Source organism: Ailuropoda melanoleuca, chromosome 2 (assembly GCF_002007445.2).
Source record: "Ailuropoda melanoleuca isolate Jingjing chromosome 2, ASM200744v2, whole genome shotgun sequence".
Lineage (NCBI taxonomy): Eukaryota > Metazoa > Chordata > Mammalia > Carnivora > Ursidae > Ailuropoda > Ailuropoda melanoleuca.
In genome coordinates this window covers 91887606-91958606 of record NC_048219.1, presented here as the reverse complement: position 1 = coordinate 91958606, position 71001 = coordinate 91887606, and the positions used below count along the sequence as shown (strand labels likewise).

The 71001-nt window shown below is 53.6% G+C and overlaps 1 protein-coding gene across 1 annotated transcript; it reads right to left on the bottom strand.

The window, feature by feature from the left end:
* Positions 1–11868: 11868 nt before the first annotated feature.
* HS6ST1 (heparan sulfate 6-O-sulfotransferase 1) lies at positions 11869–56657 on the bottom strand. Its single transcript, XM_002925423.4, is given in 3 exon segments — positions 11869–15428; positions 56061–56440; positions 56442–56657. Coding segments are annotated over 3 exon segments (1236 nt in total). The 5' UTR covers positions 56589–56657; the 3' UTR covers positions 11869–14719.
* Between the last annotated feature and the right edge of the window lie 14344 nt (positions 56658–71001).

The following is a 71001-nucleotide window of genomic DNA, read 5'->3' as shown; positions in this document are numbered from 1 at the left end:
GGGGGGGTGGGTGTGGGTGGGTGGGTTGGGCCTAGATCTGGTGTCCCCACACAAAGCTCTGAAGGGAGCACGGCTGTGCATGGGGTCCATCAGCATGCTGTGTGGCTGAACAGAATCTCTCCTTGCCCATAGTGCAGAGATGTCAAGAACATGCCTGCATGTAACATGCAAAGCCCTTCGAAGTCCATCATCCATCTTATTTTGTCCTCCCAACAATCTGGGCACCAAGCAGATATTATTTCAAATACGCTAATAGTTCAGAGGAGGAAACAGAGGCTCCCATAATTGGCCCAAACTCATTCCTCTGGGAGCCAAGACCTTCTGGCTCCTGACCTGGGTGCTCCACTACTCTCCACTGCATATACTCTCTAAACAAGCTATTTCATTTGGCTGGCTGGAAGGTTTTGCCCGTATTTCAAGGCACATATTAGAACTTATGAGTTCAATTCTACTTCATATAACTTGTGAAGTATTGGTCCATTTCTCACCAGAGGCCAAAGTTCAGCGGTCTAGATCATAATACCCACTTTCAAGCCAAGAATAAAGCATGGATTTCAAGCACCAATTCTCAACCTTGACAGCCCATGGAGACACCCCCTGGGAGACTACATCCTATTTGAAAAACAGGGTGCCTGGGCCTCCCACTCAGGCCCAAACTGAATTGTGGGCATTCCCACTTTTATAAGCTTACTATGTGACTCTGTTGGATAATGAGAATCAAGACTTGCTGATTTAGAGAAATTTTGAAACTAAAGTGAAAACAGAAGAATAATTAGTGAGTTTTCTAATTGATCTTTCTTTATATAAATGGTTATGATTAAGTTCAGCTATGAGGAACAAAATCCTGAGCCATAGAGGCTTTTACAAGAAAGAAGTGCATTTTTGCCTCATATAAAGGAAGTCTGGAAGTAGATAGTTTAAGGGCTAGTATGGTGTCCTCATGATGTCTCAGGCTCCTATTATCATGTGGCTTCCATTCCCAAGACCACCTCATTGTCTAAGATGGTTGCTAGTGCACCAAACATCACATATGTGCTCCTGGCAGCAGGATAGGAGAAAGAAAGGTGAAGAGCATGCCTTAGCCCTTTTAAAGAGGCTTCCTGGAAGTATTAGATAGCATTCATGCTTATATTTATTTGGACAAAAAGACCCAAAATACTAACCAAAAGAAACAAAAAATTAATAATTCAGATTTTATTAAAATTGAGAAGCTCTGTTCATCAAGAGAATAAACAGCCAAGCCAAAGACTGGGAGAAGACATTCAGAATACATACAACTGACCAAGGATTTCTATCAAGAATATATAAAGAGTTCCTACAAATTAATAAGAAAAAGACAACCCAATTTTAAAAAATGAGCAAAAGACAGATTTCACAAAAGAAGATATCCAGATGGTGCATAAGCATATGAAAAGATACTTAACATCCTCAGTTATCTGCATAATAAAAATTAAAAACCACCTGAGATGCCTTTATTTAACAGCAGAATGACTAAAATGGAACAGAATGATGAACAAAGGTTGGCAAGAATGGGGAGAAATGGAAATAGACATCTACTGCTTGTGATGGTAAATTAGTTCAAACACTTTGAAACAGTGCAAATTTGTTATAAAGTGAAATGTACTTTTATATGGCCCAGCAATTCCATTCTTTGGTATTTGCCCAAGAGAAATTAAAACATTAACAATTTAATAACAACTATTTTATAAATAGCTAAAAATTTGAAACAGCCCAATGTCCAACAACAGGGGAGTGGATAAACAGATTATGGAACATTCACATGTCACAGATATAAAAAAGAACAAAGGTCCTTTGCTGTGGCCATGCTGTCATCAGGCCCAGCTTTCACACAGCTAAAAGGCTCTGGGCCTGACCTGGGATCTTGTAGCAGCATGTTGGTGGGTATAGTTGGGAGTAGAGGGAGCTCAGAGCTGGAGAGGGCTCAGCCTGCCACAGCCAGCACCATCTCCTCCTGGGCCTGGACTCAACTGGCCAGTGTCTGCAAAGAGTTGCATGTAACACATATGACATGTAACGTATAGCTTGCAACACACAACATGTAACACGTACAGTGTAACATATGCACAGCACATAACATAGAGCATGTGTACATGTGTAGTATGCAACAGTGAATAATATTGCAGCATGTAACATACATAGCATATTGTATGTATAGCATGCAACACATAAGAGAGCACATGCTGTATGCTACACACAGTATATAACCCACATCACATATAATACACATAGCATACAACATACACAACATAAGGCACACATAGCATGTGACACATACTATGCATACATTTATAGCACATAATGTACATTGCCTCTAACATGTATGCATGTAACACCTGGCACATCATATGCACAGCATGTAACATGCATAGCATAAACCCCATGGCTGTGGTTTGCCCTTCCGTGAGGGACATCTGCCCTGGATGGGCTGGCTGGGGAGTAGCTTTTTCTAGCGGAATAACCAGGCTTGTTTTGCCCCACCCATTACCCTCTACCCTTTCTTTCCTTCCTGAGGTGTGTCCTGAATAAACTAGGATAGAGAGGGAGGGATCTTTTGAAATGTGGCTATGAGCAGAATGGCCCCAGAGGCTCTTTCTGGACTGGTGTCTGGAGGTCAGTGTTGGCAGCACCAGACTTCTGGCTGCCCTGCAGGGCTGATTCCAGGCTGAGTGAGTGAGGTGAGCTGGCTTTTCTCCCCTTCACCCCACTGGGGCCCCATCAAGGGAGAAGCAACATGGAAGGAGGGCTTCTGGCTGCCCTGGGATCAGGGTCTTCAGATTGTGTTCCCCAGAAACGGACCTGGATCAGGGATTCAACTGCAAGCAGCAGATCCAGGAGGTGATCCCAGGAAGCTCCAGTGTGTGAATGCGGATGTGAAGGAGGGCACTTAGAGGTCACTGCCCCTGGGACCCAGGACATCTATCCCTTCCTTCTCCAGCTACAGACGCCATGTCACAGGCAAGTAGCAGCTGCTGGCTGCTTGCTTCTGAAATCGAACCTGACCCTCCTTTTACAGCAGAAACACATGCTTAGTGAAATAAGAGTTTGCCCCAAAGCTCTAAGTGGAGGAGCTAGGGGTCCAATTTCTATACTGGTCACTAGGCCGGGAAGCTAAGGACCCAGTGATGGCCACAGGTGAGTGTGAAAGGGGTGTGTGTAGGATTGCCTGAGGGCAGTGGGGCACACCCCCAGAGCCCCTTCTTTCCTGATCTGCCTCCCATCTGGTGCGAGCAGAGGTGGGACTGCGGCATGAGCCCTCAGCACCGCACAACCTGACTCAGTGCCTTCCCCTCACTCCACCCTGTCTGATGAGGCCCTACAGCCCCACAGCAGCCCAGCCCTGAAGGGAGGCCAAGCCCTCACAGGAGAAGCTGGCTGCATATAGCTCACAGTGTGGCCTTCCAAGGAACAGGTCCCTTAAACAAGCTGAAACAAGAACCAGGGGAAAGGACGGTGGCGGTCTGGCTTCTCGCCAGGCCCTCAGACAGATGGTGATGGCCTTGTGGGGGCTGTCAGTCCTCCCTCTGGTGGGGGAGTCAGAAACAGTGTGTTAGGAGGGCCAGGGCCAGAGGCCAGGCTGCTCCAGCCGGTGCTTGCTGTGGGTGTCCTGAGTTGGCATTTGTTGGCAGAAGGGAGCAGTGAGGTCTTGATATGGTCATTGTTTTTTTCTCACCCCAACTTTCTCCATGACTGTGTGTCCTCTATCTGCATAGGCCTCCCTTAAGTTGATTGAAGGAAATGTTAATGCCAGTCCTGGGTTAAGAATAACTACGTCCAAAGGCCGCTTGGCTAAAATAAAATAATAGGGAACTTCTGTTTCTGGGAATATGGAGTAAACATATTCTCCCCATTCCTCCTGCCAAGTAAAACTAAAAACCCTAAATATTTTATAGAGATAGAGATATTTTATATAGAATATCTATCTATGATTTATATCATCTATCTATATCATTTATCTATCTTTTAAAAAAAGATTTATTTATTTATTTGAGGGAGAGAGGGAGCGTGCATGAGTGGGGGGAGGGGGAGCCAGAAGCAGAAGGACAAGGAGAATCCCAAGCAGACTCCCTGCTGAGTGGAGAGCCTGACACGGGGCTTGATCTCGTGACCCTGAGATCAGACCTGAGCCCAAATCAAGAGGTACCCAGGAAGCCCTATTATCTATCTACCTAGCATCTGTCTATCATATTTAGACCCTGAAAGCAAAGAAAAGAAAATAGATCAGACAGGGATCTTGAGACCTAAGGAATGAAATGGTAGTGAGTCCCTAGGTTTTCTTTTTGCCTCATGTGTCCCAGAATTGGATCAGGAACAGCCAGCAACCCAGAAATGCCAATGGGCATGGACAACAAGTGTCTCTTAGCCAAAATACCAGTAAAGGAGCAGCCCAGAAGAACTGAAAACTCAGGCATTAGCCACTCCACTCCAGCCAAACACTACAAGAAAATCTGTGGCCCCATGCCCACCTCTAATGGCAAAGGCCAAGTGAATATCCCAGACTATAAGAAGGCCCTAACATCCCTACTAGAGTGGGGTCAGAGAAGGCCAAGTAGGGAGCCAGGACTTTTATTACCATTGGCTGGTAAAAGCCACCCGTGAGTGTCAGTAATGAGGAGCCCCCACATCAGGTGTTAAGAGAGGCCAGATGAGGAAACTGAATTTCTACCTATAACTGGCAGTAACGAGGCAGCACCCCTTATTTCCCTCCTAGCGCAGTGTTTGTGAAAACCAGCTAAAACAGAAAGTTAAAATAAGGTCCAGAGTTTTATAATATAAAAATGTCCAGGTTTCAATAGAGAATCACTCATCATACTAAGAACCAGGAAAATTTTAAGCTGAGTGAAAAAAGATGATTAGTAGATGGCAATACCAAGATTACAGAGATATTAGAATTACTTGACAAGATTTTTTAAGCAATTATGACAAAAATGCTCCAGTGAACAGTTTTGAACACCCTTGAAGGACATTAAAAAACAAAGTCTTGACAAAGAACAGAAGATATAAAGGAGAACCAAGTGGAGATTTCAGAATTGAAGATACAATAACTGAAATACAGAATTCAGTGGATGGGCTCAGTAGCAGAATGGAAGAGACAGAGGAAAGAATCAGTGAATGAGAAGACAGACGATAGAAAGGAACCAATCTGAACAACAGAGAGAAAAAGCAGACTGGGGGAAAAAAAAAAAAGAACAGAGCCTCAGGACCCAAGGGACTATAACAGAAGATCTTACATTAATGTAATTTGAGTCCTGGAAGGAGAGAAGAAAGAAAACAGGGCACACTAAAGACTTGAAGAGATATGGCTGTAAAACCTTGCAAATTTATCAAGAGACCTAAACCTGCAGATTCCAGAAGCTGAGTGAATGTCCAACAGGATAAGCACAAAGAAATTCACTCCAAGAGACAACATTATTAAATTTTTTAAAACTAAAGACAAAGGAAAAAAATCTTAAAAGCAGCCAGAAAAAACCAACTTATTACCTATAGGGAAAGAAAGCGTTTGAATGACAATGGGTTTCTCATTAGGAGTTGTAGAGGCCAGGAGGAAGTGTTATAATATTTTTCAGGTGCAAAGAGAAAAGGGCTATCAGCTCAGAATCCTATACCCAGCGAAAATATCTTTCAAGAATGACGGGAAAATCAAGACTAGGTCGGGGGCACCTGGGTGGCTCAGTCGGTTAAGCGGCTGCCTTCAGCTCAGGTCATGATCCCAGGGTCCTGGAATCGAGCCCTGTATCAGGCTCCCTGCTTAGCGTAGAGTCTGCTTCTCCCTCTTCCTCTGCCCCTATCCCCCACTCATGCTTGTACTCTCTCTCTCTCTCAAATAAAAAAAAATAAAATCTTCTAAAAAGGGAAGCGTAGTCAGGATTACTCTCTGATTAATCCAGCAAAATGATGTGAAACAGATGTTTGCAAGGTCCCACGTTCCTGAGCCCTACATCTCAGCTTGGGAGACCCTGGCCCAGGCTGCTGGCAGGTGTCCCCTCCTGTTTCAGGGGCCTGGAGCTTGAGTGGCAGCCCGAGTCTCTGTGTTTGCCTCTCATGCAGGCTTTTTACCATGATGGCTTCATTTTGAGAAGCATAAAACCATATAGAAAAGCTCAAAGCATGACATGACAAACCCCCACGTACCCAGAAATGACAGTTGCCGTTCCTCTGTCTGCCTTGTTTTCACCCTATAATATGTAAAATGTTCTAGATAAAGTTGAAGTTCCCATATTCCTCCAAGCTGAGTCCCACCCTCTACAGAGTGAACTCTGAGAAAATCAGTGTCATGAATTTACCGCTTATCTTCCATTTTGCTTTAGTTTTAATTTTCAGCCATCTGTGTTTTGATCAGGTAATTTATTCATGTTTTCAAAATTCAGAAGGTACAAAAGGGTTCCCAGGAAAGAGCCCCCCCCCACCCCCGCATGTGTATGAGCCAAGAGCAGCAGGTGGGTAGACTTAAAGCAGTATATCCCGGGCAGTTGCTGGAATGGAGGTGTTGTCACGTGGGCTGCAGCCTGCAGCTGTATTGCCTTTGCAGAAATATCACCTTTAGTGGCTGTGCCATGTAGTCCATTGTTGTTAGGATTGGGTTTATTAAGGTTTGTTAAGAGTGACAGCAGCTCCAAGCAGCAGCTTAAGCAAGGCACATGCTTATTTCTGTCTTATGTGTCTTGAGGTAGGCAGGTCAAAGCTGGTGGAGTGGTTCCACAATCATCAGGGACCTATCCTGTTGCTCAACCATACTCAACATGAGGCTTCTACTTCATGGTCCAAAATGGCTGCCTCACCTCCAGCCATCACATCCTTATTCTAGCCATTAGGTAGGAGTCAGGAAGGAAGGTCTTCTGTTCCTCTTTCAGGATTATGTCCTGAAGCTGCAAGTGCCATCTCCTGCTCACCGTAGGCCAGAGTTTAGTGGTGTAGCCACATCTCATTGTGAGGGGGCTGGGGAGTGTAGCTGCTGGCCAGCTGTAGTCCAATTGATCCGTGAAGATTCTATTGCTATGGAAGGAGGGGAGGACAGGTATCAAGGGACAACTGGCAGGTTCTCCTGTGATGCCCGAGTTTAGAATCCTCTGAAGCGGACAGATCACTTCCTGCCTGAAGTGTCTGCTGAAAACAGGCAGGGACTCCAGGCCACTTCCCGAGTGACATGTCTCAGCGTGCTCAGCAAGAACGATGTGAGTGCAACAGGCAGGTCTTGGTTACCCTGGAAGCCTTGTTCTCCTGGAAGCCCTTCCTGCCAGAGCCTCGGAGCAGCCCTCTTGTGTGCGGCTTTGTCACACGGCTGGCCACTCCCTGGAGACGGCAGTGTGGAACTACTAAGCTGAGATGTTCGGCTCCTCTCAAACACTGCTGTCCGGAGCTGCTGGGACCCTGAATACGGCCTTGTGGCTCCTGGGGAAGGGCGGGCACCATCGAGAACAAAGCAGCACTGCCGAGTCCCAGCCGCAAGGCTCCAGGCTGGCTCCCTCAAGTCTTGGAGAGGCTGCGTCTTGAATGCTTGGCTTTATGTTTGAGAAAGAAAAGTGGTTTCTTTGCCTAGGCTTCCTTTCCCAGAGAAGTCTCCAGGGTTCTGATGAGCTACACACTGGGGCAGGAAGATGGGGCTGGTGAGGACAAGCCCATCAGCAGGGAGGCTGGGAAGCTGCTCAGGAGGAGAGGAAGGGGAAGGCACCCCGGGGCTCCGAGCTCTGCGCCCATGGCCTTCGCCAGGGCCAGGCACTGGAAACAACATGGATGGGCTGAGAGAGAGGCAGAAAGGGGGACCATCCCCAGCCTGTTTGGGACCTTGGAGCTGGGCATTTGCAGGTTGGGGCTGCCGCAGCAGAGTAGAAATGGCAGTGTGGCAAATGTGGACGGAAAGCAGGCCTCCTGTGGCTGATGGGAGGGTAAAAAGAACCTGTGCCTGCTGTGGGGTGGGGGTCCCCGCAGCATGGGGAGGGGCAGGAGAGAGGGGCAGCAGTGCTAGCAGAGCTGAGGTGGGGACTCATCACAGAACATCAGAGGGGACAGATTGGCTCTCAGGAGGCATCTCTGTGCCTCACTCAAGACGTGAGGCTAGACCCTGAGTCTTCACTGTCCTGCACACCCTGCAGTGGAGCTGGTGAGGACAGAGGCTTGCGGTCCCAACCAGGCCTGGTAGCCTTCTTGACAAGGTGGCTTGGGGTTCAGCGGCGGGGGGGGGGACATGTGAGCACCCTGCCACCCATCACTGGGGGATAGGATTGTCCCCTGGGCCTCGATGTCACCCAGAAAGGAGGGGAAGCAGAGGGGGGAGCCCTAACACACCATTTCTAACCAGTAGAGACTGTTAACTTGAACAAATTAAAAAAAAATTAAACCCACGTCAGAGGGAATGGAGACTTGAAGCCAGGATGTGAGCAGTTTCTTTACAAAGGGCATGTTTTGGGGCATATCTGGGCAGTGCCATGTAAATTCCTCCCCTGGGCCTGCCCAGGAGCCTAGGTCCCCACCTGGAGCTTAGAGTCACAGCGGAAGAGACCTCCCAGGACTTGGCGGCTGTGCTGGGTGGGAATGGAGGGACGGGGAGGTCCAGTGGGTGTGGGGCCAGGGGAATCTTTGTATTTTTTTGGCAGGGACAGAAGGCAGGCTGGGTGACCCACCCAACTTCTAGAAGCAGGAGACAAGATGGCACTGACCAGGAGGGGATGCGTGGGGCTGGAGAGCAGGGGACCTGGAAAATTGTCACAGTCCTTTGAGGGAAAGAGCGGGAAAGGAGAGAGGAGGTCTGAGGTGTGCCCATAGGCTGAGGCCCGTGTGGCTTTGCTTTATGGCGGGCGGCACGGCCCGGCACGGCAGGTGTGCTAGAGCTGGTGGTGGGAAGGGTCAGGAGTCTGCCCTTCCGCAGCGGCTTGTGTGGGATCACGGCTGGAGCTGGAGATGAAGCCCTAGTCTGCAGAGTGCCCTCCCCGGGTCTGGCTCCTCCTCCTCCGGAAGCAGCCTTCCCACTTCATGGAGAGGGGCCAACAGCAGGTCAGTGGTCCAGAAGGAATCCAAACCCTGATCTGACAGTGCGCAGTAGGTTTCTCCACTGCCACAGCAGGGAGAGGAGCCAAGACCAGTTCCTCATCGTGGGGGGGTCTCCTGGGCCACGGAGATGAAGCCCTCCCAGCTAGGCCTTGTCAAGGGGGCTGGGTGCCTGGTGCACTAGGGCAAGAGCTTGTGAGGAGGGGTCTGGTCAGCCAGAAGGGGACGTGGGGCAAAGGGTCCCCATGACACTGATGCACATGGCTTCCTGTGGAGGCCTCCTAGGCTCGGAGGTCCGTGAGACGAGGTATGTGCTCCCAGGAGGGGACTGTGGGCTGCCATTCCCTTGGGGTTGTCCTTCGGCCCCCAGGGAGCCTGTGTGCTGTGGGCTGGGGGCATGGGGGGCAGAGGCTGGGCTCTTTCCTGTCCCACTGTTAAAAGGGCACCATGCCCAGGCAGGGTGAGTAGGGACTACTTTCCCCCAGGAAGAGAGAATTGGAACCACACGGAGCACTGTGTGAGGACAAGGGCCTGCTAGAGGGCTTTTGTGGTGAAGATCCAGGGAACGCAAGTTAGTAGCAGGCCCACCCCAGGAAGTGGCAACGGTTGGTCCTGGTAGGAGTGTCGGGTGTGAAGAAGGGACAGTAGGGGAAGTAGCGGGGGGCTGGATGGGGTTGGGTGGCCGCTGGCCACGATGTGGAGGGGGGCTGGTCCAAACCCAGAGATCAGAGGAGCTTGGTCAGACTCGAGTTTGCCCAGCAGTGCAGGAGGGCCGGGGCCCACATGGGTGGATGGCGTCCACCCACTGGGTGACATGGGGGAGGCTACTGCTGAGTGCAGGGAGGGGGTGAGGGGCAGGGCAGAACCCAGGAACCTCCCCAGCTTCAGGCTCAGGAAGGCTTGAAAGGGGCCTCCAAGAGCGAGCAGTGCTAGGGGGATGAAGGGGGGAGGGGCAGAGGGAGAAGAAGAGAGGATCTTAAGAGGGCTCCATGCCCAGTGCGAGCCCCATGTGGGGCTCGATCTCACCACCCTGAGACCATGACCTGAGCCAAAATCAAGAATTGGTCGCTTAACAGACTGAGCCACCCAGGCGACCCAAGGGGCCTCCAACGTAAACAGAAGAAGGATGATGGAAACTCTCGTCTTTGGGGGGAGGTATTCTCAGGACTGACTTTGTCTCATCGGGACCCTGTGTTCCCTGTTGGGGAATCAGGCTGCAGGCTCCAAATGAAATGTTCAGGGAAGGCCAAAGCCAGGGGTGGGGGGTGGGTTGGAGGTGTGGCGCGCCGCACAAGTCTTTCCACATTGGGGTTCCACATGGAATGCCTCCCTTGCGGGACTCTAGTTACTAAAGAGACGCTCCCTCATGGATTTAGATGGTCAAGAACACTCTGTTTGGAGCTGAGGGTAGCAACCAGGCAGTGGCCACCTTTGCCCCGTGAGACTGCTGTGGGAACTAGAAGTGACCCCCAAGTCCTGGGGTTCTGCTCTGCCCCTCAGCTGTTTAGGGCCTCCTCTGCGGCCAGGGAAGCCTCAGCCACCCTGCCCTTCCCCCTGGTAGCTCCCCCCACGTGGACAGGACGAAGTAGGAGTATCCAGACACAGAATTGGGGAGGGGGAGGAGGGCCTTGAGGTCTGAAGCACTGGCTCCAATGCAGCTTTTCTGGAGTCTTGCGTGTGAAGTCACTGGGAACTGACTCAGCCTCCCGGGACCCTCGCGGAAAAGCAAAGTTGGTGCACTTGGGCTCCTGGCCCTAGCACCATCCAGCAACAGCTAGCTCCTGGCTGTGAGTAGAACAGATCCATTTCCCTGAAGAAAAGGCAACGAGCTGACAGCTTTTAACAGCCCTGTGGCCACATGAAGACCCAGAAGTTAAGCAAGGGCTCTCCCTCCCTGTCTCATCAGAACTAAAACCCATCAGAGTGTGCTGCCGGAACAATCTCCCATGTGGCATTTGTACCCCAGTGTTTGATGGAATCTGATCATGAGAAGACAACCCGACTTATGCAGACGTTTTAAGAGACAACTGGTCTATGTGAAAATGTCAGCGCTAAGAAAGGGAAAAAGTGGGCGGTGCGGGGTGGGACTCTGGGGTCAAAGGAGACGGGAGCCGCAGGACAGCACAGCCCTCGGCTCACAAGTACAACCTGAAGACGTTGTGGGGACAACTGGGAAATGTAGACACAGACTGTATGTTGGCTGATATCACTGAATTTATGTCAAATTCAGGGAGATGATAATGGGGTTGTTTTATAGCAGAATGTCATTTCTTAGGAGCTGCATGCTGATGTGGTTAGAAGTATTCTGAGGACTGCAACTTATTTTCAAATATTTCAGAAAACTGCGTCTGAGTGTATGTGTGAATGTGTACACGTGTGTCTGTGTGGACTCGTGTGTGCACGTGTGTACAGACAGAGCAAGTGTGAGTGCAGGACAATGAAATGTGACAGAATGTTAATTCAGGCAAATCTAGGCCAAGGGTTGATGGGTGACCACGAGCTATTCTTTCACTTTGTTGTTTGCAATCTTTCCAAATTAAAAGTTGAGGAGAAAGAGGTCACGGAGAAGCACATGGTGTCTGCATTTCTCAGCCTCACTTGGAGCTGGGGTCCTGTTCTCAAGGGCTTGCAGTGGATGGCTACTAAACCGGGCTTGTGGGGACGACAGGCACACCTCTGCCTTTCACAAAGCGCTGCTCCGTGAGAAAGTGTGTGAAGGCCTCCTTCCTGGGCTGCCCGCACCTGAGGGAGGCCCCCTGCCGCCACCTCTACCCGTGCTGGATGCTCACTTTGAAATTCAAACCCCAAAGGTCTGGTCACACCGCGTTGGGCGGAAGGCTGTCCCCACAGACCACAGCACACCCGCACTCTTTGTCAAGGGTTTATTTCATCTGCTAACATTCATTCTTGACCTAGACAAAAACAATTAGATGATTATGACTTGCTTTTCCATCACCAACTTGTTTGTCTTGTATGAATAACCAAAAGATTTCTTCTCAACACTTTTTTTTTTTTTTAATAAGAAGCTATAAATAAATAAAGCTTTAAACGTTCCTGGGTTCAAGTTAAACACTTCCAGTTCCCAAAAAGGTCACAGACTCATTGCTTGGACAGTTCTGCCGTCCCTGGTTCCTCCTCTGGGAGGGGACTTGCAGGTCTGTGTGGGGAGTGGGCTGTTTGCTCACTGCGTGTTGCCTCTGTCCTCTCAGCCCTGGCCGAGCCCCTGGGCGGGGTCCCCCTTTGTGGAGCCCCAGCAGGTGGCAGCGGTTGGAGGAGATGCTGCAGGCAGGAGGAACCTTCACCTCCACGCAGGCGGCCTGAGCAGAAGTGCTGGCCTGGAGGCTCGAGGGGCCTAAGGGCACTGGCAGCTGGTGCTGTCTCTGGGCACCTCGGCCTGGGTGCTGGCCCCAGACGGGACCGCTTTCCAGATGCAGCAAAGAAACCAAGGAGAGACCCGTGTTTCTGTGTGAATTAGGACGACGGATCATCAGTTAAAACATTCCAATATGTACAAAACAGATCCTACACTCAAGCCTGCACACACAGGAAGCCCACCTCGAGAAGGGCCAGGTGCCCAGGGAGTGGGGCAGAACAGGGCCAAGCTTTCCATGTATGTACGCCCTGGAATTGACCACCCCCTGATGGAGGCGACGGCAAGGCCCCAGCACCTGACGTGCTTGTGCAAGACCCCAGAGTTCTCAGGAACGCGTCCCACCCTCCTCCCTGGAGCACGCCCATCCCACAGGATGAGTGTCAGAACAGATCCCCCACGCTGACTGTCACGACCCCTTGAAAGAACCACTCAGTCACTTGAACACTCACCTGCTCAGCATGGCACACCCACTCTGGGGGGTGGTCCTGGGCTGCCACGGTGCCCATCCCAGGCTGCTGAGCATTGCCCTTGGGCTACAAGATTAAGTGGTCAGTGTAGGAAGCAGGAGCTATGGGCACAATCCCTATGCCAGGCCAGCAAAGACTAAAGGCTGTTTCCTCCCAGGTGGCCACCTCATTTGACAACACTTTAGCATCTCCTGTGCTATGGAAGGTTCCTTGCTTCCACACCTCTGTGGTGGGACAGCTGTGATGGCTGAAGAGAACCTGGGGCAGGGAGGGCCCCTGGTAGAATCTGGCCATGAGGCTGCTGCCCTCCAAACAGGCCAGCCCTGGCCCTTACTGCCCTTGCGCCTGCAGGCATGTGTGGGTCCTCTCCTGGAGAGACAGCACACTCATCCACCTCGGGTGTGGGACTTGCACTCTGCTCCCAGAGCCCAGGTCTTGGGCCTCATGTGGGGAAGAGCACCCCCAGAGGAGACAGTGGCCTGGCCTCCTGCAGCACAAGACGGGTAGGGCATGGGGTAAGTGTTTACAACGGATACGGAACATGGCTTCTCCAATCTGAAGGGCTGCCAGGAACAGGGCCTGACCAGCTTGTGGGCAGGGGGTGGGCAAGGGGAAATGCAGGGAGAGCCTGGGGTGGGAAGGACTGTGTATCTGGGTACCAGGGAGCCACTGAGAGCATTTCCTCCAACTCTAGTTGAGAATCTGAAAGTCTGAGTCCCCTTTCCTGGCCATACAGAACCAACATGACCCCGAGATATGGTTCATAGGTGGCAGGTACAGTCTGCCATGTTCTAGCCAAAGGAGGCTTGATTGTACTTTTGCACATGGGGCTGTGGGAACAGTGGGGTGTGAGCCCTGAATAAATGTCCAAGCGATGAGCCCGGGGCCAGGGACAGTCTACCAAATCTCAGAGGGTCAGAAAGGTAAATGGGGCAGGGGAAACTCTCCTAGGTGGTCACCTCCAAAGGCCAGTTGTGGGGGGCTTGGACACAGGTGGCAGCATCCTTGGACAGAGCCTTACCACTCCTGGGATGCACTTTGCCCACAGAATGGGGGGCAGTGCATGTGGGCCCATCTCCCTGCAGCCCTCCTCAGCCTAAGGACTACGGGAAATGGGGTGGAGGGGTCCCAAAAAGTGTGCTTTGATCTCATGACCCAAAGCATGAAGCCAGAGTGTGCGTTCTGACCTTGGGCCAGAGAGAGAGTGGGCTTCCCAAGGGAAGGACTAGAGTCTTCTTGGCTTCAGGTGAGGTGGACGACCCTGACCGTCAAAGATGGGCGAGCTAGGAGCTCCATTCCTGAGGACACCTCAAGGGGCTGCCTGCGTGCCCAGGGAAGGGGCTTCACTTAGGCCCAGGGGCACTGGGGTCACCAGAGACCAAGGGACTGCCCAGGGGGCCTGAGCCTGGGAAGGTGCCTGGAGCTGGTGTCAGGCTGCTGCTGGCTTGCAGTGGGGAGAGAGAAAGCAGGGGTGCACAGTGGGTGTAGGTCGCACTCCTGGCGGGGCAAGTCTCATCTCCGCTCTCTGCTTTTTCTTGTCTTCAGACCTTCGGCCACTGTGAGTGAGCTGAGGCCAGGAAAACAAGGGCGCCACCTGCCCCTGGCCCCTGCCTGGGGTGTCCCTCAAGCACACACTCCTCCGGCCTGGGGGCTTGTACTGGTTGACTCCTCACACCCCGGTCTGGGAGGAACAGTGAGAACCAGCCCCGCCGGGCGCCACGTCCCACTCCCTCATCCTTTCTCAGCACTCATCTACCTTCTGGGGAGCGCATCTGGGACCCTCTCTCCACCAGAGTTCTGGGTGGGTTGGTCTGTCTGATTTCACCTCCCCTCACCCGCCCCCCGCCCCCAAGGGGCCACCCCCCACGGCCGGCCACCACTACCACTTCTCGATGATGTGGCTCATGTAGTCCTCAGTGGGCACGCGGCCTGGCTCCTCGGCATCCTCCCGCGGCAGCGCCTCCTTGGCGCGGTGCAGCAGGCGCTCCTCCCGGCTCTTGAGACGCTGCTCCCTGCGCTCCAGCTGCCGCTTGTACTGGTAGCGCTGCTGGAAGAGGTCCTTGGCGTAGTCGTAGAGCTGCATGTCCAGGTCGTTAAGCTCCTCGATGCGCCGGATGGTGTCCTCGTCCACCTCCACGCCGCCCGCCCGCGTGCTGTTGTACTGCATGAAGGGCCGGATGAACTTGAGGTTGAACGTCCGCTCGAACAGGTACTGCGTCTTGCGCTGGAACTCCGTCAGGCCGAAGAAGGCCATGCCCCGCAGGTTCTTCTTGGCGCTCTCCAGCAGCAGCTGGGCCCGCTTGCCCTCGGGGATGAAGGACAGGTTGTAGCAGCCCACCAGGCTCAGGTCGGCCAGCATGCGCACCTGGCGGTTGTTGGCCAGGTTGTAGGGGCAGTCCATGAACTCCTGTAGCGTGCAGCCCGACCAGTCCGTGCCCTCGTAGCAGGGTGGCAGCTCCTCGGGCGTGGGCGTGCGCCCGTCACACATGTGCAGCGAGGTCTTCCACGTGGCCCCCCGCTGCACATGCCGCCACTCGCTCAGGTAGCGGGACACGGGGTCGCGCAGCAGGGTGATGTAGTAGAACTTCCTGTAAGGAGACAAGGACGGGGGTAAGGTAAGGGCACAAAGGGGGGTTGTGTGGGGTGTCTGTGGGCCATTTTGGGGTGAAGGAGGAAGGACGCTGGAGCCCCACATCGGACTGGGTGTATCCTGGGGGACCCCAGGCACCTCTGATACCAGCCATGATGTCCTCCAAACAGCCACTTCTGAATGACAAACCCAGGATCTGAGATGTGACCTAACCTGCAAAGGACACACGGCGACCATCGTGTCTGCCAGCTGTGACCATCATGGTGTCGTCCTGCAGTGCCTGGCCTCAGTGCTTCCTGAACCCTGGCACAGGCTTGTCTGAGCCCCAAGGCTGCCCTCCAGTCTGCTCACTCCTTAGAAGGGACAACCTGTCTTTGCCCTGCAGTGGGCAGAGTCGGGAGCCCCAGAGCCAATGCCACCTGGAACCGGTGGCCAGCTAGGTTCTGCTCAAGGGGCCATTCAGCAGAGGTCACTCACAATCCCAGGCTGCATGTGCAGGCCTGGTCAGGGCCTCCAACAGGCCCACTCCACCCCTCCACGCTCAAGTGGGGGAGAGGCACCAGTAGACCACCCAACCCAGGACCCCCAGGTGACCCAACATTCATAATTTATTATCTTGTCTCCCAGGAACTGCTTCCAAGTCACGCACCCCTCAAGATGCCACGTCCCTGCGCTGTATGCATGGGAGCAATGACTCTCTGTATGACAGGCACCCAGGATGACTCATGTCCCTGCCCAGCAGGATGACTGGCCTGATGGCACCAAGACACAGCGGGCAGCGGGGCAGCTGCCAGATGTTCCTGTGACAGGCCTGGTGTGTGTGGGTCAACCCCAGAGAGGTTATTCTTGGAAACCTCTCCTCCAGGGTTGGTAGAACTGGCTGCCAGTGCCTGGTGGGAGGAGTCCCAGGCCAAGGAGAACCACTCCTGGGTGGAGAAGCTCCAGGAAGGGACTGCCCCCCTCCACCCCCAGACAGCAGCGTGAGAGCGCATCCACACTGCCCCCTCCTCACTGAGGCCCAACAAGAGCAACTAATCTACCACCCCTCCCACTGTCCCCTGGGAGAGCTGCAGGGGCACAAAGCACCTCGAGGGGTCTGCTGGCAGTGTGTTGATCTGACTGCACTTCTCCCAGGCGGCCCTGGGGGGTGGGCATGGCAACTGGCAAAAGCAAAGGTGGTGGGGTGCAACTGCAGGTCACCCCAGGCTGAGGGAGGAGTATCTAGAAAACTGCAAGGGGGCAGTTCTAAAGGGGCCTTGGGATCCCCCAAGCAGAGGGGCGGAGGGGTAGCCAGCCAAAGGCTCCAGGGTGGGGGTGGGGGGAGGCAGAGGGAAAGACTGGTCCTTCTATGCGGATTGCTGAGGAGACAGGGCAGCAGTCGGCCACAGGACAGTCCCTGTGGCTCCCATTGGCTGGTACTGTGCCACCCAGGTGGGAGGTGGACAAGACAGACAGTGGAGAGCACCTGAGCAGTGGGGGTCAGGGGCCTCTTCCTCAGCAGAGAAGAGAGCAGGACGGGCATCCTGATGGCCAACTGCTCCCTGATGCCTGGATCTGCTCTGTGATCTCGGCCTCAGGCCCTCGTTCACTCTGGAATGGCCCTCCCCGTGTGCTATGCCCCAGGCTCAGCACCGACCGCTTGCTTCCGGCCTCTGCAGGCAGCTCACGTTCCAGCTCCTGCAGTGTGGGGAGCCCTGCACCCCCCATCTGACACCAACTCCTGTGCAACACACTTTGGTGGCTCTTGCTGCTCTTGGAAGATGCACAAAGGGCCACCTGCCCCCTCCTATGCCCTCTGTGACCAGCAGACTTCCTTTTGACCCTCTCTCTGGCTCCTCGGGAGAAACTCTAGGGCCTTGGCGCAAGCTGTGTTCTCTTCCCTCTCTGCTTCATCAGCTGACTCTGGCTCACCCTTCAGACCTCAGGCAGTGCCACCTCCCAGGGGAGCCTTGTGCTCCACCTCGGGCCTCTGTCACACTGACCGCACAGCTCACTTGACCAGAGCCTCCTAAGGGGAGGGAGTGGGCAAGAAGGAAGCTGGCTCCTGCGTGTGTGCTAAGTGGGGCCAACATGACTCCCCAGGGTCCAGACTGAGATGGTCAGAGGATCCAAGACAGAAGGCACCTTAGGGAGGTCATCTCACACAGCACCTCAGCCCCCATGGAGGACACCAAGCCTGAGAGGTTAAGCTGCTGCCTGGAGGTGCCCACTGGCTTCAGCATGGGGGTGGGGTGGGTGGCTTCTCCTCAGTGGCTCTCCTCTGCAGATCCTGGTTCAGTGAGAAAGCCCCTAAACGTGGCCAGGACAAGAAAGGTCAGTTCACTTAAGGGTCAACTTTCTAAGAATGAAATAGAAGACATTTATAAATCCTGACCACGTCAAGTGGTTCTGAAGAGGCCAGGACAGGTAGACACACAGGGACGCACCCAGAAACACGCCTATGAACAAAGGCAGCCCCACATGCAGGTGTCCACTGCCTGCCCTGCCGGGTCCTGCATGTGCCCTTAGGCCCCACGGGGAGGCTGCAGGTTAGCTGGACTTCCTGCACGCCTGTGGGGCTCTGATCACTCACATGGAAATGGGCCAGCCTGGTCGTTCCTCCTGAACACAGAAAAGCAGAGTTTGAGTGTCAACGGACAGAGAGGCTTGCCTACTTTGTACCAGCTGAGGCCAGCTGGAGTCCGACATGGCCCCAAGGTGACCTCTGCGGGCGAGAACACACTGCGCACGGAGAGCATGGGCACCCCTTCCAGCGTGTGCCCCCACGGTCTTCAGGCTGAGGTCCTGCGTTAGCACTAGGCTCCATCCCACCAAGGGGGCAGGCTTGGCGGAAGCTCAGCTGCTCCCAGACCCTCACAGGTCCCTGTGATGGGAACAGGGCCAGGAGCCCTCCCACTGCTGATGCCTCCAGGTCCTGGTGAGACCCGGTGTGGACATCCCTGGAGCCCCTGGCTGTGAGTCTCTCCTGTCGTACTGATGTCGGCCAGAGATGTAATGGTTACCCGGTGACCTACAGCTGCCATCTGGACAGCCAGGACTGATGGGAGTCCTGTCCTCGGAGGCAGGCCCACCTGCTTTTCAAGTCCCTCTGCTCCTAGCCCAAGAGGGTGTGTGACCTACCCAGGGTCACACAGCAAGTCGTGAGGCAGGACGAGTTCAGGCTGCTTCCTCAAAGCCCATGGTACGAGCTGCCCTGTGTCTGGTTAGATAGCCGGGCTGATTCTGGCAGAGATGCCAGGGTGTTTGGGGGCTGAAGGCCCCATGGGTGGGGTCACTGAGGGGGTCTCCAAGGGCGCTGGTGTCTGGATCTGGCAGGTTCCAGAAGATGCGGACGAATGTTCTTGTCTTTGGAGCTTCCTGTCCATGCTCTCTGGTGAAGCCTGAGACGTTGACTCCCACTGAGGCTCTGGGGTTCACGCTGATCCCATAGCACCCTGTGCACCATGCGCGTGTTAAATGGAGTGGCTTCTCTTCTCGCTGCACCCCTGGATGCTGGCCCAGTTGGGCAGGAGCAGGGGCTCACCCATGCTGGGTTACTGGGAAGGGCATCAGGATGGAACATGAGGCACCTTCCCTGTGCAGGACATTGCCATGCCCTGGGCGATGCCCTCCCCCCACTCTGTCCCCCAGACATGGCCTATGATGGAGAAAAAGGGCTCAGGCAGACTCTGGAACCTGCTCAAGGGGCCAGCAGCCCCAGGCCTCTACCCAGCTCTTGTCTGGACAATGTGGGAGCCCCTGCAGGCGCACACTCCTAGTCTGTCGGCCTCTTCAGGAGCTCATGAGCCTGATGCCCACCTCCACCTTGCCCACCCTGGTCCTCACTTTCACTGCTGCCATGACACAGAAGGTAGCTCTGGCTACAGGCCTGTACCCTGGCCATCCTCTGCCCAGGAGCCCTGCTCCTGTCTCCCTAACGCTGCCCTCTCTGCCCGTTATACACACCACCAGACACACTGCTGTTCACGTTCTGGTTTATTGTCTGATGAAAGAGGGTATGGGAGCATTGTCCAGAAATGAACAGAGGGCAGAGAGCGGTGTGGGGCAGAAGAACCCCCCAGAAGACTGAACACACTCCACATCAGGCAGCTTCCTATGAAGGTGCCAAGGGGCTCATGACTCAGGGATACGAGGAACTGGGCAGGGGCCAAACAACAGTCAGCACCTTCACTGGTGTCCCCAGCACCTGCCCTCCCTTGTCCAGACAGCTGTCACCAGGGTAATTGAGACCCTGCCCCAGAGCAAAGTTCTTCCTGTACTGACATCTGGGGTCTCCCATAAAACAGGGGGCTTTCTGCCTATCACTCTCCAGCAGGATCTGTCCATTGCCAACCAACAAGGTTTCCAGAAAGAGGGGAGCGAGGAGGCAGAGGGGAGATGAGGAAATAATGAGAATTCGAGTATATAATTCATTTAGCCTGAAATGCTCCCCAAGTGCCTGCAAGTGAATGTGGGGATCAGACCCAGGATTAAAGAGCACCTGGACAGAAAAACAGAATACACAAAGAGGACCGGTTGTCGGAAAGGGACCCACTTTCTCTAGCCATACCATATGCTACAAATCAATGGAGCAATGGCTTCAAAATGCTGAGGGAAAATGACCAGTGACACGTCAGACCCCACCAAACTATCAAGCAAATGTGAGGGGAGATTGGAGACATTTCAGACATGCAAAGACTCAGGACATTTATTTTTCATAAATCTTGCTTTAGAAAGACATTGGACTAGGTATCTTATTTAGTAAACAATAACAACAAAAAATTTAGCATGGAGACAGGAACTCAAACCCAGGAGAGAGACTGAGCGTGTCAATTGTGCATCCCGCTGGGGCTCCCAGGAGCAGAGGCGCAGGGGTTCCAGGAAAAAAGGGGCATGGACAGATTACCTGCTGCAACAAGATATTTGTGGAAAAAAATTCACTTGGAAAAAATTACGTTTATGAAGATAAAAAACAAAGCAAGTAAAAAAAAATAGGGCTATCATTAATTCCAGGAAAAAACAAGAAGTAATATAAAAAAGAAAATAAAGCATTCTATTAGGCAAAAGAAGTAAACAATGCTTTTAGAGACATCATAATGTACACAGTGACTATTGATTTAATAAAAACTTGAGCTTTTTACTCTACTTGGAGGATGGGTGGGGTATGGAGAAGGATGTGCAAAGGCTTAAGAACATTTAATCTTCATCTACCAAAATAGAAAGCAAACGGATAATGTTTAAATCAATAAATCAAGAAATAGCACCATAAATTATTTAGAAATATAGAAGTAAGTACATGAAGAACACTGAAAAGAGCTGCAAGTGATAATTTGGAGAGGATGGAAAGGAAAAGCAGATCTGTTGGTTTTTACTACAAGCCTCCTGGAACTATTTGTCTTGAAGCCTGTATGTAGACTATTTTAACTAAAACATTAAAAATATAACAATGAGGAAACTGGCCAAAAAAGCATATGGAAACATGCTTCCCCTTCATTAGACATTGAGGAAATGGCACATTGAGCCACAATGTGATACCCGCTAGACAGGCAAAACAGAAGCAGGGCAATGCCAACTTTCAACAACTGCTAATGGGATGTGAACTGGGGACAGTTGTTATGGAGTGTCTTCACTGGAAAGCTGAAGGCACACACATACCCTGTGACCTGATTCCTCTTGTAGGCACACGACCCAGGGAGACCCTGTTCAGGCACACTGGAAGGTGGGGGTGAGACTGTCCACAGCTGCACTGCTGGCGACAGCCCCAGACACCCGCCACAGTGGCATGTGACCGTAAGCCGTGGTGTACTCTTCCAACGGAATACTGCTCAGCAACACAACTGAACCACTTATGGTTACAACAACTCGGGTCAATCCGATGATAAGATGTTGCAAAGAAAAACCAAATTAAGAAAATTTAATAGAGTATGATGATACTATTTATAGTTTCCAAATATAAACACAGCCAAAGAAAGTACTATTTAGTGATACACACATAGATGTTGAAATTATTAAAAAAAAAAAAGTGATGAGGTGATACACACAAAAATTCAAGGCAGAAGTTGGCCTCCGTGTGTGCTGGGCTGGGAGGGATGCTGGGGACGGCCCTAGGTCACGGCGGCTTCCAGGGCACTGATCACATCCTTCTTAATGTAGGCCATGGGGGTTATTTTATGTCTTATTTCTTATGTACATTATGCAAATTCTTTTGTATGTTTACAAACACTTTGTGATAAATAACGGTTTAAAAAAGTTTTACCAACACCACCAAGATTCTCCCTAGCAGGCTTTGCAGGTGAACTAACATTTCTGCCAAACCAGGAGCCTCGGGGTTCCCCAAAGTGCACCAGTCCCCTCTACCTTTGCTCCCATGCCTCCCATCCCTCTGCCTGCAAACCCCCCCCACCTACTTGTTAACACTACCACAGTGAGTAGCGTAAGGTCTGTGGAGGACCCCCTGTGGGCGTCACCTTTGGGGATAGTGAGGGCGGCCAGTTTTCCAGGCCAGCAGGGGCTGCTCTGGCTTGTGAGCTAACCTTGGAAGAGTGAGCTGCCTGCTCTGTGGCCTCTCTAGGAAGGAACCACAACTTCTCCCAAGCTGGAGCATCCAGTTGGTGGTTGGCGTCCCACCCAGGAGGGCCTTGGGGTGCAAACAGGGTCAGCTCCACTCTTGGGGCTCCCCTCTAGTGCTGCCAATCCCAATGCAGGGACTCTGTTTAGTGACTGGGCTGGCAAGTTATGCTCTTTTGGGGTGGCAAGCTTCCGGCACCTTCTCTGAGTAGAGCCCTAAACCACGTCCTGGCCTAAGTGGGTGGCCATGGTACCCTGACCTCCAGGACGGGTGTCTGCGGAGCGCAACTGCCTGCTCTGCCCTGGGATAGGCCTGGGAAGTTGCCCAGAGCACGTCTTGGCCCAGACCGTCCTGCCAACAGCTAGGCAGCAGGGCTGACAGCCCTGTCACCCCCATATAGGACACATACTGGAACTGGAGGGGTGATAAGGAGGCCCCGCCCACATCTTCTCCTCTGAAGCCTTAGGCACAGGGGGTGCTCACCGCCATTCACCCAGTCAGTGTCCCTGCATGGCAAAGGACACAAACTGGCTGTGCCCCCAGGTCCCTCACACCAGTGACAGCACCATGGTTACTGAGGCTCACAGCATGCCAGGCACAGCCCGGGGGGCAGGCCTTTCTCCCCTTTCACAGAGGACAAGTTCCAGGCTTAGAGGCGGGGTATGGCTCTCAGTTATTCAGTGTCCAAGTGCTCTGGGCTGGGTGGGGTGGGCCCCACAAGGACAGTGGGAGGTGACAAATGGGGGGAGGGCAGAGGGCACTCGGAGGGGCACCCCTCCCAAATGGGGCAGGGTCTGGGTGGGGCTTCATGGAGATGGCAGGGGCACGGCCTATTGTGACTTGAGAAAGGGGGCAGTGGAGGCTCAGGCAGGACCAGATCAAGAAAGACCCTGTTCATCTGACAGGAAAACCAGCTCAGATGGGTAATGGCATGGAGGGCAGCATGCACATGGATTTCAAAGATTAAAGTGGTACTTCAAAGAAATTTTATGCTGTGAAGTAATTCTCATCCGCACGGGCTGCAGTCACTCCTGACAGCCCACAGGGTTTATTGCCTGTTTCATGCATTCTTGTGTTGATTACTTAGGTTTAATGCTTTCTGCGCACTTAGCTGCTCTGACATTTTTGTGTACACTGGTTTAGTGTGCCTCATGATCATGTAAGATCCTGGTGGGCAAGGCCTGTGTCTTGTTCTTGGGTCCAAACACTGCTGTCAGGCAGTGGTTGGCTCAAGTTTTAAGTCTGAGTTTTTACAGGACAGCTCTACTCCTGGTCTGGGAGCCCTGCTTTGTTGACAACATAACACAGTCTCTGGAAAATCCTGCAAGGTGCGGCAAATGAGCTTTGAGTCCCTTCCTGGAGAGGGGGTGGGGGACAAGTGGGTGACAGCTGCGCTGTGGCTTCTGCTCAGCTCCTGCCCTGCTCCGGGGCTCGGGTCAGGGAGATGGCGCCTTCTCACTTTGTCCTCAGAAGCCCCTCCCCCCCCCTCCCCCCCCGCCCCCGCCACTGGAGTTTCTTTGGTAATTATTCCCTGTTGCTATCTTGCATGCTTATGTTGCAGATAGTTGATTTTATTTTTTTAGTTTTCATCTGCTCTTTACATTGTGGTGAGGACCCAGTGGGCCCTTTTCATTTGGAAGCTCTTATCCTTCAATTTCATTGTAGAAGTATGTATTATGTTGATGATTTTTCTCCCTTCTTCCTTNCCTCCCCCCCCGCCGCCACCTGCCCATGGACATCAGGCAAGTCAGCCCACGACCGTCTCTATATAGCTCCGTAGAGCTCAAACTTTATCAACTATGTGAAAACTGGGCTCGCAGGGGTGAGGTCCAAGACCAGAGCCCGTACCTGTCGTTTAACTGGAAATCAGCCCTGTTCCCTTACCCCTCCCATGGGTTACATCAGCGGCCAGAGGAGGCTTTATCTTCCTTTCTCTGCCCCAAGAGTGTGGGTTTGATCTGAACCCCATGCCTGAACCCACCCACTCCCGCCCCGCCCCTGGCAGCCCAGGGCTCTGACTGGGAACCAGACTTTGAACCTGGCTCAGGCAGAGGGAAGCCCCGAGCTGGGCGAATGCACAGGATTCTGTGGCTGGGTGAGGGGCCGGTCGGCTTCAGCTTTCAGGAGTCTGCCCTACCAAGAAGGGCTGGGCTGTGGCGAAGCCGGTGCAGAACGCTGGCTGCGTGTTAGCTACCCAGGAGATGTGGAAGCAAGGCAGGGAGGCGATCGCGGACACCCACTGCAGGCTGTGGCGGAGCAGAGACGCTGGGAGGCGAAGACGGGAGGCAGAGCCCATGCCCACCCCCAAGCTGCACTCGGTGATCACCGCCCAGCAGGCAAGCGTACGATTAAGTGGCTGCCTCAGGATGGTGAGAGTGTGGATTCTTTCTAACATTTCACTCTAAACATTTTCAAACTCACAGTAAAGTTGAAAGTCTAGGGAACACCCATATGTCCAAATGGGTTACTTTAACATTTTTATACATTTCTGTATTGTCTACAATGAGTGCACACTGTTGAAATTACTGAAATAAACAGGGATTTTAAAAACATCTCTGCTGTCTGGTAGGGGTGCTGAGGTAGAGAGAGGCCGTAGGAAAGTGCCAGTTTTGCGTTGTTCATCAGCTATGACAAAATGTCAGCTGGCTGGCATCTCAGAGTGGCAGGCACGCTGCTGTTCACCTCCTTCCTGGGCCGTGGGCTCACACGGCAGGAGTTTTGTGAATGAGGGTCCCACCCACCAGTCTCTCAACTCACACCCTGAAATAAAGGCAGATTTTTCTAACCAGTGCCAACAGAGCTGTAGCTCCCTAATTGTGGGTGAGGACACTGTCATTTACAGCCAGAATCACACAGTCTTTGGGGGGGGGGAAAAGACATACTGCTGTATTACTTCTGGATACACAGTCACTGGAAGAAAATTAATGCCATGGGTCACAAGAAGAGCCCCTGGAGGACTGGCCACTTTCTCCCCGCTAAGGTTGACCTTACTGGGGGTCCCAGAGTGGCCAGGGAAGCTCCGTGAGGGATTCTCAGGCTCCCTTTCGCCCCAACTGTGTACTCTGACCTCCCAGGGCCCAGGAGTCCCCTTCCTGGACGATAGAGGCCACACCATGAGGCCAGGATCTGGATGGTTATTGCTTTAAAACCATACTCTGGGAAGTATCTGGGAATTCAGAGGGAGGACTCGGGAGAACTTGCCTGGTGGGTGGGAGCTGACCATAGTACTCCAGCCCTTGCTCACGGGCTGGCTGGGGCTGGTGTGCCGGGAGCCCTGCCTCCCCAAAATCTTGCTCTGATTACTGTCTCACCCCAGGGCCTGTGGGGCAGGGCAGGCAGCCGGCACCCTCACCAAGGCCTGGCTTCACGTTACAGAAGCAAACAACCTTCAGGGGTGGCTGGAGCTGGAAGCCATGGCCTGACCTGCTATGGTTAGCTCACTGAGCTGAGCCCCATCAGGACTGCTTGCTGCTGACTCTAGGTACTGGTGGCCCCAGGACCCATGGCTGACAGCACCCAACAGCCCAGTCCTGCAGTTCTCGCTGGCCTGATGGCCTTGGAAAGGGCTGCATGTACACTAGGCCAGCCCTGGGGAATGCAGCTCATGCAGTAAAATGACCCAGCACAGAATCCAGATGGGGGATTTACCGCCTTACAAAAATGCAAGTCTGATTTTTAGCTCTGATTTCCCGAGACTGCCCTATGTGGGGCTGGCTGCCGCCTCCTTCCTGTGACAGGAAGAGGCCTGCAGGTGCAGCTCCCCCGGGGGAGCACCTGGCTGGCTGTCAGCTGGGTCACCCAGCTTTCCTCTCTGAGCCAGGAACCTCAAATGCATCATCAACAGGGCCTGGCTGGTGATCAGTGCAGGCCAAAGGGAGAGGGAGCACCGTGGGAGGGAGGGGTGAGGCCCTCTCAGTGCTGGCATGGGCACAGGAGATGGGCCAGTTCCTAGGCAGTACAAGAGTGAACCAGCACCAGCCAGTGGATTCTCCACTGGCTCTGGCCATGACTTACCTCCCCGCACCATACCCAGTGCTGCGGGAGCAGGTCCCACCTGGCACCTGCAGGAAAAACCTAGATCACCAAGTGCTGAGTGGGCAGTGGCAGGCTGGGGAGTCCCCTCTCCAAATGCATTGTAGAAAATGACTCTGTAAGGCCATCCCTTCTTAGGTATGTGTCCACAGAGCAGCTGTGATCAACTGACTCTGCTTCCAAATATACCTGGGTCTGTGATCAGGGGCTGTGTGAGTGCAGCGTGGACAGTCCCTGCCCCTCCTCCCAGTACAGGTAGAGACCCTAGCTGACACAAACCTTGGTGAAACACCAGAATGGGACCCGTGGGGTAAGCGAAGTCTGACCGAGCCCCTCATGATTACACAGTGACCTGTGAGAGCCAGGTAACTGGCCCAGCTGGAGAGGATGGAGGTGGTGGCGGCCTATGCGAGAGATAAAAGACTGGCCCAAGACCACTTGGCCCCTGAAGGCTGAGCTGTGCTTGGGCAGGGACTGAGCAGCAGGGCCTCCACCCACGTGTTCTTTCATGCCCCTCCAGCAGGGGGTGCACACTGGGCTGGCCTGCCTCACCCACCTCCCGCAAAGTGAGGAGGGCCTCCTAGGCTCCCCCAGTGAGCTAAATTCCTCCAGTGAGAAGGGAGCCCAGCTACGGGGAGCAGACTCACATAGGCCCCAAGATGACTCCTCAGGCTTAGGAAACAGAAAGGAAGTCCCTGAGGAGGAAGAAGCCCAGGGAACGTTTCGTAGCCAGGTGTGGCTGTGTGACTAAGTCTGGCCATCAGGATGTCCGCAGAGACACCTTCCTCCTCCTGTTCTCCTGCCAGCTGGAATATGGATGTGATTGCACAGTGATAGCAGTTATCCTGGATCATAAGGCAGAAGCCCTGCTCTCTGGGGATGGCAGGACAGACAGACAGAACCTGGGTTCTCGGGCTTCCTGTGGCTGCACCACCACTCAGGGCTGCCTACACTGGGCTCCTTTTCAAAGGGAGAGGAATAAATGGCTACCCTGTTTTGGTCTCTGAACCTAATCCATCTATTCAGGGCCGGGGTAAGCTCCTGGGGTGGGGTCAGCCAGGTCTGGGGCAGGGCCTGGGGTGTCAGGGGCTCAGTAATGACTGAACTAATTAATTTGGTGAACCTCAGTGCTATACCCTGGTCATCCTGGACACTCAGAGACACTCTGTGGAAGTATTCCCACTTTACAGATGAGAAAACCAGGCCCAGAGGTTAAACGGCAAACATAGCCACCGAGCTGGCTGCTGGTGGTGCTGGGGTTTGAGCCCACCTGGACCCAGACCATGAGCGCCTGATGAGAACTGCTTCCCCACGGGAGCCCCAGCCCCAGAAGGCATGTACATATCTCCCAGCAAGGCTGGCCCCCCCGCCACCTGCTGACCACTCACCAAACCACAGCCAGGAGTGGTGGTATTTTTTAAAGTAAACAATGAACACAATCTCCAATCTATTTCCTTTAAGGTACACTGAGCTGGTTAAGAGAGTGGTCTCTGTAAAGGAAGATACACATCCAGACCAGCAGCTGGGATGCATGGAGCTGCTACACTTCATACGGCCACCCTGACTGTCCTCCCCACATGGTTCCCCTGGGGCGTTGGTCATGGGGAGCAGACAGAGCCAAAGCCCTGGACTTTGGCCTGGCCCAGGCAGTACCTTGCTGTGGGATCCTGAGCGGGCCTCCTGGATGGGCTCTCCAGTCATGCACGGGGCCCCTCCAGCTCCACCTGCCTGAGGGCAGATGGCCACTGACACTGCCGCAGGCATGGAGCTGGGGTGGAGACCTAACAGTATTTGTGTCCCCTGCTGGGAAGCCAGATGGGTGGAGACCCGTCCCTATAGGGCTGTGGGATGCATGGGTGGTGAGCGTGACTCTCACACGGCAGAGGCAAGGAGCAGTGGGTGTGAAAGCAGCACTGCCTTGAGTCCCCACCCCTTCCCTATTGCTGTCACACAGTCCAGCTCCCAGGGAGAAGCCCATGCCCTCAGGAGCCCCACTGGCAGGAAGAAGAGGGCCTGGCGAGAGGCCCTAAGTGTGTCCAGACAGGCCTCTCTGGCCTTGCCCCCACCAACTTCCAGAGTCTCTGGGATCCAAGGCCTTGAAGACAGGCAGGGTGTATAGGGGCGTGGTATGGCTCCCAACTCAGTGCACCCCCTGCACTGCAGGGGCTGGTTTGCACACCTCAGCCCTTACTGTTAGGAGGGGTTGTCAGAATGAAAGGACATATAAGCAGAGCCCTTGCATGCGGGTGCCAGCAGGCCAAGGTGAGGTGGGCTGTCTGACTAGGGACCGATGGAAACTGAGGACAGGGCCTTCCAGCAAGCTGCCAGCAGCAGAAGGACCCTCCCCAGGCATCCCCTGCCTGCAGGGTCATGCACTGACTCTACCCACGTGGGCACCCCTGGCTGCCAGTTCCTGCCTGCTGCCGGCTCAGGCTGAGCGAGACCCTGCTCCCCACAGAGTGGTACTGGGAACTGAGAGCCCCACCCCTTCCTTGTGCTGGCACAGAGCCATTGTGTGCCCCAGGTAGGCTTCCTGGTTAGGAGGCTGGGAATGTGAAGGTGAGACTGGGGTGAGATGGAGCTCTCCGCATCGGGTCGGTTTGATCTGAGGCACCCTCATGGAGGGGCCACTCCAGTATCAGACTCTGTCAGCTCTCTCCCCTACCATGAGGCCTAGGCAGAGTGAGGACCCCTCTGAGCCTTACTTACCACCTCCTGGCCTGCCAGGCTCCTGTAAAGGCTTCGTGAAAGAGCATTACACCCGGATGGTGAGGAGCCCAGGCAGGTACAGGTGTGAGCCTGGTGACCTCAGCTCTCTGCCTCAGGGCTCTGCACCCCACCCTGGGCTCCACGGTGCCCTCAGTCTGACTTACTCCTTTCTCCTTCAAAGGAGCACCTGCCACATACAGGATGTGTACAGCTCTTCCCTCCCGGAGCACCTGAAGGGCTGGAAGAGTGGCCAGTGCCAGGAGCAGAAAGGGGGGTGCCTAATTCCAACTCAGGGCCTCTGAGGTGTGACATCTGAGCTGACATCTGAAGGACAGGGAGGAGCGGCATTCCTGACAAATCTCCAGAGCAAGAGGAGGTGAGATGGGGGAGGGCAGCACACAAATGCAGAGGGGGAGCTCGTGATTTCAATAAGGAAAGGACACTGTTATTAAACAGTGGAAAAACAAAATTTGTTTAAAAATTCCAAGTTGTTGACAAAATGTGAAGAAAAACAAGTTGATTAGTTTAGGCTTAGGAAATACCTCAAGAGCCCCTTCCTCCTCCCCTGACAACATCTGTAGCACATGAAAATACTCCCTCCGTTTACAAACAAGGTTAGCCAAGTTTTAGGGAAGCAGAGTAAGCGAACTCAGCCCCTGGCTCCGTGGCACAGAGAATCTGAGGCACTGGCCGGGCGGCACCATGCCCCAGGCTGGACCCCAGTGCAGCGCATTCCTGCAGCCTGAAGCCTTCGCCTTCCCCTTGGGGCAACAGACCAGGGAGTGGGGCTCCACGCCTGGGGAAGCCCAAGCTTTTTCTCCCAAGGCTCCTGACCCTCGTGATCCCACTGGCCCTCACAAGGGCCCTGGGAGACCTGTGGGGCAGGAGGTGACTTAACCATCAGGCCAACATGCTCTATGGCGTGCTGTGGAGGCCTCATCCACCACACCTGAGCTGGCAAAGACTGGGGAAAGGTCCTAAGCCAGGGCTGGGGTGCCATGAGGGGCCCTCCTGGCTCCAGCCTGTGTGTTAGTCACTCTCCATTCTTGACCAGGGATGATCCCCCTTCCCTGTAAGAGCATCTCAGTGGACACATCTAGGACCTGGGGCTGGGGGTGCTCTGTGAAGGAAGTCTGGGTAGGGCTGCTTTCCCTGGAAATGCACTTGCCAGCTATGTGCAGGGCTACATGCCACTGTGCACAGCCAGGGTGCAGGACACCCTCAGCAGGCCTCTTGCTGGGGAGGTGTTTCCTGACAGCACTAACACCGAGGCACCCAGGGGCTGGACAGTGAGGGCTGGGATGCCAGGCCCACAAGTGCCCCTCCTGGCAGGTGACCAGAAAGGCCCTTGGGGCCTTGGGGTTCTGGAAGCCCTGCTCAGGGGTGGGGGGGCCACATCCTCCCGGCGAGGCCAGGCTTGGGGCTGCTCTCCACCAACCCAAGCGTGGGCCTTTCCAGGGACGTCTTCTCCCATGAGCAAAGGACTGGCTGATGGCATTCTGGGAGACTGCCTGCTGTCCCCAGACCAACCATGGCTGGAGTCAGCCGCAGCCCTGGACTCTCGCTAGAGCAGCACAAGTGGTGCTCGGCTCCAGTTGTGAGGAAGACCTCCTCACGTCTCCTTTTGCCCTCTGACTCTACGAAGCTCCTGCCTGCTGCTCCCGGGCAGTGCTCCACCGACCAGCAGGTGAACCCAGCCAGGCCTCCAGACACGGTGGCTGCCCATTCATATCTCATGCCTGCCTGCCCGGCACTTCCTGGCTTCCGACACCCAGCAGGAAAGACTTCTGCCTGAATACACACACTCACACCCCGGGGTAAAGGGAAGGTGACTGCGCCCTACTCCTTCCCTGGGTGGAGCCATGTGCTTGCTGACTCAGCCCAAGACCTGCCTCCAGAGCCTTGGCCTCTGCTTGTTATCTGCCTGAATCCCAGACACAGGCTCGTGGGCTTGCTCTTGCAGCTTCCAGACCTTTGCTGAGGCTCCTTCCCCCACATCTGCACAGCCTGGACTGGTAGACCCGCCACAGCTGCCTGGACCCAAGGAGGACGAGGTGGGGGCCCACAAGGGAGGCGGGAGGCAGTGTCAGGCCCTGCTGGGCTGTGCAGCACATGTGCGGGCTGGACCTGCCATCTGCCAGGCAATAGCAGCTTCTGGGACTCTGTGCCAAGATACATCCTACAGCTAAGCCCGAGCACGGAAGGCCCATGCAGCACGGTACAGCTTGGTGGACACAGTCCCTGCCAGGCTACAAACAGCTCAGGGCTTAACTCAAGCTCAGGGGCACACAGCTTGATACCTGCGCCCAGCAAATCCATGGCCACCGGCACATGCGGCCCTTCGGGGACTCTGCACTGACACGGGGGCACACGTGTGTGCATGACGAGCAAAAGCACCACATCAGAGCTCGTGTCACACCTTGATGCCATTCTGGAAAACACACAGACTGGGCACAGATGGAAGATGGGAAGGAAATGTAACACGGGCCAAATGCGAAGGGGGCTGGTCCCAGCGCCTGGGTAGCTTTTACTTCTGCTTTTCATTTTTCTCATATTTTTGCTATTTTATAAAAAATGTTCTACAAAACAAACAAGACACAAAGATTAAAAGCCTTTTATGTACCTGATATAATCTGATTTTTCTCACAGGAGGTGCAGAGTCAGAGGCCTGGGCCTCCCTGGCAGCCTCCAGGATGTCTCCAAAGCCACGAGACTACCAGCTGTCTGCTCTCCTGGGGGTCAGGAAGGCCAGAGCTGGGCTGAGGACCACTGGGACTCCCTCCAGGCTCAACCTGCTGATCCTACGGCTGGAGTGTGGTCCCACAGAGCCTCTGAATGGAGGGAAGGGGGCTGATACTCCCTCTTCCACATGCACCCATCACCTGAACAAACACACAGCGCGCCAGGGAGTGATGGGTTTGTGTGCTCTCTGAACGCAAACTGTTTTTCCCCAGACAGAGCCATTCAGAGCCTACACACCACGCTCCAGAGTCATTTGATGCCCAAATTAACTGCAGTGTCCCACTTTCTTCTACCCCGTGGTCCCTGCTGACCCAGCTCTGCTCTCCCAGGGAGGGTGGCCACCTCTGGCTGATGTGCTGGGAGAGCTGCCATCTGAGCACCAACTCTTAATCCTGGGGTCTGGGACACCAACCTGTCCAGAACCAAGGACCCCTCTATCGAGTGCTTCTGTGGGGGTGGGAGGAGAGGCTGATGCTTGGTGTGAGGAGTGGGGTCTAGTAGGCACTCACTAATTTTGCTCCTACAACCTCTGGGGTAGATACCACCATTAGACCCCCTCTGTAGATGGGCAAACAGAGGCTCAGGAGAGCTTCCTCTGCCAAAGCCTCCTAGCTACCAGGGGCATCCACACCACTGAGCAATCCGGGGCCCAGGGTCTCTGAGAGGAGCTGGGCAAGGCACAGGGTACCGAGTGTGTGGTCTTCCAACTTGCCAAAGGCTCTGCCACTTAACAGCTTCATGGCCCCGACAGGTAGCCCATTCCAGGGCCCCTGGACCCAGCCATGAGGGAAGGAGAGAAAGCCCTCTAGAGAACGAACAGCCACATGGACTCACCTGCTCTCGCCAGCCGTGGGTGGGGGCACCAGGAGAACATGCAAGAGACAGAGAGAAAAGCCATCAGTCAAACATAAAAAGCATAAGTAGCCCTATCACTTTAACAACGAAAACAATCAAAGCAGTATTTAAAAATCCTCCTACGAGTAGTCAAGTACTGAGAGATGTCTACAGCTTACTTTGAAATCATTCTGCCAAAAAGAAAAAAAAAAGCAGACACACGTATAAGTAAACTTACATGTGTACGTGTAAGTATGGACATACACAGATACACGTGGTACACGGAGCAAGAGAGCTCTCGTGCACGAGCGTGCGTGCCCCAGTGCCAAAACAGTAACACTCAGTGGGTCTGGTTAAGGTCGAAAGCTTAACTACTTTGTAGGTTCGTTTTTCAAAACAAAAAGGTGGTGGGGGGAAACTCCTACAAAGAAAATGCCAGGCTATTTCTACCAAATTTTTAAATAACAGATTATCAAACTTTGTGCAAACACTTCTAGACAACAGGAAAGAAGGGCACTCCACAACCCATGCTAAGAGGCCAACATTACCCCAGCACCAAAATCAGACAAACACAGAAGACAGGAAAATTACAGCCCTTTTCATTCACAATGCAGATGTAAAAACCCACACAAAAATCCTACCAAACCCTATCCCCAAAATGCATGGAAGAAATCACACCATGACCAAGTCAAATGACCCTAGATATGCAAGGACGGGTTACCGTGAGAAAATTTATACATGAGACCGGTCATACCAATAGATCATAGACCTGGACAGACGTATAAGACATTTGTTAAACACCTATTCCTGATAAAATTCTCAGTAAAGTAGCAATAGAATGATAAAGTATACAAAGTAAACTAGAAGCAACACGGTCCTCAGGGAAGAGTCAGATGCATTCCCTCTAAGATGGGAAAGAGGTGAAAATGCCCATGCCCCGTTCTGTACTGGGGCGTCTCACCTCACGCAATAAAATGACAAGATGGAGCCTGTCCGTCCATCTCATCTTTGCTAAACACCTATGTGCAGGCACTGGGCTGGGGACTTTGCCCTCAGAATCCCAGCTGCTGGAGGGACCTATTTCCCCTATCCAGCGCCCTTGTCCTGAGTCCCAGAGTGTCTGACAGTAAAAGGTGTGGCTCGCTCTCAGAGGTCTGCAGGTTCTAGAGGCTGGGGACAGCCACACCACTGGAGGAGTGCAAGAGACGAAGGCCTCATCAGCGGGCATCCTCCCTGCTCCCGGCATCCTCCCTGCTCCCAGCCTCCTGGGGGCCAGGCGTCTGGCAGGAAGGGCCCCAGGCACCAGGTGAGCCCAGCAGGTGCGTCAGTCACAGCACCTGCTTCCGAGTGAGCTTAGCAGGCTGGCCTTGGCCCCAAGGGCTACATGACATGGGTCTCCAGAGGCTGATGCCTTGCCTGGAGCAAAGTGGGTCGGGAGGGTCCATATGTAGGAAGGGTCTGGGGCCAGGACCTCTCCAAGCCTCAGTTCCTGTTTCATGGCACCAGCCTTTGCCACCTTACATTAGCTGGACCCTTCTCCGTCTGTGGGAGGTGTGGGTATGCTCAGGAAACAGATGGCAAGCAAAGGCCTCTGGACGGACCTGCAGGAAAACCATCCCTGAAAGGACATGTGCATAAGACATGAGCACAAACGGCCCTGGGCCCTGCTCACACTTTTATCTCAGTTAGTCAGGGGCCCACAGCCTCATCTCCTTGAAAATGGTTCTTGGTCCTCCCTTTCCTCTGTCCAACTCTCTCACTGCTCAGCGTCCCCCCAGTGCACGTTACCTCTGATGCCCACCTGGGTGAACCCCTGCCAAGCTCCCTGATGCCAGGGCAGCTTTGGGGGAGAGGGTCTGGCCCAGGAGAACGCCCCTGCACTTCTGGAGGAGGAGCCAGACCTCGTCTGGGGTGGAGGGAGCCAGGTGGGGGAGGAGGCTGGGAGAAGAGAGCAGGGGCAGAGCCACAGAAGCCCCAGGCCCTCCCACTAGCACAGGAACCAGCCTGGGTGAAAGGGGTGGGACAGGGGACCAGAGAGGGACTGTTCCCAGAAGCCCTGCCTAACGCCCCCGCTTTTTTTTTTTTTTTTAAAAGATTTCTTACTTGAGAGAGAGAGAAGGAGCATGCTCACAAGAGCTGGTGGGGGCGGGGGGGGCAGAAAGACAGGGAAAGAATCTCAAGCGTACTCCCTGCTGAGTGTGGAGCCCACGTGGGTCTCGATTTCATGACCTTGAGATCACGACCTGAGTTGAAATCAAGAGTCAGACCCTTGACCCACTGAGCCACCCAGGCACCCAACTTGCCCTTCCTTTCTGGGAGTCCAAGCCTAGTAGAACACTGGCTAGGACAGGCTCCTGGCCCGGCATTTGAGGGAACCCGGCAGACCATGGGGCAGGGACACCCATACCATGTGCAGACAAGGAAGAAGTGGGTCCCAGTCCACACTAGCCTGGACACAGAAACAAGCCAGGGCTCAAGTCTTGAACTGGAGGGGAAAGTGTGTTCTGTGCCCAGGAGCTCAGAGACTTTGCTTCCCATGAGGAGCAGGAAGAAAAGTGCCCATCAGCAGGGCTTTCTGGGGCATGGTGATGGGGTTGATAGGGGAGGATGGTGGAGGGTCTGGGGTAGGGGAGATGCGTGCAGGAAAGGGCAGTGGCAGCACAAGGGGGCCAGAGTTCTCCTGGCTGTGGGCACTGAGCCCGGGCCACCTTGCAGGGGATGGGCCTAGCACGTGGGTGGAGACACTGAAGCGAAAGGAGCAGCATCTGAAGAAGATTCAGGGCCCTCTGAGGGCTGAAGGATAGGGCACGTGGTGTGAGGAGGGCCAGTGACTCAAAGGGCACATGGGGGGGGGCGGGCTCAGGGGGCAGGTGGGGTGCCGTCAGCTGACAGGCTCCAGCTGGAAAAGATGAACTGACTCACACAGGAAGGTGCATGAGATGCAGGAGGCTCTGAAACGGGCAGCCTCCCAGTGGGGCTGTGGTCAGGCTTCTGCTGTCCACACGAATGCCCCTGGTCACTGGTGCTCCTCCTCTCTGGTAATGACAGGTCCCCGGCACCCACACGGTACCCACCCCACCTCCCCATGGCTGGCAGCAGACAGAACTATGGGGACCTCCCTCCCAGGCTCAGACACAGGGGGTTATGCCAGCATGTGGGAGCTGGGGAAGGAGGGCCATAGCCTGGACCTAGCGAGCAGGACACTGCAGGGCCCTGACCATGAAGTCACATACCCCAGGGCGTCCACAGACAAGACCAAGGGCCTGCAGCACAAAGTCGCCATGCTCTGGAGGGAGGGCCCCACTATCTCCTCCCCCCAGCCACACACTCCCACTGAGGTTCCCACCTGGACACGTCTGTCTCTCCAAGCTTCAGAGCAAAGCCCATGGCCAAGGCCTGTCTGTGCACTGTGTTCTCCATTCCCACCCACCCCACCCCATGCCTGCCCCTCCCAACTCCGTTCCCACTCCTGCTGCAAATGAGCTCCCAAGGCTACCCTGGGTGCTGGCCCAGGCCCAGGTGTGGGGTCCTTCGTGTGGCTGCAGGCCCCTCCACCTGTGCAAGGTCTCTCTCTTCATGGTTCCCAGCAGAGCTGCTCTTCTCTCCTCTCTGTTGGCACTGTCCAGTGCCCCCTGCACACCTGGCCCCCGTCAGAAAGCACTGTTCGTCCCAGTCCTGTTTCTGCGAACCCCCTTCTCCCCTTTTCTTTCCTCTCAGAGCCTCCTGCCCTGGCTCACCTCTCAGCCACGGGCGTGGTGTTTCTTCCCCTCCTGGCCTGTCTCCATGGGGCCTGGGCAGAGTGAAGACTCGGAGAAAAGCCGAGGCTTTGTATGTTGGACTGAAACTGACAAAAGAGCATGCGTGTGCTCCATAAAACCAAGAGCAAAAGCAGGCAGCGGTGGCTACTTTGGTGGCCATCAGCCGCCTATCAGACAATTTCCTCGCACAACGCTGGGGTCAGCAGGGCAGCTTCCGGACTTCCCAGAAACCACAGCTCCGCCCCCCACTAGAGGAGGGGACCTCAGCTTCAGGGTGTGTGGGCCTGGGCATGCACGGCACCCAGGAGACCCAGGAGAGGAAGGCCTGGCCCCAGGGGGCACTCAGAAGTGGGAACACATACACATATGTACTTGTAAAGCTTCTCAATGTGGGGGAATAAACACACAGCCCAAAGAGCGTCTAGAAGGTTAGCCACAGGACGGTGGTCTCCACCCCACCAGGGTGCTACTGCAGCCCTTCCTGCAGGCTGAGAAGGCTCCCCTCTGTGCATCCAAGGCCTCATTTGCTGAGCGGCGCCCCCAGAAGCAAAGGCCCCTGCACTGTCCCCGAGCTGACACCAACCTCGGTGGGAATCAGGAAACACAGCAACGTAAAGGCTGCAGGCCGGCAAGTGGCGCCAGCCGGGCCATAAATATCCTGCCTGTTGTCAGGAGCCCCCACACCCAGGAGAGAAGCACTAAGTCTCTTACAGCCCAAGACCCAGGAGCCTCCAGAGCCATAAATGACCGTATGCAAGGCTCCCTCCTAAATCCAGGGTTTCTGAGGCCGTGAGAACTCGGCATGCACCCCCAGCCTCCTGCAGGCTGGCTTGCACAGGGCCTACACGGACAGACAGGCAGAGAGGACCTCAGGGTGGCCTGGCACACGGAGCCCATGTGTGTGCAGCCTTAGGCCACCGGTGAAAGAAGGCACCTCAAACACCTGAGCACAGACATGGCTGTTTCAGGGCTGCCCGTGGGCGCTGAGAATTAACCATCAACCCTCTGAGGCGGGAAGTTACATGGAGGCGAGCCCTGCGTGAGCAGGGTCTGCCGCCGTGCTGAGCCAGGCAGAAGCTGAAGGGCCATGTAAGACCTCTCAGGTGGTGGTGGTGGCAGTGGGGTGGGGCTGGGCCCAGCGGGAGGTCTACACTGAGACCGCCGCAGGGACACGCCCACTGTGACCGCGGCTACTCCTCAGCTCTGCCCTGTGGTCCGTGGGCTCAAGCTCCACACCTCCCAAGGGTGGGGACCTACCCAGACCCTCTGCTCAACACCTGTCCCAGACTCCACTAAGAGCTGTCCTGCGCCTCTGCCCTCCCCAACTTCTGGGCCCAGAGTCTGACCCTGGCTTTGTCAGACTCCTCCCCTGAGACCTCAAGACAGGGCTCTCAAACCCCAGCATATCCATACTGTGCACTGGAGTGTCCTACTCACTCTGGTGGAGAAAGTGGATCCCGGAAGCATTCCTGGTGGGAATACAGATAGTACGGGGGTCCTCAGGAAATGAGACATCAAGTTACCATCTAACCCGGCGATTCCACTTTTAGCTATACACCCCAAAGGAGTGCAAGCGGACTTGAACACCAGTGTGTGCACCTATGTTCACAGCAGCACGATGCTCGACGGCGCCAGGCTGAGACGAGCCACGGGTCTATCCTCGGAGGCGTGCATTAAAACGTGGTATATGCCTACAACCACGTAGTGCCTGGCCTTAAAAAGGCAGCGCTGACACGCGCTACAACGTGGATGAATCTCGACGACGTGACGCTAAGTGAAATAAGCTGGTCACAAAAAGGCAAATACCATAGATTGTGTGTACGTGAGGTATAGAGAGTCATTCTATTCACAGACAGAGAGGAGACGGTGGTTGCCAAGGGCTGGAGGAGGGACACTAAGAAGTTAACGTCTAATGGGCACAGGTTCAGCTGGGAAGGTGCGAAAGTCCTGGAGATGGATGGTGGTGACAGCTGCACAACAATGGGGATGGACTTAAAACCACTGAACTGTGCACTTTTAAAAAAATGGTTAGAATGGTAAATTTTATGTTACGCATATATGAACACAATTAACAACAACAACAACAAGAAAGCTCTCCCGTGATGGGTCATCTGCAGCCAGCCCCAGGGCAGGCAAGTCCTCAAGAACAAAACCACAGCAGGCTTGCCAGGAGAGAAGACATTTCTCTGGGTACAGTCACCCCAAGGGACCCTCAGTGACTGAGTGACAAACGGAGTCCATCCAGTGCAACCCGCCCCCAGTGGGAGTGTGTTTGGTCGGGGGGCACTTCCTCGGCTCTTCTGGGGAATGACAGGACCAAAGAGAAGACCCCAAGCACTAGGCTTGGCCTTGGATGGGGCCGAAGTGCATGCAGGTCCAGCCTAGGACTCAGGTGTGACCTGAGAACCCCGAGTCTGTTCTTGCACTGGACAGAGCCGGGGTTCGGCAAGCACCCATCCCTCACTGTGGGGACAAGGGAGCACACAGCCCCCTCTTCGGTCCCTATATCACGAGCTCACATCACATGTGATACTGGGGACCCGAACTCTACCGGCTAAGGGGGCCTCACACCCCTAATAACCCTGAGGTGATGCTCTGCTCCCCTGTCCTATGAATGAATGAAATGAATGAACAGGCTCTGGGAGGCTCTGGTCTGGCCCTTGGCTGCAGGACCACCGGCAGGAATGAGCCCTCTGCCCTGCTCTCAACAAACTGCAACAAGTCACTACCAACCACAAAAATTGCTATTCAATCTTTTTTTTTTTTTAAGGTTAAAATTTTTATTTTTTTATTTTATTATATTATGTTAATCACCATACAGTACATCCCCAGATTCCGATGTAAAGTTTGATGCTTCATTAGTTGCATATAACACCCAGTGCACCATGCAATACGTGCCCTCCTTACTACCCATCACCAGTCTATCCCATTCCCCCACCCCCTCCCCTCTGAAGTCTTCAGTTTGTTTCCCATAGTCCATAGTCTCTCATGTTTCATTCCCCCTTCTGATTACCCCCCTTTTCTTTATCCCTTTCTTCTCCTACCGATCATCCTAGTTCTTATGTTCCATAGATGAGAGAAATCATATGATAATTGTCTTTCTCTGCTTGACTTATTTCACTTAGCATTATCTCCTCCAGTGCCGTCCATGTTGCAGCAAATGTTGAGAATTCGTTCTTTCTGATAGCTGAGTAATATTCCATTGTATATATGGACCACAGCTTCTTAATCCAGTCATCTGTTGAAGGGCATCTCGGCTCCTTCCATGATTTGGCTATTGTGGACAATGCAGCTATGAACATTGGGGTGCATATGGCCCTTCTCTTTACTACGTCTGTATCTTTGGGGTAAACACCCAGTAGTGCAATGGCTGGGTCATAGGGTAGTTCAATTTTTAACTTTTTAAGGGACCTCCACACTGTTTTCCAGAGTGGCTGTACCAACTTGCATTCCCACCAACAATGTAGGAGGGATCCCCTTTCTCCACATCCTCTCCAACAATTGTTGTTTCTTGCCTTGTCTATCTTTGCCATTCTAACTGGCGTAAGGTGGTATCTCAGTGTGGTTCTGATTTGAATTTCCCTGATGGCTAATGATTTTGAACATTTTTTCATGTGTCTGTTAGCCATTTGTATCTTAAATCAAAGTTGTCATCTTAAGGTAAACAGAATGAATAGCCCTCTCACCGAGTACCCTTCCCCTGGGTTCCAGGCACCCCAGCAGGCTGCATCATCCCTCCCAGCCGCATTTGACAGATGAAGAAACTCAAGCACAGGCAGGTGACCCTTGCCTGAGGTCATACACTGGTGAGGAGCACAGTGGGGCTTAAGAAGGGCTCTGTCTCTGAAAGTCAAGACCTTATCTGTGCCAGGTCCTCAGCAAAGGGCAAGGACACATAAGTGAATCATGGTGGTCCAGCCTGTCTTGAGGGACTCCAGCTGTTGGTGGGACAGAGGCCAACAGGGTGGGGGCTGTGCTGGAAAGCAGCTCATGGCCCCTCACCTGCTCTCAGCCTTACAAACACCGTCTGTCTGCCAGGCAGAGAAATGAGGGCTACAACAGCAAAAACACCAACCCTCAGCAGGCAGAAGGCTGCACTGCATCTTGGGGCTGGGGACCACTGGTCTCTTCCTCCCATCCAACAAACATCAGGTTTCTCTTTTGAGGCCCAAGCTGGGACAGCGGAAGATGTCAGGTCCTGGTCTGGGTGAGCTATGCCTCGCTCTGCCAACTTCATTAGGCACCTTATGTAAAATGGGGGACTTTTTCAGGGACCCCCAACAGATTTCAACCCCAAATTTCTGCACAGAATCACAGGCACACAAGGCATGCACTGAGGGCGGGGCTGGCGTAGGCAAGATTGCACAGGAAGGCTCTGGATTGGGAAACTGGCACCCTGGTCCCTGACCCACCTTGGCAGTCCCCCAAGTCTCTCGGCTCCCTGGTTTGACACTGGGGTTGATAAAGTGGAGACTGCTGCCCAGGACAAAGACCACCACCCTGCTGGAACCTGGCAGGGAGGGGGCATGCTGGAGCAGATGGCGGGCCCACTCACCCACCCCACACTGGCCTCACTGCAGGGCCTCTCCCATCACCACGTGCCATGCCCAGAAGGTGTGGTGTCCTGGAGATGCCTGCCCTCCTGGTCTACCTGACGTGTGGTGGTATGTGTGTGTGTGTGTCTACTGGGAGGGGTGGTGTGGGGGGCAGGGAATGTATCTACCTGGGGGGCTGTATGTGGGGGGAGTGGGCATGTGCCTCCCTGGGGGCTGATGGTGTGGGGTTCCCTGGGGCAGCCGAGTAGCTCCTGTGGCTGGAGGTCTACAGCCCCTGCCCCAGGCCTGTGCTTAGACACCCCTGTCCCCTTGCTTCAGTGGGGAAGAGACAGGCAGCTGGGCCTCCAGACCCAACCATCTGTCCAGTTACCTGGACAAGCACAGGCAGGTGTGAGCCCCTCTTCCAGTGGGCCTGAAAAACACTTGGGGGGGAGGGGAGGACGGGCTGTTGCAGATGCACAGGGTAGACTCCATGACTGGAGCCTGGCTTCCTGCCTGGCAGAGTCACCCATGCCCTCAGCCCTGCAGTCACATACATGCTCCCAGGCCCTCTCAGTGTCAGGGGCCCCACGGTCACTCCAGGAGGCCACCCCAGGGATGAGCCCCAGGCAGCCACGGCAGCACCAGCTTCAGCCCACCCACGCAGCGCAGTCTCTTACCCCGTCCCGGCCTGGTGGGGCCTTGCCTGTGGGAGCACAACCACCGTGTCTCAGGTGTGGTGAGGACAGTGATGAGGGCAGCCACAGAGAGCACCCACGGTACCCTGCCTGTCATGCCTGCCTAAGAAACAAGGATGGCTGTCACTGTCATCAGCCGGAGCCCCTTCTCCTGGGAGGGCAGGAAGGAGGAAGGGAGCCCCAAGGTCCAGGTGTCTGAGGAGTCTGGTCTTTGACCCCCAACAGAGCCTCCTGCAAAGCTCAGCCCTCCCACCTCTCTGCTGGGGCAGGGGACCCGAGGGGCGGCCTGCCTTGGCTCTGGGCTGCCCCTCCACCCCTCTGTGATGGCAGCAAATCTTCCTTGAAAAGACACTTCCTTAAAGTCCTGGCCTGCTCGGAGGGGGTGGGGACGGATGGAAGGCCCAGCCACGGGTGGAAAAATCGCTCAGCTCTTACAGGGGGCTAGCAGGAAGGAATTTCAAATGGGAGGAAACATCCCAAAGTGCCCACCACTTGTAAGGAAAAAAGGAATTCTTGTTCCAGGATGTTTCTGAGTCACTGCTGGCTCCACAGCTCAAGCTGCCGCCGGGAACGTGTGTGAGTGTGGGTGTGCAGCGTGTGTGGCTTTGAGTGCGGTGCCTCATGCAGCTTGTGGTCAGCTCTGGGAGCCCTCTAGCCTCTCCCCCTCCTGGGGAGGGGGCCAGTGTCCCCCAGGCCCACATGAATGCAGTGCCAGCCTGAGGCTACTGCTGTGAGGCGGAGGATGGCCTGTGATTGGCAGTGACATGCAGCACAGGCCACAAAAAAGGCCTTCAAACTGGAGAAAGGGCCATGCCGTGCAGTTGGCCCGAGAAAGCCCAAGACCCCTGCTGTAGTAGCACTTGCCTGTTACCTCTTCTCCTGGGTGATGTGCATGGTAGGCATGAGGGTGGGAGGGGGCTGGGAACCCAGGGGAGACCCCGTGGTTATGAGACCAGTGGCTGCCAGTTGCGTATATAATCTGTGTAGAGGAGGGAGGTGAATGTGCTTCTCTTGACCTCAAGGACATGTGTGTGCAGGTGTGAGGCCTGATGGCCCACCTGCTGGAGCCTGGCCCTCCTGGGACCCCCTGGTACCTATGGAACTTGGGGCTCAGCTGGCCTGAGGGCAAGGGAAGCCAGAGGGTCAGGCCCTCCTTGGTGCCCACTGGGTCCTCTCCCTTGATAAAGTCAAGCCCCAATCAATCAGAAAACATTCCTGCCTGATCCACGAAGCCAATCGTGTCCCTCAGGAATACCTGCCAGCACCTGGAACCCAGGCGGGGGTTGGGAACATGGAAGGCTGCCGGCCCTCCTGACCCCTCGTTGCACACCGCATGGCCCCAGTGTGGAGGCTTTCAGTGAGGCCCTGCACTCTCAGCTGGTGCTGCTGTGTCAGATGGACTCAGAGAGGTGTAGCAAGGGCAGAATGCCCGATTCCCGGCCCGTGACTCCCCAGCCAGGTCCCCAGCTATAGTGTGTACTACCGTTCTAGGAAAAAACCCTGACGATAAATATTTAAAACATGGCTTCCAGGTTTACCACAAAATTTTCCATAGCTTTCAGCTTCCTCTTTGCCACTTGTGAGCTCGACCAGGTTAGCTACGGGTGACTTCTGGTCCTGCCCAGGAGGGGGTACATTCCCACAACTGTCTGCCCTCAGTAAGTGGCAGCACCTTAGGGGCAAGACCAGACCCCATCCTGACCATCTCTCCCTCTCTGAGGACTGGCTCTAGAATGACAACTGCCAAGCAGCTGTAGCCATGGGTGTGGTTAGAGCCCAGACAGGGCTCCAGGACACCTGAGTTCAAGTCCTGGGTCTCCTACCTAAGCCACGTGACCTTTGGCAAGTCACCTGGACTCTCTGGGCCTCTGCCTTGGCATCTGTCATGGGAGAACAGTGGAGCCACCTCCGAGTGACCTGGACAGTGCCTGTCCCTTGGCCCACTGATCCCTGCAGGCCAGTGCCAAGTCCCCAGCAGGGTGAGTGGGGGTCCAGGGTGCCTCCAGATTAAAGCCAGAGCAAGATGTCAAAGGACCCTAACATGGTATAACTTGGAGAAAACCTGCATCTGGCCTGACAGATGACAGCAGAAACGCCACCCAAGGGGGTCAAGACCCTCGTAGTGCCCCTGCGAACTGGAGGGAGCGGACAGTACGAGCCACGGGCAGTGCCTGCTGCCAAGACCCCTGGGCCCTCCTGCATCTGGGCTGACCGTCAGACACAGCTGGGCAGCCCTGACGGGGAAAGGCAGGGACCACGACCTGATGTTGGTGCCCCTCTCAAGACTGCATGAACGAGGGCTCAGAAAAAAACCTGCTGAACACATTAAAACAACTCACAAGGCTCCGTGCACAAAGCCCAGGCTGGTTAAGGCCAGGATTTCCTGTTACCTCAGCAGGCAACAGCTGCTGGCCCGCAAGGGTCAGGCTCCTACGCCAGCTGGCTCTGTGGCCTGGCCAGGGCTCAGAGCTGAAGCAGGCTGGGGGAGGCCACACGTGGGTGCACACCATCACCCCTAGGCTCTCTGGTAACCCCCTGACCCTCCCGGGGAGCGTTTCCTCTGGAAATGACCTGCAACAGCTCACATGACGTCGTGAATGGACAGGGCACTGTTCTGCAGGAGGCAGGTTGGGCTGCAATGCCACCCCTAACCCAGCCACACCATTTGTGGCACCCTGGAAGGGCCTGAACTCAACCCTGTCTGCAGCCCTAGGACCAGACCTACATGCCTAGCACCACCACAGGCTGCCTCTGGCCTGCGGGCAGACGGACAGAGTGCCCAGAGACGGGAGGGCTCAGGCCAGGAAGCACGCAGAGAATGGGAGGGCAGAAGAGAGGGATGATAGGAGTTTGCTCATTCTTTCCACGCCAAGCAAGGCCCATCTCGCCAGCCAGGTAGGGTTCTTTGGTCTGTGGGGAGCCCCTGCCAAACGCCAAACCACTCCGTGGTTCAGATTGGGCCTCATGGACAGTGCTCATCCTCCAGACAGATGTGGTGGTGTGTGAGGGAGCCCAAGGCACTGGCTGCTGGCCTCTGCTTCTCGAGTCTTTTGTGCATCTGACAGGCAAATTGAGGGCTCCACGAGGTGAGAGAGGGCCTATGCTGTGGAATGAGCCAGAAGGATATATCAGGACCCCAGGGCCTCCTAAGCAAAGCTCTCATATTCTGGGATTCTGGTGGCCTGGTGTGCATTTTGTGCCCCTGGGTGAAGCCCTGCCTGATGCCCACTGGGTCCCCTTTCCACTCAAGTGCTTGAGGACAGGGTCTGCTCCCACTCTGAACAATCCCATTACCCTCCTTTTATCCACTTGGCTAAAACCTGACCGCCTTTTACTTGATAAGAACGGCATTTTCCACTGGGCACACTGTCAGCCTAGCTTCCAGGAAAGTGAAGGAAGAAACTTCCCCTTATGAGCCTGGGCTTTCTGCTTGTGTCGAATGGGTCAGAGCAGGACTTGGGAGGCCTGAACTTCCAGGTTCCGGTGGTGGGCTGACAAGCAGCCTTCCGTCTGGACTTGTGTAAGTAGAACGAGCTGCCCAGACGGGCTTGCCCACCTGCCTGCTGGCCACTGAGGGCACAGAGGAGGGGAGGAAGAGGCCTGCGCCTGGAGCTGTGGTCATTCCTCTTTGGGATGGGTCATTCCTCTCTGGAGGGCTGCAGTGGGCTTGGCAGGAAGGAGGGCTGTGGTAAGGGTTTGAGGCTGGACAGGTAAGGCCTTGGCTCTCCAGACAGGGCAGGAACTGCACCCTCAGCAGCGGCCCACCTACTCTCTGGCTTTGTGCCTGCCTGGGCAGGGCCTCTCCTTACAGGGGACGTAAGAAACCTCCAAATACCCCTGGGAGGCCATCTGCTCTGCACTTCCTCTGTTCCGCCTGCCCTTGATCCCCACTGTACCATCTTGGGCTCCAGAAAAGCCCATCCTTGAAGCAGCCCTGTTGCCCTTCACCATGGCAGGCAGTGTGCTGGGCTTGAACCCCATGCCCAGGAGATGCCTGGCTCTGCCTTTCCAGGTAGGGACCTGGGGGAGGGTTTAAGAGGAAGCCCTGGAACCAGAGGCCTGTGTGTGAATCCCCTCTCTGCCAACTGACAAATTATTAGGCTCTCTGAACCTGGTTTTCTCATCTATGAAGTGGGGCCCCTGAGAGTAAGGCATAAGCACGGACGGCCTGGCAATGGGCGAGTGTGGCGGTCAGTACAGTCACGCTTTGCTCCTGGCCTGTGCCCTCCAGGTGAGGACACCTGCTTGTCCTGCTCCCCAGCCAGCACAGCATACACCCTGGAAGCAGGGTACACGTGGCACAGCAACTTCACTTCACACAAGGCCCCCTCCGTTAGCTGCAGTCTGGCTGGAGGACCTCCTCCTGCTGGTGCGAAGTCCAGACAAAATGCCACCTGGCCGCACTGCTCTAAGACGACACCCTCATCCTGCCTCTTGCTGCTGGGATGTAAATGCCAAACTCGATGTTTGCTGGTCCTCCTTTCCCAAGAACACCAATGCTCCAGAGAAGTAAATATTTACACATGAGGCTCTCAAGCTCATAACTCAGAGGGGAGCTGCTCACCGCTGCCCACGTTTGTTCTTGGGGCCCCACGAGCCCTGTGGTGGCAGGGGCTAATTCTCAGATGGACAGTGATGTATGGGCCACTCCTCCCAGGCCAGCTGGAGATGTGGTCTAGAAGTAAACGCTACACGTACGGGGCTGGGGCTATGTGGGGCTAAGGGTGGGTGGGGCACATTCTAAGGCCCAGGGATGACGAGAGAAGGGTGCAGGAACCTCATCCACAGAGGAAGGCCTGCAAGGACTGTCCTGGGTGTGGCTGCAGCAGACAGGGACCAGGCACCAGACTGGAGGCCAAGGCAATGGTATCTGGCTCCTCAGTCAGGCTGGGGAGTGACACAGGCCTTGCTCTGGGGAAGCCCTGCCTAGGTTTCCATTGGATAGGAAGGAGGCTCTGGTGACTTCAGAGCAGTAGGTTCCAGGCTCTGGTTTTGACTGTAGGATCCTCTTCCCAATCCAATCTCACAGGGACCCCAACCACCAGGATCTGTGGGTGTGAGACGACAGGCAGGAGGACTGCGTACTTGTTTGACCTTCTGGGCTAGGCTCATGCAGCAGCTGTCCAGGTGCTGCTGAGGGCTTCCAAGGAAGGCCCTGGGGGTATCCCTGCTGCAGGAAGGATGGCTGGTTAGTCTGCCATCTGTCCATCTACTCAATCTTCTGGGCTCCTGGCTGAGCTCCAACCACAGGGGATCCCACAGGGGTTCAGACATGGGTAGGCCTCCATCCCCTGCACGTGCACTCAGCGCCACAGGCTGGAGGACGGAGGCCTGGCGCACACCAGTGCAGGCATCAGTAAACCAATGCTCAGGACGACTTGTAGTATGCAAGGACAGTAGTGAGGAGAGGCCTGGCGAGCACAGCACCCACGGAACTCCGTACCAGGAGGCGCGAAGAGGACACACCACCCCTCAGGGCAGAAAACAGCCTGGACACACAAACAGGTAGGTGGCGGGGAGGACACTTGAGTGGTGGTAGCCTTGTAATGGATGCCTGTCTCGCCAGTCACAGGGACAGGCGCTAAGACCACAGAGGTCCATCTCACAGCTGCTGGCCTGGCAAAGATGACAATGTCTTACAGGCCACATGGCGGGGGCACGTCAGGCATGGTGTGGGGCATGAACCTCAGGCACGGCGTTGGGAGTCTGAGGAGCCAGTCTGGAGAGCACCAGTCATATCCAGTAGGGCTGAGCATGGACCACCTGCCCTCCAGCCCACTCCTAGGGACATGTGAGGAGGGGTGGCCAAGCCTGGGCACTGCCACCTGGTCTGTGAAACATTATGCCTGTCTGCTCTGGGAACAAAGCAAGGGAAAAAAAGAGATGTGTCTAGACAAACCTGATGTTAAATCCAGCAGTCAATGAATTAAATATGCATGTCATGGACCAACATGGATAAATCTCAACAACAAGGCTGAGTGAAGAAAGCAAGTTGCAGAAGGTCAAGTACAGTCTGATGCAGGTTCTGAAAAGTGCGTAAACAGTGCTGGGTGCTGTTTAAGGGATGCACGTCTGCACTGAAAATGTAAAAAAGGGTGCCGAAAACCATGAAATGCACACAGTGGTGAGGGGGTGGATGGCAGAGGGGAGCCACAGCAGGCTGCCTTGGTGCCCCTGTGTTAACCTCTCAGCCCGCAGTGAAGACAGAGGGACTGGCGGCACAGATCACGGCCACCACCAAGTGAAAACACGGGCCTGCTACGTCACACCCATCAACACCTGTGGGGGGTGAGCACAGCCTGGGGCTTTCTCAACATCCAGGGAGGAAGCACAGCAAAGCCCTCAACGGGAAGGAACAGGGTGGCTCATGCCACAGCCCGGGGTGAGCAGGAGACGCCCATGCCCGAAGTACAGCACGTCTCGGGTTGTCATGTTGGCAGGCCAGTGACGCTTGGTGGATGTCCCACATAATGGGACCCTAGCTACCTAGACTTCGGGTGATGTAAGGAAGCCCCTGCTGGTCCTCAAGCTGACGACAGGTGCCAAATGCCTCGATGGCCCTGAAGAGCCCTTCCCTGTCCACAGAGAGAGGGGATGCACTGTGGACTCTTGTAAAAAAGAGTCTCCAGCACCAGGCACAGTTCCAACTACTCCCCTCTGAGGCAGGCACTGCCAGTATGCCCATTTCACAGATGGGGAAACCGAGGTCACAGAGCTTGTGAGTGACAGAACCAGGATTCGAACCAGCTGGTTCGGCTCCAAGCCCAGGCCCCCACCCTTGCTCTGCTGTCTACCCTGACCACCTGCTGTTCCTGCTCTCCCGCCTGCTTTAAGCTGTTTCCTCCCACTGGCTTCTTCGATGCAGGGTTGCTGGCATCGGCCGGCAAATGCCGGATGGCCTTTGCCCTTACATACCACAGTGGGCAATGAGAAGCTTACAGAGCTCACTACCTGCTGGGGTCTGGTTGTCCACACCTCCTGCTACGCCCAGGCAGGCAAGGGCAACAAGGCTCAGAGAGTTCCAGGCACATCCCGGTCCCAGACTGGTGTGACTCAAAAGCTCAGATGTTCAAATGTCCACCCTGGTGGATTGGGGCAGTCTCCAGAGACACTAGAGTCCCCAGCTCCTGCCTGGCCACTGACCCCCTTCAACTCTACAGCTTTACAAACAATTAACTCTGGAGTTTTAATCTCTCTAGTTACTATCTTTCTAGACAATTATTGATTTGCTGTGATCCCCCCGTTGGGCCTTTTAACGTTCCCCGTGTAAACACATGGAGGCAGCTGTGCTGCTCACACGCGGCCCTCAAAGCCAGGCCAGATGCGCAGCTGTCGGGGGCTGCCTCTCACTGAAGCCCCAGCCCCGCCACCACAGCTAGCCTCACGCTGGGCTGCGGCAAGCCACTGACAGCCCGCTGTACACCCAAGGGCCTGAGCCCCGCTCCTGGGCCGTGAGGCCTGTGTTCCACTTCAGACCACAGAATTCTAAAGGGTTAGACAGTGGGGCTACACAGTCACAGGAGGTCATGGATAACAAGTCACTGGTTCCTCTAGAGAACCAAATGACAAACTCCATGTCCCCATTTTTGAGATAGGGAAACAGACTCAGACCTAAGGTGAGAGAGGCTGCCCAGGGGGCTCCTCCCTCCTCCTCTGGTTCCTTGTGGAGGCCCCAAGCTGCTGCCTGGACCCTCTGGAAGGAACCCAAAGTCCAGTCCCCCCTGTCTCCAGCCTCGCTGGGGCCTCGGAGCCCCGTCTACATAGACAGGGCCCATGAGCTCCTGTGGAACTGGGGATGTCAGTCCCCACAGGCAGCCCTGGTGAACAGAGGCCCCAGGCCCAGGATGGCTGGCTAAGTGAATGAAGGACCAGCAGCTGGGGTGAAGGCAGGGCTTGCAAGTGGTCCAGGTGCTCTGGAGGAAGCCTCACGGGAGGTGGAAGCAGACAGCACTGCAGGGAAGGGCGGCTGGCCGGCCTGCGGGGCTGTGCCTCCCAAGCAGAGCTCCTAGCACCCAGAGCTGGCCGGAGCCCGGCCAGGGGCAGCGGGTGGCCATGGGAGAGAAGGGCTGCCCCGGCTGGTTTCTGCTTCCCCATCAAGGAAAACAAGCCCCAGGCCCAGGCTGGGGCAGGATGTGTGTAGGCTTCAGTGGCTGGACAGCCTACACCTATGGCCCACACAGCTGATCCTGTTGTCCTCTAACAGCTGCCCATGACGGGCAGCCTGGGATCAGCACGCTAGCTCTCCGGTGTGTGGCTATGTGCATGCCACCCTTCCAGGGTAACAAGCCCTGCGAGCCAGGGACTTGGGACACAGCCACACCAGGAACCCTGCGAGGATAGAGAAATCAGACCACAGGTCCTGCAGCCCAAAAGTGACAGGCCTACACTCGGGGCAGCCTGGACACCAGCGCCTGGGCCTCCGTCTGTATCTTTGTAGCTGGGATAGCATCTCTCCCAGGGGCCCTGGCAAGCCAAACAGAGAGCAAAAACTTCATAGGAAGAAAAAGAGCCAACGGAGTTCTGGAAGAGGCAAGACCAAGAGTCTGGAGAGACAGAAAGATTCCCGCAAACACATCTCCTCATCTGTGAGTGCTAGCAAGTGAGGCCGAGGTACAGGCCTCAAGGAAAAGCAGAGCAGGGATGCCGATAAGCAGTGTCCACGCGGTTCTAAATAAATGCTGAGAAGAAGTACTCAGAAACCATCTTCTCAGGAGAGAGCCTGAGCACCCTTTGCGTTTCTTGTACTGTCCACAGACCAGCTGAATCGTGTCCTAGCTGGAATCACACAACCCACAACCCCTCCAACAGGACGAGGTGGCAGGCTGGCGGCTGCAGGTCCTCAGGACCACCTGAGGACAAGCTGGGCACGTGGGAGCGGCAGCAGGGGGCACCGGCCAGGCTGCGCTGGAGGCCCCTGCGCGCTGCCACAGATGGCTGCCTGCAGTGCCATCAGCAAACCTTGCTGGCGCTACCTTGCCAGAGCCAAGAGGATGTGGCCCGATTCTTGTCTTACTGCTACTCCGGTGAAGGCCGCCAGATGTTTTCCAGGAAAGTGGCGACACAGGTCTGCATGTGAAATTGCCTGTGTCTGCCCAGGGCCTTGGAAGCTGCGTGCGCTAAACCTGGCTGGTCTGACTGAATGGTTGGCTATTGTTCTCAGTTGGGGGGGCAGGGGGCGGGGAGCTGGTGTAGCAGAGGGCTGGAGGGGCACACAGGCTTCAGGACAGACAACTCAATGTCGGCTCCTGGCTCGCTAGGCTGAGGGACTCTGCCAGTTCCCCAACTTTTCTGGGCCTTGACCTCCTTATGTAGGAAATTGGGACAACTGTCATGTGCCTGCATCTTTGGGGTGGTGGGGCCAAATGAGATGACCCATTCCAAGTACCCACTGAGTGCTTGGGGGACAAGAGCCAGCCTCCGTTTTGCACCCTGGCTTCCTCAGATTTGGGTCCCATAGCCCACCACCCCTTTCCTTCAGACCCCAAATGGTAGAGCTGTACCTGGCTCTCTGGGCAGGGCCAAAAAGCAGGCATCTGTGACCACATGAGCAGGTGTTTGGGGTGACCGGGTATGGCCCCTCCCCAACCCCTTAAGTTTAGACCACCCCGAAGGATGCATGCACCAAGCAGGACTTTCTGATAAAAACCAGAGAGAGACACGTTTTGCTGATTTAAGAAAGGAGCCTTTTTTCAAACCCACAACACTATTCGAAACCAACAGGGATGCCATTGAAGCAGCGCTCAAATACCACATGTGGCAGCACAGTAAGGAGCAGACTTTCCGAAAAGTAACTTCACACTTACAGTGACAGTATTTGAACCTTCAGACCTTTCAACTCAGAAGTTCCACTCCCAGGAACTTACAAAGGAAATCAGAGCTATGCAAAACATCTATACACAAGGACATCCACTCCAGCATGCTCGCAGGAGCCAGAAACGGGCAATCTGCACGATCAGCACCACTGCAGAACTAACAACACACTCAGAGGGGGGTCGTCTGCAGCTACTAAAATATTAAGTTTTTAATAATAAGGAACAACATTTATGGAAAACTTACATTATGGTTTCAATTATAGTAAAAAAAAAAAAAAGCACGTGTGAGGAATACAGTTTTCTTTTCTCTTTTATGTTTTCCTCCCAATTATCACATAATCATTACAACAACAAAAGGATGAGATGTGAAAGAAAAAGAGTTAGGGTCCGTTAAGGATGACAAAACCAGGCCTCAGCTGACCGGCTGACCCCCTGCCATTCCCCGAGTACAGCAGCTAAATCTCTCACACCACCAACTGAGAAAGAAAGAAAAAGACAAGGGGCCTCACAGGCCCCAGCGGTAGGAGCTGCGCCCCCTGGGAAAGGCCTTCTGACCCGGGAGCAGACAGTGCCCAGATCAGAGCCAGCCGCACTACAGCACAGTGGCCCAGCCCACTCCTCACAGCCCCAGGTTTTATAAGTGAGGGGCCCAGAAGCACAGGAAGCCCTGGTCTTGCGAGTCCTCGGTGCTTTCAAGAAAACATGAGCTATGTACATAATTTCACAAGCCAGAGCACCATTTAACATAATTGTCAGTAAGCTATTTGAAAGTTTGCCTTCTCATGCCTAAAAAGAAGATGTGTTTTGTTTTGGCTATGAATGAAAATCTAATTGTGAACACCTTGACCTCATATTCCACTCATTCCACGCAAGGCTTCCCTAGGTGAGTCAGGCCATGGTGACACCCCAACCAGGTCCCTTTGGTGGCTGGGCCCCATCCATGGGTTCCCGTCACGTGCTCTAGGTAACATCTGCCCCAGCGCAGGCAAATATGGGCCCCTGGTCACATGTAAGACAATAATTGTGAAAGCAAGTTGGACATTGTCGAGTGCCGCAGAAAGAACTGTTACAAAAAAGTCCCAATCTTAAGTGTGCCCAACCTGGCTGGGCCCACTGAGGGGCCCCTGAGGCCCTCTGGGAGCAGCACTGCACTCAAGGCTGCCGCTGCATCTCATTCACTAGAGGACTCATGGAGGGGCACAGCTCCTGGAGAGGGTGTGGGGCCAAGAAGAGAGCATTCTAGTTGGTGCCAACATGTGGGCATCCGGCTACTGCCAAGATGCTGTGTACACCAGGACGGCCAAGGGCATCTAAGGGAAAAGGGTGCTGCCAGGGAAGGCTTCCTGGAGGAAGGGGCAGCAGAGCTGAGGCTGAAGGGAGAGGAGGAGCCAGCAGGGGAGTGGGGCACGCTGGGGCAGAAGGCAGCAAAGGCTCAGCTGAGAGCACTGGCAGATTTCTGGAACACTGAGGAACCCAGGATAGTGGAGGGTACATGACCAGAAATGAGGCTGGGGATTGAGAGGGTACAGGCCATCGATTCTAGGGCTCCCGCAGAGCAATATCAAAGATGCTGGGAACTCACCAGGAGTTCCTGGGGGCCCTGCTGCAGAGAGGGTCTGGCTGAGCCCAAGACCCCATGGAGGTGGCCTGGAAGCCATACTGGGGACCCAAATACCCCTGGTGGCTCCAAATGAAGCCTACACAATTTCAGGAACATTTCCAAGGCCACCCAGGCCAGACCCAGACCATGTCTCTTCTTCTGCCCCCTTTAAGGCAGATGAGGAGAGGAAGGAGAGACATTCTGGCCGTTAGAAGCACCATTCTGACTCTCTGAAGTGACAAGGAGCATGGGCTGCAGAGACACTAACCAAAGTGGCTCTTGGCAACAGCTGGCCGGCCACCTGCCTGCTGCCTGTGGGCAGCCTCACTATCGCAAGGTCAATCCTTCCTGGGGGCCTTTCAAGCACATTGGCTGATGCTAGCAGGGGTGGCAGCCCCCTCAGTGGACACAGGCCATAACAGGGACCTACTGATGCTCTGTTCACACGCCTTTTTCTCTCTTTCACCTTAGGAAGTACTCACTACTGCTAGAAGTTGCAAACTGTATTCCAGGAAGGTACATCTCCTCACCTTGAAGTCTGTCACCTCAACACCTGCCCAGCTTAGAACCCCTAAGGCTGATGCCGTGTGATAGGGAGGTTCTGGAGCTGTGGAAACCCCCACTCCACTGAGTCACAAGGCCTGCCTCTCCTAGGCCCCCAGTACTGCAGACACTAGCACTGGGAGCTGGGAGAGGCTTGGTGGAGCTTCCAGAAGCATTCCTCATGGCCGGGAAGCATTCATTCATGCCCTGCAACATGCTTGGCTCTGGGGACCAGGGAGGAAGGAAAGGTCCTCACCCTAAGCCCAGACCCCCAGGGACCTGTCCGGGTGGCTCTCGGAGCCAGGCCCATCCCCTCCTCAGTTACCCAGCCAGGTGGTCACTCCAGCACCCACAGGGCCATGGGGGAGGGCAAGCCCTGGTCTGCTGAAAGGAGGGCAAGGGTGACATCTGGAGCTCCCGAAATCAGGCATCCCATGGAATCTGAGCACTGACAATATTCGTCCAGAGACATGCTCGGTCGCTGGGGCAGGTGGGAGAAATGTATCCTGACCTTCAAAGCACCCTGGTCCAGCCCCAGACTAGGGGAACACTCAGCAGGTAAACCTCAGTCAGATGGGCTTATAAACACACAAAGCCAAGATTACCCTGGCCTCTTAAGGAAGCTCATTAAAAAAAGCAATCTACCTAGTGCCTAGAACAGAAATGAAGGGGGCGGGGGAGAACAGCATAGAAGCTGAAGCTCTGTCACCTGCCTCACGGTACAGCCCACTCCCAAAGTGGACAGGAGAGGGAGGGCCTCCTGAGGGCCCCGGAAACCCCTCCTGCACCTGGCCTGCATGCTGCTGAGCTCAGCAGTTTCCAGATGGAGGGGCTGGCAGCCCACCACAGCAAGAGGCATCCAGCTGACTAGGCACGGCATTTTCTATTCCTGCTATACACACCCACCCTGAGGAGGGGGTGCTGGGCCTCCCTCGTGCAGCACCTGGGGGCCCTGTCTGCTCCACTGGGTCTCCGGACTCTTGTCTGTAAGGGTGGTTAGGCCTCCTGCTCTGGTGGACAGACTCCAGAGAAGGGAGATCAGAGGCCCTTCATCTTGGTGACCCAAAGGGAAACAGCCTCAGGAGATAGGCTGCAGAAAGAGTGTCCCGGTCTTGGCAGCCCCCAGAACAAGTTCTGCACACTGTCCCCTCTGGGATTCGCCCATGCTAATTCCCTCTGGCAGACAGGATGGCGCCTACCCCCATCCCCACTCCTGCAGGCAGGGAGGTGCCCACCTGGGCCTATTTGGGTTGGTCAGTGCCCAGTTCTGGGGGACTACAGTCTGGTGGGACAGCAGCTGCAAACCCCAGACTTGGCTCAGCATAACACAGAGTCGCTGACCATGGGGGCAAAAGGGTGGGAGGTGGGTGCTACACCAGGAAAGTACACCCATGCAGAGAAGACCAAGTGCTGAATAAGAAGCAAGGCTTTAAGGGCTTTGGGGTGGTAGATCTGTTACTAGTGGGGCCTTAAGAGACTTGGAACATCACCTCGAAGGCTAGGAGCTGCCATCTGGGGGCAGGGAGTGGGGCAGCCAAAGGAAAGTAAGATGATCTCTGCCCCAGCTCTAGGGCCCTAATTTCCTGACAGCCCAGGAAAGACCAGAGTAGGAATGAAGAGCTGAGCAGGAGAGCAATGCCATGGACCGCGTTTAATTGTGGACTGGCCAGATCCTCAACCTTTATCCCCCAAACACACCAGAGACCCTGCCCCCTCCTGACCCAGAAGAGTGCCAAGAAACACAGCTACACGGCTCACGTAAGCTCCGCCACCCCAGCCTGTCTGTAAGTGCAGTCCTAAGACAAATACAGAAGATAAACAAAAGACAGGGGAGAAGACCTCACTCCTGGCCCTTCCCAGCCCAGATATCATGGGGAGAAGGCCCCCAGGGCACCAATATGAACAGGAGAAAAGAATCCGAATTTTAACCACTGGAAACCCAGACTGCCTTCTAAGGTTAGGGTTACAAAGTGTTTCACAGGAGAGCTGCCCCCCCCCCCACAGGTCAGCCCTGTGCCTCCAACCTCCAAAGAAATGGGGGGCCCCCAAGGAAAGTATCTGATTGAATAGGTACCCCTGACCAACTCAGCTTCCTCAATCTAGCTGTTCAGAGGGAGCTTGCAAACGGTTCTGGCCCAACTGGTGAGGGCTGGCACACTGCCTCCTCCGGGCCCCCAGGCCCAGGTCACACTCAAGCCTTTGTTCTACCTGCATACACCGGTAGGCAGAGCCCACCCCTTTCCCTGGCAGCTCCTCCCCAGCCCTCTACAGCTCCGCTGGGGGGCGGGGAGCCTCGCAGGTGCAGGGGGAGAGGCCCTTCACTTCTCTCACTTCTGCTTCAGGTGTGTGTGCGTGGCCAAAGTAAGCGAACGCTCCAGATGGGCTACACACGCAAAAGAACCCACTTTCCCGCCCGACGACACCAGGCCAGCCCGGACGCACAGCTGGGGTGGGCCAGATTTTACACTAGGCCCGCGGTGCAAGACAAGGTGACGGCCCTGGGACAGTGCGCTGTGACCCGAGGGAAGCCCAGGCACTGCGCAACCTGGGGGCCGGGGGTGGTGGAGGGGAAAAGTAGAAAGGCGGGGAAGAGGAGAAGGTGAGAATAGAGGGCAGGGTGACAACGGGCTGCAGCGGACGAACTGAGAACTCCGGGCGCCCAGCAGGTCGGGAGGGGGTCCAGAGCGGCTGCGGCGAGTGGGGGCCCCGAGAGTACAGGAGAGAAGGGCAAGGAGGGCAGGGCGGGCCCAGGGTAGCCCGGCGGGGGCACGGCCCGGGGCTGCAGCCGCCAGCTGGGACTCCGTCGCTCCGGGCGCTCACCTGGGCGTGCGCAACGCGGCGGGGTCGCGACGGTCCAGCACGCCGGGCACGCAGTTGGTGAGCTCGGTCCAGTCGGCATGCAGCCCGCAGCTCCAGCCCGTAGAGAAGCGGGAGAAGAGCCAGGTCTCGCGGCGGTTGGGCCGGTAGCAGGTGCACTTCTTCTGACCGGGCCGGCAGTCGCAGGGCACCTCGAGGCGCACATTCTGCACGAGGTGGCGGCCGAAGGTAGTGCCACCGGTCTTCTGGATGTGCAGGAAGACGATCACATCGTCGCCCTTCATGTCGAACCGCAGCGAGCGCTCTAGCTCGCGCACCGGGAAGTAGTACTTCTTCTCGTAGTGCGGGTCGGGCGTGGGGAAGAGGTCCAGGTCGTCGGGCGGCGGCGCGGCCGCCGGGCGCGCCCAGGCTCAGCCCCGGGCCCGCGTACTGGTACAGGATGAGCATGAAGCACGCTGAGCCCGCCACCACCAGCACGAACTTGCTGGCGCGCTCAACCATGGTCCTGCCGCCGGCGCGCCGCCGCCGCATGTGTCACCATCGCCGGCGGCCCGGGCGCGGGGCGCAGGGCCTGGGAGGGCGGGGGGCGCGGGCGCAGTTGCCTCCNNNCCCGGCCCGCCCCCGCGGCGCCTCTTGCCGTCGCCGCCCGCGCCGATCCTTGGCTCCGCCCCCTGGACCTCTCGGGGCCTCCGGCGGGTGCTGGGCGTTGGGACTCGGTCTCTGGCCGTGGCCAGAGCGCTCCGCCGCGGGCCGCCGCCGACTGGGGACTGGTTCCTGTCCGCGAGTCGGAGGGAGCGACTGGGAAATTGGGGAACGGGGGTGCGGGCTCCCCTTCTGGGCTAGAGCGGGGCGTGCAGCAAACAGCACCTTGGCCCTTGGGTCCCCCTCCCCCCACGTCCCGGCTGCGGTTGGAATACCCCTTCCGCGCTTCTCCGGAGGAAAGCCACTGACCTTGCACGCTGGGCGCTCTGAAGTTGCAAATGCGAAAGGACCGGGCTGCGATTGGTGGGACCTGGGGGCGGTGGGGCCCGGGCGAGGGGAAGAGAAGCGAGGGCTGGGGACGCAGAACCCGGGGCGCGCGGCCGCGATCGGTATGCCTTTGCCCCATGGCTTTGGGACAATGACCCGGAGCTCCCCTTGGAGAGATACTGAGGTGTCCGCAGAGGCCTACAACCCAGCTTTACGCAGTCCCTTCTTCTTTGAAAGGAATTTCAGCGAGTGTGCATTTTTTTCTTTATGATTATTATAGCCCCAATGAAAAAGTTATTAAGAGTTGAGCCAATATTTCAATTGTGAAAGTCCATAAAAAATTTCTAACTTCCAGCTTTGGTAGGTCGGTCAGAGGATCTGGCAGCCCTGGGCCTGTCCTGTTTTCGGTTTTCGGTGGCGCCCTCGTGGGTGCCTCGGGCTTCCCTGCCCTGTCGCCCACTGCCTGCTGAAGGCCTTCCAGCTTGGGCCAGGTGCCAGGCCCCTCATCAGAAGGCCCCCCACTGGGGCCCTGCGGTGAGGGTAGGCCACGCAGGGCCCTGGCCCTTGACTGTGTTCAGAGGCTGTGGCACCTCCATGGAGAGGTGAAACGGGATGTGATGTGACCTGCCAGAAGAGCACCTGGGATGGGTTCAAATGCTCACATCATCTCCTGCAAGGAGCTCTCCGGGTTTCCTTCTGTGCGGGTCCTGAAAGCATGCCGGGGTGGGGGGTTGGGAGGCGAGGGTTCATAAGAGCTTATTGTGCCAATTATGCCTCAATAAACTCTTAAAAAATAAATCACACCAGAAAGCCCTCTTGGAAGCAAACCCAGAAGACGGGAAAAACCACCACCAACACCCCAAAACCCGACTAAGGGGAGCATTTAGTTTTCAAAAGGGGTGAAGGAACATCAGCTCTGGACAGACCCGTACAGCACCCTGAACACCATACAGAGTGACCTAGAGCTGCTGGGGGTGAGGTGGGGAGTGCACTTGGGAGCCAGAAGCCCAAAGCCCCTGTCCAAACTGAAGCCGCTTTAAAACTGACCCTGGCCCGGGGAGGCCAGGGGGCATGGCCAGACTTCCTCCGAAATGATTCAATCTTGCCAGGAACGGGGGCTGGCACGGTGGTATGCCTGGAGGTGCCCGCCTTTGCCTGCAGTTACTTGACCTTTTTTTTTTTTTTTTTGGCTGAGGCCTCAGGAGTCTCCCTTCATGGGCCTGAAGGCAGCAGCCCAGACATGGAGGGCAGAACCACCCTGGGTCTAACCACTAGGCAGCCATACCCAGACGACAATCTTCTACCAAGTAGTAAATCATAATTGAGGCTGCTCTTTTTCCAGAACTACTGGGTACTAGGCACTGCAGGTGTGTCACTTCCAATCCCATTGGCAAGCCTGTGGAGTAGACTGTGATACCCATTTCACAGAGTAGAAAACTGAGGTTCAGAGGGGTGAACAGAAGGTCACATGGCTGACTGGTGGTCTCTTCTCTCTGGGCGCTACTTCTGCTTGACCCACAGCAGCAGGGTGGATAAAGCTTGAGCAAAAGCCTGTCCCATGGGCACCCTCATTGCTTGAGGCCTGAGCATCTGGGCCTGGCATGGGGGTGACAGGGTGGGCCAAGCTCCTCTCACTCTTATGATAGTCAACATTCTGATCCTGGGCTGTCTGGCTTCAGAGTCCAGCCCTTTTTCACCCCTGTACTCATCTCAGCTCACCCACACCAGATGCCAAGGCTGAATGGGGGCCGTGAGAGGGTCTAGAGGGGCCACTCCTCAGCTCCCAATGAGTCTCTGCTGCTAGATAGGGATGTGGGTGCAGAGTGTTCAAGAGAGAGAGCTGAAGTTTTATTGAAAGGCCACTGAACCCGTCTGTGCTTGGCCTAGGATCCCCATCTTATGACAGTCTCACTGTTCCAATAGGGAAACTGAGGCCCAGGTGCTTCCCCCAGGGAAGCTGTTTAATCCAGCTTTGTACTTGCCAGGACAGCTGATAGGGAACCCCCTATTTAGGCAGGAAAACTTTTATTCCTAGAATTCTCTTAGGAGGAAGAAAATTTTCCTAGTTGCCTCCAGGATTTTACTCAGTTTTCCTCTTTGATTTAAGTGCTGCACTTGCACTGTGAGACCCCAAGGCTGTGATTTTCTCGTATCTCCAAGTCAAGTCAGATGAACCACTGATCCTAAAAGTCAGCCGACGTTTGGGAATAGGATAGAATGCAGCTCTCTGGCTAACCCTTGCCGGCCGGGGGCTTCCTTAACCTACTGTGTGTGTTGAGCCCACTGTGTTATCCTGACAAATTGACAGAAACACACACATTAAAAAGCAGTAGTGGATTTCAAGTGAGGTCCCAGCACAGCGGAGTGCCTGGCACGCAGTAGGTCCTCTTCCCTTGCTGTCTGCGTACTCTCATTGTCTGACTGTTGGGTAGCCAAGGTTTCCCACAGTCCTAAGACTGCATGTGAGTATAGGAAGGCTATTTGTTTGCTGGAGGCAGCGCCCAGCCCTGAGTATTTTCGGAGTTCAGGGAAAAGCAATTGTAGCTCTTCTGCTCTGTGACTATCTTTGTTCTCTGAATATCCACTTAATAAATTCTTTAATGTATGATCTCTGATTTAATGCTGAAGAAAAAGAAAAGAACACGGCTAGTGGTAGGATGCTCTGATCAAATAAAAACAAGTCATTGTACTTCTGCTCCGGGAAAGGGCAAGCCCCGATACAATTTCGGCCTTGGCAATGAAATGGAATTTCTTTTGAATCTAAAATAGCCTCAGAACACAAACGCAAGCTTTCCCTCCCTAGGCGCCACCAGTCCTCAGAATCTGAGAACCAGGAGATCAACCCGCGACGCTCCTCCCTCCCGGGCGTGCAGTCCCGTGGAAGGGCGCGCGGGGGCAGCATAGCGGCCGCCCGCCGGCCGGCGCCCAGTAGTTGACATTGCAAGGCTGGGGGTTTTTCCACACTTGATTCACTCGTTCTCTTTCGTCCGGTCGCCCATTGTTGTTTCCGAAGGGGTGGAGGAGGGCAGCTGCGCCTGTCCTCAGAGCCTCCTCCCGGGATGGCTCCGATTCCCACGGCGGGGCGGAGAGAGGGGTTTTGTTTGGGGACAAACTTTTAAAGGGGACTTTGGATCGCTGCGGACGGAGTCGCCGGCTCTGAGACCCACCCGAGGGGCCGTGGGGCCGCAGGAGGCCTGCGCTGACCCCAGTGGCCGTCCTAGGGGGACCTGGGGGCGGGGGGCGCCAGGGCCCTGAGCCAGGCGACTCGTGGCCGCTCTGGTTTAACCTGGGCGCCCTTGTCTGTGGAGGCCCATTTTTCCTGGGGGTCCGCCCTTTTCCCTTGGTGCATCCTGCCTTTCTTTCCCCTCCACTCTGTACCCACTGCTCCGGTCTGCTGGAGAGTCCTACCCACCTGTCTAAGGTCTCCTCCTGCACGAAGCCCCCCTCCTTCTCCCAGCAGACCCATCCGTGACCAGGTGCCTGTCCTCCTGCTGTATCCCTGGTTAGCACCACAGGCTCTGCGGACTACCCCGTTCCCCCCACCCCAGCCCTACACAGAGACCTGCCCGTGTCTTGCAGGGCGGCTGTCTTGTGGGTTGAAGGACTCAGGCTTGAAGATGCCACCAGGGCAACTGGGAGGCCTGCTGCCCCGTCTCTGCCTGAACCTCAGAACGCCCTGGGTGGGCCAGGCATGGTAGAGCTGCGCCCTAGAGCAGCTGTCTCTGATTCTCCGTGCCTGTCCTGACCCTGGTGGCCCATTTGCCAGTGGGCAGTGGAAGGAGGGCTGAGCCCAGCCAGCCCTGAGCAGGATCCTGCAGGTGTCTTCTTTCCAACTCCTTCTCACTTTGTGCTCTCTTCTGCTGGGTCTGAAGGTCTCCTTAAACCCTTTTGGGAAGAAGGTGGGAGTATCAGTAGATTAATGAGAATCTGAGCAATTTAGATGGAAATAACACAGCCCTGATCTTCCACCTGCCCCCAAGAGCAGAGGTTTGTGACCTAGCTGTGGCCCTGGTGTGGTCCTTCCACACCCCCTGCCCTGCCAGGCCTGGGTGACTGTCTACCCTGGCTGACCACTCACACCAGGCTTCTTGTGTAAGGAGGACTGATAGTGGGTGGGTGGGTGGCGCAGGGATTTGCTTGGCCTGTTGCCTGGTGTGGACTCCTTGTTCAGCAGTGGAGGCCCTCTCCTGGGTCTCCCTCCCCACCTGGATCACAGGGGGAGCAGGGAAGCCCCCCTTCCTCCTTGCATGCATTCCTGCTATTGGGGTTATTGAGAGGGCAGTGCCTGAACCAGGCAGGGACAGGTTCTGCCAGCTTGGTGAGGTGTGGATGGGCATAATGTTATCCTGAGGGCATCGTCCTCATTCTTACACTTGGAACTTCTCCTGGAGGGACACACCTTTAGAAATTCCAGAGCAAAATCAAGCCTGGCAAAGCCTGTCGCAGGGAGGGGTGGGGAGGGTGAAAGCAAGAGGTGTGTCAGTGTAGGGTCCAGCTCCCAGTGGGACCTCGTCCCTGTTTGATGCTATTGTGTTTTCTGCCCAATGCAGATGGTGTGGAGGGGCCCCCAGGGAGGGTGGTACGGGCACTTTGCAAAGAGGTACTGCTAGGAATACTCCCAGGAGGGCTAGTGGCCCTTTGAGGGTTAAACAGTGTAGGCCGAGATAAGCCACCAGGACCCTGGGTGCTTGCTGCCTCTGCCCCCACCCTGGCTCCCTGCAGCCATGTGGGTCTATGCAGAGGCACTGATGCCCTGTAAGGCTGAGTGGGGAAAGTCAGCACCCTGCAGGCAGGTTCATGCGCATGTTATGTGAGGGACAAACCTGTGCCTCTTTCTCTGCCTCCTGCACTCCGCTGGCACCTCCTCACTGAGGAGGCCTGCCGCTGCACCTCCTTCTCCAAAACTCTGTGTGTTCTTCCCGTTGGGCTGCGGTGGCCCTTGCTGGGGGATAGCAGCCTGCTCTCTCCCTTATCTGGCTTGGCTCTTTTAAACTTGATTCATCTTGACTGTTATTCAAGATTTGGCGTCCTGATAGGTGAAAGTTGGCATGACAAGTCAGTTGATTTTTCTGACAGAAGCTGCTTTCTGGCCTTTGATGGGGTCAGGGCCGAGCTTGTGCACAGAAGTAGGGGTGCTGGCAGCTTTAAGGAGAGAGCCCAGGCTTCAGAGAGGCCACCTGGGTGGCCCACCTGCCCCACTGGCACTGTGGGGAGGGGGCTGTCGTCCTGGAGACCAGGCCTTGGACGGCACTGTCCCTCTGTCCCCCAGCACCAGTAGCTGAGAACCTGGCTGGCCAGGGTACTTTCTCCCAGCTGTGCAGTGACCATCTTTCTTTGTGTTCTTGCTGTTCATTTCTCTCTCTTTCCTCCTTTTTCCCGCCCTCCTTTGAAGAGGAGCTTTTTGTGGGAATTAGACACAGGCCTAGCTAGGCTCTGGCCAGTTCACTCTCCAAGACCACAGAGCCAGCCACGAGAGGAGGCATGAACAGAGCCTGAGCAGAGGCCTCCACCCCCAGTGCCGGGGCCTGTCAGTCTGGGAGAGGCTATAGCTCTGGTGAGGAGGACTGGGGAAGAGGGCCTGCACTGTGACACCTGCCTTCCTTGTCCTGGCCCACCCTGGGACTGGGCAAGGGTCCCCTGGGAGGCGTTTGCCTCCTGGCTTTGGCTTTGGGGTCACTGGGGATTGGGACCCACCTTCCCCCCATCTGGCTGGTCCCTAGAGGCTCACTTGGGCTGGGGGCCCAAGGAGGAGAATCTCGGCCTCAGTAAGTATAAAAACAGAGTCAAGTGGGGCTGTTAGGAGCAAGGGGTACTGTGTTCACACTCCAGGTCTGTCTACCCAGCTGTGTGGCCCAGGGCAAATTATTTAACCTCTCTGAGCCTCGAATTCCTCATCCACAAAAGGAGGATAATAATAGGACTTACTTTATAGGGTTGTAAGGACAAGCGAGCCGACATAAATAAAGGGCTAAAGATACTGCTGACCCGTGGTAAGCACTGTATCAGTGTATTAAATACCAGCCACTCTAATGCCCCTGTGCGCCGGGCCCTGTGCTGGCCTCCTCTGCACTGTGATTTATTTGGTTCTCTCTGCTGCCTGAAGGGCATCATTCGCCTGTTTCACAGATGGGGAAGCTGAGGCCGAGCAAGTATAAGTGGCTTGGCAAGGTTACACGGTCCCCTGCCTGGCAGGAGTCTTGGCTGAAGGCACTCTTTACTGTCCCACTTCTGGGCAGCGCAGCCCTTGGGGGCCTGAGAACCAGGTTCTCTCTGTTTCTTCTGGGCTGGCCTGACTCTCCTTGGTCTGGCAGGTTTTGGGACTTCTGTGTTCCCACCTGGGACCCTCCCGCTTATGTCCCTAAGACACTGGTTCCCTCACACAGTCTTCATCACTGCTTTATGGGGACAGCAGTTCTTGAAATATGTGAAGACATGCATCTCATTTGCACCTCTTGGTCCTGACTTTTCTCTCTTCTGCTGGAGGCATCCGTTTGCCTCAGGCGGTTTGGGCTTGCAAGAGTGAATATTCAGTCTCAGAGTTCCACATTGAAGCTTTCTGAGTTTGCACCTGGCCAGTAGGCTTGAAAGGCTGACTTTGTTGATAGACAAGGATTTTCTCCATCTTTTATCTTTTAACATTTTCGAGATGGGAGCTGCTTGAATACAGAGGTGTCTGTAAGGGCCTCGTGCCTTTGGAACTGCCGGGTGTAGTCGGCTATGCGGGGCTGCCTGGGCCAACAGGGGAAGCCCCAGCAGGATAAAATATGGTGGACTGCATGCTTAGAGGGGTGCACGGGCTGTTTCTTTTTCTAAGCAGCCTTGGTTCCTTTGTGGCAGAGATGGGGCCTGATGCCTCAAGTGGGGTTGTAGAACCTGACTGAGACCTGGGGTGGACAGGGTGGCTCCCATGGACCACTGGGGGCAGGATATTCCTGTGGCAGCAGGGACTGCTTGCCCAGTAGGCTCGAGCAGCCTCCCCACATGAGGCAGTGGCTGACACGCCTGGCAGTAGCTTGCAGCCTGTGAACCTTGCCTGCCCTCTTGTTCTGGGGTCTCTTGAAGAATTTTGAATTCTGAAAGACCATATGTTTATATGAGCCTTGCAAGTAGAGGCCAGGCTGTCCGAAGAGAGGATTTGAGGATCGCTGTTGGTTAGAGACACAAACTGAGGCACTTACAGAATTTACTTTAAAATGCCCTGATGGTGGGCACCTGGGTGGCTCAGTCCGTTAAACGTCTGCCTTCGGCTCAGGTCATGATCCCAGGGTCCTGGGATTGATCCCTGCATTGGGTTTCCTGCTCAGTGTGGTGTCTGCTTCTTCATCTCCCTCTGCCCCTGTCCCCTGCTTGTGCCCCCCCACCCCTGCCTTTCCTTCTCTTTCTCTAATAAATAAATAAATAAATAAATAAATAAATAAATAAATAAAATCTTTAAAAAAATGCCTGCGTGGTGAATGGGTGCATATGTGGCCTGATGGGCATGGGCTGCTAACTGTAGATGCTGGGGAAGGTCAGGTGCAGGTTCATTATGCCACTCTCTCTACTTCTGTGTGAATTTAAACATTTCACAAACAAGCTAAGAAGTAAAGGCTTAACAGTTACTGGACTGGAAGGGAGTGACTGGATGGGCAAAATCAGGTTTTGTCTGCTGCACATTGGGATGGTGCTCTCAGGCAGACCAGAGTAGATGGAGAAATAAAACACAATGTCTCAGCTTCTGGCCTGGACAAGGTGGTATAGATGCATTTTTCCATGCTTTTCCCTGCTAAGTGTAGCTACAGACCTTGGAAATGGCACAAGAGACAAGCAAAGGAGGACTCTGGAAGGCGGAGGAGGAAGGCAAGCTAGTTTGAAACAGTGCAGGGCTGCTCATGAACCCTCTTGACAGAAGAAGGGACCGAGGCCTGGTGTTCCCCAGCTCCCAAGCTAGCAACGTAAGGAGGCCTGGTGGGCATTCTTCCCCCTGGCAGTGATGCTGAAAACAGGTGAGCAAGAAAGCTCAGCCAGGAGGTCCGATCACAATAAGTGGCCAGGGGAAGTGTTCTCTGTCCCTCCTGGGCCTGACACTCCTCTCCCCTCCCCAGAAACAGTGGCACCAGCAAGGGGTACACTCCCCCACTAGTGCCCAGCCTGGGAAGTCCCTTCATCCCTGCGGGATGGAGAATCCCTCCACTACCTAGAAGCATCAGTTGGCTGGGCCTGAAGCAACCTCATCTGTCCCTTAAGCACCAGCAGGGATCAGCAGAAACCCCAGCAGCACTAGATCAACCAAGCAGACCAAAATAGTACCGTAAGTTCTGAAAATGATATTTTCATTGGAAACAGACCACGAAAATAGGCCAGGACCTGTACGCTGAACCTAAACTGGCAACTGACTGCTAAAATTAGATGTTTAACCATACACTATGTCTCCAAACATAATAGTCAAGGATGCAATAGAAAATCACGCATTATACCAAGATCCAAGGAGCTTACAACTTGAATATGAGAAGAAAATTAATGCCAACACAGAGATGAATCAGATGTTGGAATTAACTGGCAAGGGTTTTATTTTTTTATTTTACTTTTTTATTTCTTAAGATTTGTTTATTTGAGAGAGAGAGAGAGAGATAGTGAGAGAGGAGAGCGCAGCAGGAGAGGGAGAGGGAGAATCTCAAGCAGACTCCACACTCAGCACAGGGCCTGATGCAGGGCTTGATCCCATGACCCTGAGATCATGACCTAAGCCGAAATCAAGAGTTGGAATATTAACCAACTGAGCCACCCAGGTGCCCTTCTGGCAAGATTTTTAAAGTTGCCATGATAAAAATGCATCTACAAGTAATAACAAAGTCTCTTGAAACAAATTAAAAAATAGAAAATCTTAGCAAATAGAAGTTATAAAAACCATACCTGAAAAATACAATAATGGAAATTTGAACTTCCTAATGGCAGTCAAAAAGAATCTTGTCTTCAACCTTGTCTTCTTTTCCTTTGCTTCTTTCTGAGACTCACCTTTTAAGAACGTTTCCTCTTATCAGAAAGAGACAAACCAAGAAACAGACTCTTTTTTTTTTAGTATGTTATGGTAGTCACCGTAGAGTACATCATTAGTTTTTGATGTAGGGTTCCATGATTCATTGTTTGCATATAACACCCAGTGCTCCATGCAATACGTGCCCTCCTTAATACCCATCACTGGGCTAACCCATCCCCCCACCTCACTCCCCTCTGAAACCCTCAGTTTGTTTCCAAGAGTCCATAGTCTCTCTTGGTTCATTTCCCCTTCTGTTTACCCCCCCCTTCATTCTTCCCTTCCTTCTCCTGCCAATCTCCCTGCTATTCCTTATGTCCCACAAATGAGTGAAACCATATGATAATTGTCTTTCTCTGCTTGACTTATTACACTTAGCATAATCTCCTCCAGTCCCGTCCATGTTGCTGCAAATGTTGGATAATCGTTCTTTCTGATGGCTGAGTAATATTCCATTGTATATATGGACCACATCTTCTTTATCCAGTGGAAAAAAGACAGTCTCTTCAATAAATTGTGCTGGGAAAATTGGACAACTATATACAAAAGAATGAAAGTTGACCACTCTCTCACACCACACACAAAGATAAACTCCAAATGGATGAAAGACCTCGATGTAAGACAGGAATCCGTCAAAATCATAGTGGAGAACTTAGGCTGTAACCTCTTCAATATGGCCACAGCAACTTTCAAGAAACAGACTCTTAATGGTAGAGAACACACTAATGGTTACCAGAGGGAAGGTGGGAGTGGGAGATAGATGAAATAGTTGATGGGGATTAAGGAGTGCACTTGTGATGAGCACAGGGTGTAGTATGGAAGTGTTGAATCACTATCTTGTACACTTGAAACTACTAATACATTGTATGTTAACTATACTAAATTAAAATAAAAAACTTGATAAAAAATTCTCTTTATCATTTTGGTGAATCTTTTGATTTTAAAAACATTATTTCTAAGTAAATAGAAGGTGACTAAGAAAATTAAGCATGTTATTCAATAAAAAGGATAAAAATTACTGCATTTCTATACAGACATACAGATGGCCAACAGACACATGAAAAGATGCTCAACGTCTCTAGTCATTACGGAAATGTAAATCAAACCACAATGAGATATCACCTCACACCTGTCAGAATGGCTAGTATCACAAAGACAAGAAATAACATGTTTTGGTGAGGATGTGGAGAAAAGGAAAGACTCATGCACTGTTGGTGGGAATGTAAATTGGGGCAGCCACTATGGAAAACAGTATGGAGGTTCCTCAAAAAACTAAAAACAGAAATACCATATGATACAGTAATTCTACTACACTACAGTAATTACACAAAGAAAATAAAAACACTAATTTGAAAAGACATATGCACCATTTTTTTGTGCATATATATTTATTGCAGCACAGATATGGAAACACCCTAAATGTCCATTGACTGGTGAATGGGTAAAGAACACATGGTATAAATACAATGGAATATTACTTAAGCATAAAGAAGAATGAGATCTTGCCATTTGAGGCTGCATGGATGTTGGGTATTATGCTAAGTGAAACAAGTCAGACGTAGAAAGACAAATACCATATGATTTCACTTACACGTGGAATCTAAAAAACAAAACAAACAAACCAGAAACAGACTCATGAATACAGGGAACAAACTGGTGGTTGCCAGAGGTGAGGGGTGGGTAGGTGGGTGAAATAGGTGAAGGGGATTAAGAGATATAAACTTCCAGTTAAAAAAATTATTGCAATCCCACCCCCAAGACGACACTATCATTAATATTCTGATATTTGAATTTCCAGATTTTTTCTATGTATATAAATGCATATGAATAAACATTTTAGTTAAAAGGAATCATAAAATACATATCATTCTATAATCTATGTTATCCATTTTAAAACATGTTATGAGCACCTTTTCTTGTCAAGAAATGGACAAGTATATCATTATTCTATACAGAATTTCATTGGGTGAATATGCCATAATTTAAATAATCAAAAATGTTGAAAATTTAGGTTACATTGTAAATAATGCTGTGATAAACATTTGTGTATGTATATCTTTGTGCACTCATCTGATTATTGCATTAGGGTTAATGTGGAAATTTTGAATTTTGGAATCAAAGTGCATGTGTGGTTCAAAGCTTTTGATAACTATTGTCACGTTGTCCTTCAAAAAGGTTTGCCAATGAATAGGTGTGGTAGCACTGTATGAGAATACTAGTTTCCAGGAATATCAGGTCCCTGACTCCATCACTGCATGCTCCCACTCTGTTCCAAAGAGGACAGCTTCCCTGTTAGTATCCTGAGTGTGTCTAGCATGTTCTCCCCTCAGGAGCCTTTAACTTGCTGATCTGTCTGCCTGAAAATCTTTCCCCCAGACATCCAAGTGGCCTTCATTTTCTTTAGGTCTCTTCTCAGGTAACATTTGGTTAGAATTGCCTCCCCCGTTCATTTTATGTAAAAGAGACATTCCCTCTTCCCCATTACTTCCTAGCTCCCTTTCTTTTCCTTATCTTCTTCCCCCCTCACACTTACTACCTTATCTTGGCCACTCTAGATCCTAATGTCCTAAGGGAAGAGACTGTCAATTCACTTCTGGATGCCAGCTCCCAGGGATATATACAGATCCTGTATGTAGAAAATATTGAACAGATATTTACTGAATGAAGGAATAATATTGTTTTAAAATTATAGGAAGTTGGTAGGTGAAAAATGGTATCTCACTTGTTTCAATTTGCATTTATTCAATTACTAATTAAAATGAATTGATTTTTTTTGCCATTTATTTTCTTCTTTTGCAAACTACTCATTTGTTTCCTTAGTTTATTTTTCTATTGAGGTGTTTATATCTTTTTTATTGTTAATATTCTTTAAATATTAATAGTTTTAACCTCCTATATATCATAGATCTTAGAAGTAATTTCTCACAGATTTTCCTTTATCTTTTAATTCAGATTTTTTCACATATATAAATTCTAATTTTCTGTTTAGTCAAATTCATCCATTTTGCTTTATGTTTTCTTATCTTGGTGTTGTGTTTAGACCATCTTTCCACACCACTGGACTATCTGAAAGTCATATTAAATAAATTCTTTTGGCACTTTTATCTTTTTGATATTTAAATTTTAAATCCATCTGGGATTTATATTATTATAATATATATGAGATAGAGATAATTTTTTTAAAAAATTACGTGTCAATTTTCTCAACCATGTTTGTTGAGTAATTCATCTTAACATGAGAGGAAGTTGATAAGTACAAAATTATAGTTTAAAGAACCCTACTGGAGAACTGAGATTATAAAGAAACTTAAATGTACCAAGTTCCAGAAAGTAGAAGAAGCCCATCACTACTTCTATCCCTGGTGCAGTGGAAAAGTGGGTAGAAACATGTTTTAAATGGGAGTAAGAAGGAAACACCCAGATACATAGAAACAGAAGAAAGCAATGAATAGAAAACAGAACACAAATAATAGGATAAAAACAGAACAGCACCTGGTCTGGCAGAGTGGATTCAAATCCTGAGAAGTCCAATCATAGCAAGTCTGCACCCACTTACTAACTAAAGCTGCACTAAAGCCCCAGTATAGCTCCACCTTCCACAATAGTGGCCTGGCAGAAGAGGAAGGTCCTTTACTGGGAAGTAAATATCACTAACTTTGGTTTCAATGATTGTTTTACAAAGTCTAGTATACCAAAATCCAAACCAAACCAAAGCAAAAAAGTGATGATGCATACAAAGAAACAATTGATGGTCAAAAGAAGAAGTAATCACTAGGAGTAGACCCAGAGATGGCCCAGATGTTGGAATGGTCAGAAAGGGATTTTAATATAGTTATGATACAACTAGTAAGGGATCCATCAGGAAAGATAGACAGCTTGTGCACACATTAGGGGAATTTCAACAGAGATATGGGAACAATATTGAAGAACCAAATGGAAATTCTAGAAATAAAAAATATTTCATCAAAAATGCAAGATTTATTGGCTGACCTCATGAACAATAATGAAAATAATCAGTGAACTTGAAGACTGAGGTTAAAAGGTTAAGAGAAAATCTCCAAACTGAAATACAAAGAGAAAGGAATATAAAAAATAGAAAAGTATCCAAAGCTTGTATCAATATCAAATGGTCCAATATATGTGTAAGTGGAGGACCAGAAGGAGAGGTGATAGAATTTAAGGAAGAAGAAATATGTAGCATAAATAATAGAGAATTTAACAACATTGATGAAATACATCAACACTGAAGAATCACAGTGAATCTCAAGCAGTATAAACACAAATAAAATCATACCTTGACACGTCATAGGCAAGCTACTGAAACCCAAGATAAAGATTAAACCTTCATAGCAGCCAGGGAAAAAAAGACATTTTATACAGAGGAACAAGGAATGAAAAGAATTTACATTGACTTTTTATCAGAATCAATGGAGGGCAGATGACAGTGAAACAACATAAATCTTCCAATAAAAACAAAAACAAAAATAAAAAACCTTTCCATTCCAGGTCATACAAACATTAAAGTGATAAAGAGGCTATTTTGAGTCCGTGTTAATAAACTCAACAACTTAGAGGAAATAAATTCCTTGAAAGTCACAAATTCCTAAAACTCACACAAGAGTAGAAAGTCTAAATCACCCAATGTCTATCGAAGATATTGAACTTATAGTTAAAAGACTTTCTACATAGAAAACTCCAGGCCCAATGGTTTCTCTAGGAAATCTGTCAAACATTTAAGGAAGAACTAATACCAACTTGACAAATCTCTTTGGAGAAAATAGAGGAGGAGGGAATATTTTTTACCTCATTTTATGAGGCCAGCTCACAGCCCTGATTCCAAAATGTGACAAGAAAATTATAGACTAGTTAGAGATTAATATCCTTCCTAGACACATATGCAAAATTTCTTAACAAAGTATTAGCAAATTTAATTCAATAATACATAGAATACACAGAAAGAAT